General features: G+C 39.8%; 1 long non-coding RNA gene and 1 pseudogene across 1 annotated transcript; one reads left to right on the forward strand and one right to left on the reverse strand.

Moving 5' to 3' along the window:
• The first annotated feature begins 34,575 nt into the window (after nt 1-34,575).
• LOC107790594 (transcription factor bHLH168-like) lies at nt 34,576-42,257 on the forward strand (annotated as a pseudogene).
• LOC107790593 (uncharacterized) lies at nt 36,150-41,142 on the reverse strand. The gene is made up of 3 exons (XR_001649066.2): nt 38,914-41,142; nt 38,220-38,287; nt 36,150-36,374 (listed from the first exon to the last, which is right to left on the reverse strand). It is a non-coding gene; the product is annotated as an uncharacterized LOC107790593 (long non-coding RNA).
• Nucleotides 42,258-72,089: the final 29,832 nt, after the last annotated feature.

Here is a 72,089-nt window from a genome sequence, read left to right on the forward strand (position 1 = left end):
ATTCAGGCGGGTCTCTGCTGCCTACACATCGGCCTTATATAGGGCCACCATCTCTTTGACCTCATATGTTGTGTCTAATTTGGACTTCACAGCCTCATATTCTATACCGAAGGTATCCCGTTCTGTGACGGCTGAGCTCAGTTGTACTCGGAGATCGTCATTCAATTGAGACCACTTGTCAGCTTTGTCTTTCGCCACCCGAAGTTGGTTCACAATCGATGCCAGCTTCACCTTAGTGGTTTCCTTCTCTAAAGCCAGCAGGTCTAATTTGCTTTTACACTCGTCGGTCATGGCCTGAACCTCATTCATCTCGCTTCAGAGTGGTCGATCAGCTCGATCTTCTATTGGACCTGCGAGGTTTTATCATTAGTCACCACGACTAGCTCCTCTTTTTTTATCTTTAAGACCTTTACCTTTTTAACCAGGTCGGCATGTTCCCGCTTCAGGGACTAAGCTCCTTCTGAGCCCTGTCCAGCTCGGCCTGAAGATCCCTGACGGCCCCTTCATATTGGTCACTGAGAAGCCTGTGCATATCCTTCTTCTGAATCTGCTCCTTGAACTCGAACTCGAGCTGGTTGATTTCAAAGAGGTACCGAAGGAAGCTCTCATAGTGAAGCACCGAGGCCTACAAAATAACAAAAATAGTAAGAGATATCGAAACCTAAGTAAAATTCACAAGAGATGTTGATGCCTTGGCTGGTTCAGCGCCTGAAGTTCCTCGTTGAAGAGACTCGATGTGCCCACCTTATTCATCTTTTCCTGGTCCTCCTCGGTCACCAGACATCAGAGGTAGTTGGCTATGCCAAGGGAGTAGATGAAACCAGAGCATCCTCTAGGATCGTAAGAATAACCGTTCTCTTACAGCCAGGGTCCACGCTCTGAGTGGGAAACTGTTTCACCAGTTTTGGGCTCGAACTCGGCCCTCCAAATTCAGAAGGCGCATCCATCTTCGGGATCTCCAGGTCGCCCAGCCCAGAAAAATCTTCCAAAGTGGTCATGTCCACGCCATCAAATAAGGAGTGAAGAGGATCGTCCGTGCCGTGAACTCTTTCACTTGACTTTTCCTTTCCTGCTTGGACCTCTTCAAGCATGGACTCAGTGTAGGAGGGCATCTCGATGATTTCTATCACACAAGTCGCCTCCTTCGGAACAGAAGTAGCTTCTCGGGGGTCTCAACCCCCGTCTCCATCTAGGCCTCTCGAGTCGGAAGAAGATCGGCCTCATGGATATTTTCCACGATTGTCGCTTGCTCCCCTGCAGGTGTCAATCCATGAGCAACGAAGATGTCATCTTCTTCGGACTCATCCCTGAGCCAGTGAAATGAGTCAGAATCCGGCACGCAGGAGTTGGTGTTTTTCTTGGGCTTACGAGACCGGGAAGCCGCCCTATTTTTTGGCTTCACCTCGAGAACCGGGGAACCTGAAGACTTTCTTTTCCTCTTATTCTTATCCCCCGCGGCAGCCCCGATCTGTCCCGTAACGGTGGAATCAACGGGTAAGGGTGTAAGGCCCCGTTAAAATTTCCTAATGATTTACGATTTTAAAGTGTGCCAACGGTATTTGGGAATAACGTGTTTGAGTATTAAAGGAGACCCATGGGATAGAACCACATTATTTTGAAATTAAAATATATGTTTAAGGTGTGTTGGAACATACTAAGGAGTTCTGTAAATGGCAAGAATTTGTGTGGAACAAGTTGGATACATTAAGTGGAAAGGATATCTCAATTCGCACAACATCCTACTTCAAACGTATGCTTCTACCAAACTATAATAACTTAGGAGGTTATCTACCTATCATATTAAATCCCTTTGAGTCTAGTTTCCAACGCTTCAAACCGTTTGTCATTTGGACATTCCTACAAGACGTTATGACCAAATTACCAAAGGCTGGCGGAGGAGTCTGCGGATGCGAAGCATCCGAGGCCGCGTCCGAAAGAAATGCTGGCAGTGAAGTGCTGCCATAGCATCCAGGTCCGCATCCGAGCTTCAAAGAGGAGTGAAGTGGGGATGCGAAGCATCCAGGGCCATATCCGAAACCCAGAATTCTGGGCTTATAAATACAAAATCAGGGGAAGAGAGTATTTTGTGTATTGGGGGTTAGGGTTCTTAATGGTGAAGAGACGCTTTTGAGCTCAAATCAAATCCAATCAACTAAGGTAAGTTGTTAATGATGTTTTGGGTTGATTATTACTCAATATACATGAGTTCTAACATCATTCTTACATCCAAATACTAGATTTCATCATCAAATCCTCAAGAACACAAAAATCACCAAAGTTGTGATTTTTCAAGATTGATCTTCTAGAGGTAATTCACATGCTTCAAACTCGTTTATTATGAGTATTTAGAAGTATTTGAAGCATTTTTTACAAGTTTTAATGGTTGAAAGATTGGATTATAAACTCTAGTTCATGGCATGAATAGTACTTTTGAGAGAATAAGAGAGAGGATGAATGGTAATTTTGGTGATGAAATTTATGAATACAATGAACCTATGGAATTTGTTACTAATATTGGTCCCATTGGATGTTGTTATTGTAGATTGAAGTTGCTTAGTGTAGTGGATCATTGTAGTATCATTAAGGGACAAATTTGAGGTATGTTGGCTAAACTCCTCTCCTAGAATTGAATCCCATGGTATTCATGTAATTTATGTAAGTCCTGAATTGTTCGTTATGAAAGTGGATATTACGAATAAGCTTGTGTTGAAAGATATTTGTTCAATATGTATCCCAAAATGCTTTTATCATGTTATGTTATCAATTGAGAATATGTTCAAAGTATGGGCTATGCATTAATAATGTTGCGACTTCAAGTCAAGTTCAAACGAAGGCTATTATGCCAAATTTTGTGAAACATCTCTATGTGCCTAAGACTCTTAATTGCTCACATATGTACTACAAACCTCGAATTAAATTGTTGTTGTTGTTGATGATGATGATGATGATGTTTGAAAGTGATAAAAGGTGAGCATGAATTACTAAATACGGCTGACTTGCCAAGAATGATTGTCACGACCCAAAATCTCACCCGTCGTGATGGCGCCTATCTCAATACTAGGCAAGCCGAAAATCTCAACAAACCACAATTTCTCTCAAGATTGAAAATATAATATTTAAATACAATACAAACACTTCCCAAAACCTGGTGTCACTGAGTACATGAGAATCTAATATGAATACAAGTCTGGAAAATACTTATACTATAATAGTCTGAGACCAAATACGGTAAACAAAGAGATAGAGAAGGAGAGACAAGGTTTGCGGAACACGACAACAACCTCAAAATCTCCTAAAAATTAACCGCGCGAAAGGATCAATACCCGCTATATCCGGGAACACCTGGATCTACACACGAAGTGCAGGGTGTAGTATGAGTACAACCAACTCAGCAAGTAACAATAATAAATAAGGAACTCAAGATAGTAACGAGCTACACAGTTATGGTTCATTTCCAATAATCCCAACAAAGAATAGACATGCTATCAAATCTGGCAGATTAATGTCAAATCAATTTTTATACAGTTCCTGTTCATGCAATCCGTATATCAATAATCTTTCAGAAATTTCACAACAATGATAGATAGAAACTAAGTACAACAACAAATGGAAATCAAGTACAACCTCTTAGGACAACAATCACTCACTGGGCTCCCAACCCTCATCACTCCCTGGGCTCCCAGCCCTCATCACTCTCTCAATGGGTACCCGCGCTCACTAGAGGTGTACAGACTCCGGATGGGCTCCAACAGCCCAAGCGTTATAATCTGCATGGATAACTCACGTGCCATAATATAAATATCTGGATCCGCACGGCCAACTCACGTGCTATAGTATAATATAAGGATCCGCACGGCCAACTCACGTGCTATAGTATAATATAAGGATCTGCACGGCCAACTCACGTGCTATAGTATCAATATCTCACAATCAGGCCCTAGGCCTCACTTTGTCATAAATCTCTCCAGTCTCTCGGGCTCTCAATAATCATGAAATCAGCCCAAACAACAATGATATGATGTATCAATAATAATAACAGAGACTGAGATAAAATGTGCAAGTAAAAACTGAGACCGAGTACATATAGCATTTAGCAGGCAATTCAACAAGTACGCGACCTCTATGGGTCCCAACAGTACTATCACATAGCCTAAGCATTTATTTCTAACATGATTTACAGTCAAATTTTATCAACACATAGAGAGCATATAGCTAACAACAAATTATTCAACTTTACAGTTTCCCGAGACGGACCAAGTCATAATCCCCTCGGTGTATGCCCGTCACCTAGCATGTGCGTCACCTCCAAAATAATCACATGATACCAAAATATGGAGTTTAATACCCTCAGGACCAGATTTAAAACGGTTACTTATCGCAAGCCGTGAAATTCTTATTCCGCAATTTTCTTTCCTCGAGAATTTATCTCCAAATGCCTCAAATCTGGTCATAAATAATTTGTTTCAGTCAATAAAATTCATTGGAATTAATTCCATAAGAAAATAATGATTTTCCATAAAAATTCAAAAATTAGCTCAAATATCGCTAGTGGGGCCCACGTCTCGGAACTCGACAAAAGTTACAAAATCCGGAAGCCCATTCAACCACGAGTCTAACCTTACCAATTTTACCAAAATCTGACCCCAACTCGACCCTTAAATCTTCAATTTAAACCAAGAGGGTTTTCAAATTTTCCCAACTCAATTCACCAATTAAATGATAAAAACAACCATGGATTCGAGTAATTTAACCAATATTGAGTTAAGAATACTTACCTCGTTGTTTCTTCTGAAAATCACCCAAAATCGCCTAAAATCCGAGCTCCAAATCGTCAAAAATTGAAAATGGGACGAAGTCCCATTTTCAGATCTTAAACTCACTGCCCAGGCTTTTCTTCTTCGGGAACGCGGTCAGTGCCTCGCGTTCGCGAAGCACAAAATATCTCCCTTCCAAATTCCTCCTTCGCGAACGCTACATCACCCTCGCGTTTGCGAAGCACAAAATGCCTCTGCCTCAATGCCTTCTACACGAACGCGTTCAACCCATCGCGAACGCGATGTTTTGTTCCCCCTCACTACGCGAACGCGACACCCCCTACGCGAACGTATAGACCAATTGCCTGGGGTCCTCAGCTGCTTCCTCTCTTCTTCGCGAATGCGTAACACCTTTCGCGTTCGCGATGCACACCCAGTCCACCCTTCGCGAATGCGTGCTTCTCTTCGCGAACACGAAGAGCAAATATTGCCTGCCTCTCAGTTCCTCTTCGCAAACGCGAGGCTCCACTCGCGAACACGATGAAGGAAACTAGATGGTGCATCAGAAAAATTCCAGCAGAGTTCCAAGTCCAAAATCCAATCCGTTAACCATCCAAAACTCACCCGAGCCCCTCGGGACCTCGACCAAATATACCAATAAGTCCTAAAACATCATACGGACTTAGTAGAATCCTCAAATCACCTCAAACAACGCTAAAACCATGAATTACATCCCAATTCAAGCCTAATGAACTTTGAAATTTCTAATTTCTACAAACGACTCCGGAACCTATCAAATCACATCCGATTGACCCCAAATTTTGCACACAAGTCATAAATGACATAGCAGAGGTATTCCAATTTTTAAAAATCGGATTCCGACCCCGATATCAAAAAGTCAACCCCCCGGTCAAACTTCTCAAAAATTAAACTTCGGCATTTCAAGCCTAATTCCTCTACGGACTTTCAAATAATATTTCGGACACGATCCTAAGTCCAATCACCATACGGAGCTATTGGAATCATCAAAATTCAAATCCAAGGTCATTTACACATAGGTCCATATCCGGTCCACTTTTCTAACTTAAAATTTTCAATTATGAGACTAAGTATCTTATTTCACTCTGAGTTCCTTCCGGACCCGAACCAACTAATCCGATAAGTCATAAATCAATTGTAAGACATAAATTGAGAAATAAATGGAGAAACTGGGTTATAATATTCAAAATGACCGGCCGGGTCGTTACATTCTCCCCCTCTTAAACAAACGTTCGTCCTCGAACGTGTTTAGAAATATATCTGGAGTCTCAAATAAGTGTGGATATTTGTTCCGCATTTCCTGCTCAGTCTCCCAAGTAGCTTCTCCGACTGGCTGGCCTCTTCACTGCACCTTCACTGATGCTATGTTCTTTGACCTCAATTTTCAAACCTGCCGGTCTAAAATAGCCACCGGCTCCACATCATAAGTCAAATTACCGTCCAACTGTACTGTACTGAAATCCAGAATGTGAGACGGATCCCCGACATACTTTCAGAGGAAGGATATATGGAACACTGGATGAACACCTGATAGACTAGGTGGCAAAGCAAGTTCATAAGCCACCTCCCCAATTTTCTTAAGTATCTCAAAAGGCCCAATATACCGAGGGCTCAACTTGCCCTTTTTCCCGAACCTTAACACACCCTTCATGGGTGAAATCTTGAGCAGAACCTTCTCCCCAACCATGTGAACAACATCACGAACCTTCCTGTCAGCATAACGTTTCTGTCTAGACTGTGCCGTGCGAAGCCATTCCTGAATCACTTTCACCTTCTCTAAAGCATCCTGAACCAAGTCAGTACCTAATAGCCTAACCTGACCCAGCTCAAACCAACCCACCGGAGATCGACACCGTCTCCCATATAAAGCTTCATACGGAGCCATCTGAATGCTTGACTGGTAGCTATTATTGTAAGCAAACTCTGCGAGTGGCAGAAATTGATCCCAAGAACCCCCAAAATCAATGACTCAAGCGCGTACCATATCCTCTAATATCTAAATAGTGCGCTCGGACTGTCCGTCCATCTGAGGGTGAAATGCTGTACTCAACTGAACATGTGTGCCCAATTCTCGCTACAGTGCCCTCCAAAACTATGAGGTAAATTGCGTACCCCGATCTGAAATAATGGACACCGGCACACCATGTAGGCGAACAATCTCGAGAATATAAATCCCAGCCAACCGCTCCGAAGAATAATTAGTACCGACTGGAATAAAATGCGTAGATTTGTTCGACCGATATACTATCACCCAAACAGCATCAAACTTTCTCAAAGTTCGTGGGAGTCCAACTACGATGTCCATGGTAATATGCTCCCACTTCCACTCCAGAATTTCAAGTCTTTGTAGCAATCCGCCCGGTCTCTGGTGCTCGTACTTTACCTGTTGACAATTTAAACACTAAGATACAAACCCAACTATATCTTTCTTCACCCGCCTCCACCAATAGTGTTGCCTCAAATCCTGATACATCTTTGCGACGCTTGGATGAATAGAGCACCGCGAACTGTGAGCTTCCTGGAGGATCAGCTCACGAAAACCACCTAGATTAAGGCATACATAGCCTGTCCTGCATCCGTAATACACCGTCGTCTCCAATAGTGAATTCCTTGGCATCACCGTGCTAAACCGTGTCCTTAAGAACAAGCAGATGTGGATCATCATACTGACGCTCTCTGATGCGATCATATAAAAAAGACCGAGAAACCACATAAGCCGAAACTCGATCCAGCTCGGAAATATCCAATCTAAAAAACTGATTAGCCAAGGCCCGAACCTCCAAGGCTAAAGGCCTCTCTTTTACCGGTAAGTATGCTAAGCTGCCCAAACTCTCTGCCTTACGACTCAAGGCATCGACCACCATATTGGCCTTTCCAGGATGATAGAGTATATTGATATCATAATCCTTAAGCAACTCCAACCACCTTCACTACCGCAAGTTAAGATCCTTCTGTTTAAACAAATGTTGTAGACTCCGATGATCGGTATATACCTCATACTAGACACCGTACAAGTAATGCCGCCAAATTTTCAAGGCATGAACAATAGCTGCTAACTCAAGATCGTGGACTGGATAATTCTTCTCATGTACCTTTAACTATCTGGACGCATAGGCAATCACCCTACCGTCTTGCATAAGTTCTGCACCGAGACCAATCCGCGACGTGTCACAATACACAGTATAAGACTCTAAACCTGTATGCAACACCAATACTGGAGCTGTAGTCAAAGCTGTCTTGAGCTTCTGAATGCTTTCTTCACATTCATCCGACCACCTGAACGGAGCACCTTTCTGGGACAATTTAGTCATAGGCGATGCAATAGATGAGAAACCCTCCACAAAACGACGATAATAACCGGCCAAGCCGAGAAAACTCCGAATCTCAGTAACTGAGGATGGTCTGGGCCAATTCTGAACTACCTCTATTTTCTTCGGATCCACCTTAATACCTTCACTGGACACTATATGTCCCAAGAATGCCACCGAACTAAGCCAGAACTCACACTTAGAGAATTTGGCATAAAGTTTCTCCTCTCCCAGCCTCTGTAATACAATACCCAGGTGTTGTGCATGATCCTCCTAGCTACGTGAGTACACCAGAATATCATCAATGACTACCACGACAAATACATCAAGATATGGCTGAAATACATTATTCATCAAATGCATAAATATTGCAGGGGCATTGGTTAGCCAAAAAGACATCACAAGAAATTCATAGTAGCCATAACGAGTCCTGAATGCCGTCTTTAGAATATCTAAATCCCGAATTTTTAATTGGTGATACCAGACCTCAAATCAATTTTGGAGAACACCCTCGCTCCCTGAAGCTGGTCAAATAAATCATCAATACACGGCAATGGATATTTATTCTTGATTGTAACTTTGTTCAAATGCATATAATCAATGCACATCCGTATAGTACCATCTTTCTTTTTCACAAACAGAACCGGTGCACCCCGAGGTGACACACTAGGCCTAATAAACCCTTTTTCAAGGAGTTCTTGAAGTTACTCTTTCAATTCTTTTAACTCCGCTGGTGCCATATGATATGGAGGAATAGAAATGGGCTGAGTGCCCTGCACCAAATAAATACCGAAATCAATATCCCTGTCAGGTGGCATACCCGGCAGGTCTGTAGGAAATACATCCGAAAATTCTCGCACGACCGGTACTGAATCAATAGTAGGAGCATCTGCATCAACATCTCTCACAAAGTCCAAATATGACAAGCATCCCTTTCCAACCATACGTTGGGCCTTCAAATAAGAAATTACCCTGCTAGGAACAAGATCTAGAGAACCCCTCCATTCAACCTTTGGCAACCCCGACATCGTCAACGTCACGATTTTTGCGTGACAGTCCAGAATAGCATGACATGGAGACAACCAATCCATACCCAGGATTACATCGAAATCAACCATACCGAGTAATAACAGATCAACTCTAGTCTCCAGTTCCCCAATAGTTACTACACACGACCGATACACACGATCCACAGTAATAATATCGTCCACCGGTGTAGATACACAAACAGGTGAAATTAAGGACTCACAGGGCATATCCATATAATGAGCAAAATACGATGATACATATGAATAAGTGGAACCAGGGTCAAATAATATAGAAGCCTCCTTGTGGCACACTGAAACAATACTTGTGATCACTGCGTCTGAGGTAACGACATCTGGCCTGGCAGGAAAAGCATAGAATCGAGCCTGTCCGCCTCCTGATCGGCCTCCCCCTCTTTGGCGACCCCTAGCTGCCTGACCCCCACCCCAAGATGGCAGGGTGGGTGGTGTAACTGCTGGTGCTAGTGCCGTCGGTCGAGAACTCTGCTGTGAAACCCCACTAAATAGCCTAGGACACTCTCTGTTGAAATGACCAAATTCTCCGCACTCGAAACAACCCTTCCTCTGACGGAACTACTGCTCCTGATACCCCGAAGGATGACCTGCAGAAGTCTGTGCGGACGAGGCATGATGAGAACTCTGCGCTGGTAGTGCACTGAATAAAGACTGGCCTGAGTGAACACTGTAAGAACCATGGCTAGCTGATGCACCACGATGAGCTAGATGACCCGTCTGAGCGTGTTTGTAAGAATGACCCCTACCACGGTGAAAATGACCCCCTGAAGGAACACCGCTGTAATCACCCGGACCACGAGGCCTCTTAACCTCTCTCTCTCCACGTTCCTGGCTACAAACCATCTCTATCTGCCGAGCAATGTCCATTACCTCATCAAACGTAGTACAAAATACTCTCTCCCTAGTCATAAGTAACCGTAACTGATATGTGATTCCATCAATGAACCTCCTAATCCTCTCCCTATTAGTGGGAACCAACCAGACTGCGTGACAAGCCAACTCAAAAAATTTCATCTCGTACCACGTCACAGACATATCACCTTGGCGGAGCTGCTCAAACTTTCTGCGCAACTCTTCTCTACGGGACTGTGGTACGAACTTCTCCAAAAAGACCATGGAGAACCGATGCCAAGTAAAGGGTGCTGCGCTAACAAGCCTACGTCTCTCGAAAGTCTCCCACCATCTGAATGCAGACCCAGAAAACTTAAAAGTAGTGAATGAGACCCTACTGGTCTCCAGAATACCCGTTGTCTGAAGCATCCATTGACACCTATCCAAAACATCCTGAGCATCCTATGAATCAGTACCGCTAAATGGTGGAGGTAGAAGCCTCTCAAATCTCTCAAGTCTCATCTGCTCATCATCTACCATAACAGGAACTACCGGGGCCTGAGCAGTTGCAACCGTCTGGGCTGGTAGTGCCCCCGGTATCTGAAGTCCCTGTACTACCTGGTCTGGAGTACGGGCAATGGGGGTATGAGTACCTCCCCCAGCCTGAGAAGTGGCAAGTGCGGCCTGAGCCGAAACCACCTGAGCAAGACCAGTGCAGGCTGCCAATATCTGGGCCAAAGTCTCCTGAATGCATGCAATCTCAATGGGCACAGCTAGTGCCTGAGCTGATCCTGTCGGCTCAACTATATGTGGAATCTTCTCCTGAGCTGGAATAACTGGTGGTACTACACGTGCTGTTCCAACTGTGGTTCGAGCTACACCTCGACCTCTACCTCGGCCCCGGCCTCTCGCGGCCCTAACTGGTGGCTGACCATCCGATCCGGTAGTATGTGTCCTCACCATCTGTTAGAGAATAGAATAGCAGAAATTTAGTTTCCAAAATCAACAAATTAGCACGATAGAATACAAGAAAGTGAAATTTTCCTAAGGGTTCTGCAGCCTCTCGAAGATAAGTACAGACGTCTCCGTACCGATCCGCAAGACTCTACTAAACCTGCTCATGACTCGTGAGACCTATGTAACCTAGGCTCTGATACCAACTTGTCACGACCCAAAATCTCACCCGTCGTGATGTCGCCTATCTCAATATTGGCAAGCCGCAAATCTCAACAAACCACAATTTCTCTCAAGATTGAAAATATAATATTTAAATACAATATAAATACTTCCCAAAACCTGGTGTCACTGAGTACATGAGCATCTAATATGAATACAAGTCTGAAAAATACTCATACTATAATAGTCTGAGACCAAATACGGTAAACAAAGAGATAGAGAAGGAGAGACAAGGTCAGCGGAACACGACATCTACCTCAAAATCTCCTGAAAATCAACTGCTCGAAAGAATCAACACCCGCTATGTCCAGGAACTCCTGGATCTGCACACGAAGTACAAGGTGTAGTATGAGTACAACCAACTCAGCAAGTAACAATAATAAATAAGGAACTGAAGATAGTAATGAGCTACACAGTTATGGTTCATTTCCAATAATCCCAACAAAGAATAGACATGCTATCAAATCTGGAAGATTAATGTCAAATCAATTTTTATACAGTTCCTATTCATGAAATCCGTATATCAACAATCTTTCAGAAATTTCACAACAATGACAGATAGCAACTAAGTGCAACAACAAATGAAAATCAAGTATAACCTCTCAGGACAACAATCACTCACTGGGCTCCTAGCCCTCATCACTCCCTGGGCTCCCAGCCCACATCACTCACTCAATGGGTACCCGCGCTCACTGGGGGGTGTATAGACTCCGGAGGGGCTCCTACAGCCCAAGCGCTATAATCTGCACAGACAACTCACGTGCTGCACGGACAACTCACGTGCCATAATATAAATATCTGGATCCGCACGGCCAACTCACGTGTTGCACGGCCAACTCACGTACCATAGTATAATATAAGGATCCGCACGGCCAACTCACGTGCTATAGTATAATATAAGGATTCGCACGGCCAACTCACGTGCTATAGTATAATATAAGGATCTGCACGGCCAACTCACGTGCTACACGGACACCTCACGTGCTATAGTATCAATATCTCACAATCATGCCCTCGGCCTCACTCAGTCATAAATCTCTCCAGTCTCTCAGGCTCTCAATAATCATGAAATCAGCCCAAACAACAATGATATGATGTATCAATAATAATAACAGAGACTGAGATAAAATGTGCAAGTAAAAACTGAGACTGAGTACATATAGCATTTAGCAGGCAATTCAACAAGTACGCGACCTCTGTGGGTCCCAACAGTACTATCACATAGCCTAAGCATGATTTCTAACATGATTTATAGTCAAATTTTATCAACACATAGAGAGCATATAGTTAACAACAAATTATTCAACTTTACAGTTTCCCGGGACGGACCAAGTCACAATCCCCTCGGTGCACGCCCACACGCCCGTCACCTAGCATATGCGTCACCTCCAAAATAATCACATGATACCAAAATCTGGGGTTTAATACCCTCAGGACCAGATTTAAAACTGTTACTTACCTCAATCCGTGAAATTCTTATTCCGCAAATTCCTTTCCTCGTGAATTGGTCTCCAAACGCCTCAAATCTGTTCATAAATAATACGTTTCAGTCAATAAAATTCATTGAAATTAATTCCAAGAAAATAAAGATTTTCTGTAAAAATCCGAACATTAGCTCAAATATCGCCTGTGGGGCCCACATCTCGAAACTCGGCAAAAGTTACAAAATTCGGAAGCCCATTCAACCATGAGTCTAACCATACCACTTTTACCAAAATTCGACCCTAACTCGACCCTCAAATCTTCAATTTAAACCAAGAGGGTTTTCAAATTTCCCAACTCAATTCACAAATTAAATGATAAAAACAACCATGGATTCGGGTAATTTAACCAATATTGAGTTAAGAACACTTACCCCGTTGTTTCCTCTTAAAATCACCCAAAATCGCCTCAAATCCGAGCTCCAAATCGTCAATAATTGAAAATGGGACGAAGTCCCATTTTCAGAACTTAAACTCACTGCTCAGGCTTTTCTTCTTCGCGAAGGCGGTCAGTGCCTCGCGTTCGCGAAGCACAAAATATCTCCATTCCAAATTCCTCCTTCGCGAACGTGACATCACTCTCGCGTTCGCGAAGCACAAAATGCCTCTGCCTTAATGCCTTCTACGCGAACGCGTTCAACCCATCGCGAACGCGATGCTTCGTTCCCCCTCACTACACGAACGTGACACCCCCTACGCAAACGCGTAGACCAATTGCTTGGGGTCCTCAGCTGCTTCCTCTCTTCTTCGCGAATGCGTAACACCTCTCGTGCTCGCGATGCACACCCAGTCCACCCTTTGCGAACGCGTGCTTCTCTTCGCGAACGCGAAGAGCAAGTATTTCCAGCCTCTTAGTTCCTCTTCGTGAACGCGAGGCTCCACTCGCGAACGCGATGAAGGAAACCAGATGGTGCATCAGAAAAATTCCAGCAGAGTTCCAAGTACAAAATCTAACTCGTTAACCATCTAAAACTCACCCGAGCCCCTCGGGACCTCGAACAAATATAGCAACAAGTCCTAAAATATCATACGGACTTAGTCGAATCCTCAAATCACCTCAAACAATGCTAAAACCATGAATTACACCCCAATTCAAACCTAATAAACTTTGAAATTTCTAATTTCTATAAATGACTCCGGAACCTATCAAATCACATCCGATTGACCTCAAAATTTTCACACAAGTCATAAATGACATAGCAGAAGTATTCCAATTTTCAGAACCGGATTCCGACCCCGATATCAAAAAGTCAACCCCCGGTCAAACTTCTCAAAATTAAACTTTCGGCATTTCAAGGCTAATTCCTCTACGGACTTCCAAATAATATTCCGGACATGCTCCTAAGCCCAAAATTACCATACAGAGCTATTGGAATCATCAAAATTCAAATCCTAGGTCATTTACACATAGGTCCATATCCGGTCTACTTTTCTAAATTAAATTTTTAATTATGAGACTAAGTGTTTCATTTCACTCCGAATTCCTTCCGAACCTGAACCAACTAACCTGATAAGTCATAAATAAATTGCAAGACATAAACTGAGCAGTAAATGGGGGAACAGAGTTATAATATTTAAAATGACCGGCCGGGGCCAAGAATAATTTTTGTTATAATTGTTGCCACTAGTGCCAATGAAATGAAAAGATGGGAAATAAGTATGAAATGAGAACGATTGGTATAAAAAGGTTGATGTCTTGAATGAGATGGCCTAGCCGATCGGGTCGTGATCGGACACCATGCCGCACACATGGTGGTGATTATGCTGGAAATTACGATTTTGGTTGATGTCTCAAAATGAGATGGCCTAGCCGATTGGGTCATGATCGGACTTCATGGTAAAAGTACGATGATATTGGTATTATTAATATTGGTATCATGAACGGTGGCATATTGGTACTAAAGACCTCCCAACTTAAGATATGAAAATTTATTTGAACATTGTCTTGATCTTAATTTGAGGTTTGATGTTGTTTGAGACTTCCACTGATATTATGATTGTTCTTACTTGTATTATTAATTATTCTATTGAGCGGGTGTTTTGTCATTCATACTAGTACTATTCCACATGTACTAACATCCATTTTTGCTGGGGGCGCTGCATCTTCAATGTGTAGGTGGTTCCATAGCAGGAGACACTGATCAGTGATAGCGGTACACCCTCTTCCCAGCAGACTTGGTGAGCCCCACTTCATTTCTGGGTCATGTATCTTTTGTTCCTTGTGTATTGTGTTTGAGGTATAGCCGGGGCCTTATTTCCGGCATTATCATAATACTTTTCTGTATCCATTAGAGGCTCTGTAGACATAGTGTGGGTTGTATATTGTTGCTGGGAAAGTAAAACTAGTTATGTTGTGCTTGGATTGCTTGTTCCACTACAGACTATGAAAAACGTCTGCAAAGTTGAGACTTTAAAATGATGAAACTATTGGAAATGAATTGGTACTGTAGACATGATCACCTTATTGTCTAATTAATGAAAATATTTATTCTCTTTATTCAAGGATGAGTTTGGGTAGAAGGAATCTAATAAGCTTGCTCGGCCGAGTTCACTTGGTTGAGCACCGGTCCTGCTCCCCGAGTTCGGGGCATGACAAACTTGGTATCAGAGCCTAAGGTTTTAAAGTGTCCTAGGATGTCTCGGAGCCATGTCTAGTAGAGTCCTTCTTATCAGTGTGTTATCGACCACATCTATAACTAGGAGGTTACATGGGCATTTAGGAATAATACCTTTCTTTCATGTTCTCGATCGTGCGATAGAGCTGATTGTAAGATTGTCTATCCTTTAACTCGTGCTTTGCTCTAACTTTCAGTATATGGCACCTAAGAAGGCACGAACTGGCCAAAGGGCCAATGTCACCCCAAGAGTGGCAGTTGATTCTATATTTAATGATGCGGGTGAGCACCCAAGGAGTGAGAATATTCCTCCAGTTACTACACTGCCTGATTCTGCTATAACTGATCAGACCGTACTTGTCCCTACACCTACTGAGGGTGCAACGGTCCCTCCAACTGATATTCCAATCCTACCTCCAATTCCAACTTCCAATTTTGGTGTTTCTGATGTTGATGTTAGGGGAGCCATACAGATGTTGGTTCAGATAGTGGCTTCCCAGGCCCAGAGATCAAATGTTGCACCCACTTCTTCTAGTCAGCCGGGGGATTCTGCTAGTTCCAGGGTGAACGGGTTTCTCCAGTTGGATCCTCCAGTGTTCAGAGGTACTAACCCAGATGAGGACCCCCAGGACTTCATTGATGAGATGCACAAGACTCTCCGAGTTATGCGTGCTACTGAGACAGAGGCAGTGGAGTTAGCCTCCTACCACCTAAAAGAGGTTGCATATTCTTGGTTTGAGCTATGGGAGGAGTCCCGTGAGGAGGGGAGCCCTCCGGCAAGGTGGGGTGAGTTTGCTGATGCATTCATTGATCATTTCTTTCCTGCTGAGATTAAGGAATCCCATGCTACTGAGTTTGAGAACCTGAGGCAAGGTAGCCTGAGTGTGTGGGATTACCATATTAGATTCGCGTACCTGTCCAAGTATGTTATTTACATATTGCCCAATTTGGAGGCTAGAGTGCGCTAGTTTGTGCAGGGACTTAGTTCCTTGGTAATTAATGAGGCTGCTACAACTGCCTTGAATTTTGATATGAACTATGGTAAGATGGTGGCATTCGCTCAAGCCACAGAGCCTCGCAAATTGAAGAACAGAATGGAGCGAGAGGGTGACAATAAGGCCCGGTATGCGGGAAACATGGGTGGTTTTTCTAATGGTGGAAAGTCAACATTCAAGGAAGGGTCGTCAGAGCCATCTCATTCCTTTGCTCAGTCTTCGGCTAGTGCACCGCCATCAGGGCCCAGTCAGCAGCAACAATGGAGTCATTTCAGGTCGAGTTAGGGCAACAGGGGCTCCTATTAATAGAGTCGTCATGGTGGTAGATTCCAGCAGCGGCGGAGGCCTCCATGCCCTAGGTGTGGAAAGATGCACTTAGGAATATGGTACATGGACTTACCCATATGCTATGGATGTGGATTGAGAGGTCACATTCAGAGGGATTATCGTTCGTCCCACTAGGGTGCGGGCAAGGGCCCAGCACAGCTAGCCAGTTCTGAAGCTACTACATCCGCAACACCTTCTCCAGCTCGAGGCACTCCAACACCCGCAGGGCGTGGTGTAGCTAGGGGTAGAGCATAGAGTTCGGGAGGATCTGACCGTTTCTATACTACGAGGGGTCGCCAGAATTTAGAGGCTTCTCCCGATGTTGTCACAGGTATATTGATTGTCCAATCCCATGATGTGTATGCTCTTATTGATCTAGGTTCCACTTTGTCATATGTCACTCCTTATGTTGCTATGGAATTTGGGATAGAATCGGAACAGCTTCATGAGCCGTTCTCTGTATCTACCCCGGTTGGTGAGTCTATTTTGGCCGCTGGTTTATAGGGATTGTGTTATCACGTTTCATGGTCGGGACACCATGGCTGATCTTATGGAAATAGGAATGGTCAATTTTGATGTGATAATGGGGATGTATTGGCTTTATTCTTGTTTTTCCAAGCTTGATTGCCGAACCAGGACTGTTAGGTTCGAATTTCAAAATGAGCCAGTTATTGATTGGAAGAGTGATGATGTAGTGCCGAAGGGTAGGTTTATTTCCTACCTTAAGGCCATGAAAATGATCAACAAGGGGTGTACTTACCATTTGGTCCGGGTTATGGACACTGATGCTGAGGCACCTACACTTGAGTCTGTGCTTGTTGTGAATGAATATTTGTGAGTCTTTCCGAAAGAGCTCCCTGGGATCCCACCAGACAAGGAGATTGATTTTGGGATTGAGGTAATGCCAGATACGCATCCTATATCTATTCCACCCTACATAATGGCATTGACAGAATTGAAGGAACTAAAGGAGCAGCTGAAGGACTTGTTAGAAAAGGGTTTCATCCGGCTGAGTGTATCGCCTTTGGGAGCACCAGGCCTTCATGGGTATGAGGGTGGTTCGGACTTTTTGGGTTGAATAATGCACCGGAAAGTAAATTAAAAATTTTGGCGGAGTAGCGCATTTATGCGGTCCATTATGCGACCGCATAATCACTCTGCGGGCCGCATAATGGCCGTAGAAGTGAGCAGGAGAAGGGCCAGTCTGGGGGCAATTATGTGGTCGATTATGCGACCACATAATCGATATACGGACCGCATATCGGTCGCATAATCCCTCTTGGGTTTTTGCAGAGGGAGTTCTGCGGTGAATTATGCGACCGCAAAATGAGTATGCAGACCGCATACTGGTCGCATACCTGGGCCGAAAGTTCAGGCGCCTGAGGGCCATTTCTGCGGTCACTTTGTGGACGCATAACCATTATGCGGTCGCATATGCGATCGTAGACCAGTGTCGGGTCACCCATTTTCTTAATTTAAAACCCAACCCCCATTCCGTTAAAACACCCCTTTAATGTATTTTGAAGCTCATTTCTGATATTTCTAGTGTGAGAGAGAGATGGTTCTAGAGGGAGGGCCTAATTTTCATCAATTTATCTTCAACCATCACTCAAAGCCTTGGAAATATTCAAGTAAAGCACCAAAATTCTTCACTCTAAAAGGTAAGGCTTCATCACCCCAGCTCTTAATTTCAAACATAGCTATAATGGGGTATTAGTGTGATACTTCATGGGTATGAGGGTGGTTAGGACTTTTTGGGTTGAACAATGCACCGGAAAGTAAAGGAAAATTTTTGGCAGAGTAGCGCGTTGATGCGGTCCATTATGCGACCGCATAATCACTCTGCGGGCCGCATAATGGCCGCAGAAGTGAGCAGGAGATGGGTCAGTCAGGGGGCAATTATGTGGTCGATTATTCGACCGCATAATCGATATGCTGACTGCATATCGGTCGCATAATCCCTCTTGGGTTTTTGCAGAGGGAGTTCTGCGGTGCATTATGCGACCTCAGAACGAGTATACGGACGCATACCTGGGCTGAAAGTTCAGGCCCGTGGGGGCTATTTCTGCGGTCACTTTGCGGACCGCATAAAAATTATGCGGTCGCATATGCGATCGCAGACCTATGTCTGGGCACTCATTTTCTTAATTTAAAACCCGACCCCCATTCCGTTAAAATACCCCTTTAGTCTATTTTGAAGCTCATTTCTGATATTTCTAGTGTGAGAGAGAGAGGGTTCTTGAGGGAGGGCCTAATAATCAATTGATCTTCAAGCATCACTCAAAGCCTTGGAAATATTCAAGTAAAGCACCAAAAGTCTTCACCCTAAAAGGTAAGGCTTCATCACCCAAGCTCTTAATTTCAAACATAGCTATAATGGGGTATTAGTGTAATACTTCATGGGTATGAGGGTGGTTCGGACTTTTTGGGTTAAACAATGCACCGGAATGTAAAGGAAAATTTTTGGCAGAGTAGAGCGTTTATGCGGTCCATTATGCGATCGCATAATCACTCTGCGAGCCGCATAAAAGCCGCAGAAGTAAACAGGAGAAGGGCCAGTCTGGGGGCAATTATGCAATCGATTATGCGACCGCATAATCGATATGCGGACCCCATATAGGTCGCATAATCCGTCTTGGGTTTTTGTAGAGGGAGTTTTGCGGCGCATTATGCGACGGCAAAATGAGTATGTGGACCGCATACTGGTCGCATACCTGTGCCGAAAGTTCAGGGCCCTGAGGGCCATTTCTGCGGTCACTTTGCGGATTGCATAACCATTATGCAGTCGCATATGCGACCGCAGACCTGTGTCGGGGCACCCATTTTCTTAATTTAAAACTCGACCCCCATTCCGTTAAAACACCCCTTTAGTCTATTTTGAAGCTCATTTCCGATATTTCTAGTGTGAGAGAGAGAGGGTTCTAGAGGGAGGGCCTAATTTTTATTAATTGATCTTCAACCATCACTCAAAGCCTTGGAAATATTCAAGTAAAGCACCAAAATTATTCACCTGAAAAGGTAAGGCTTCATCACCCCAGCTCTTAATTTCAAACATAGCTATAATGGGGTATTAGTGTGATACTTCATGGGTATGAGGGTGGTTCGGACGTTTGGGTTGAACAATGCACCAGAAAGTAAAGGAAATTTTTTGGCGGAGTAGCGCATTTATGCGACCGCATACTCACTCGACGGGCCGCATAATGGCCGCAGAAGTGAGGAGGAGAAGGGCAATTATGCGGTCGATTATGCGACCGCATAATCGATATGCAGACCGCATATCGGTCACATAATCCCTTTGGGTTTTTGCAGAGGGAGTTCTGCGGTGCATTATACGACCGCAGAGTGAGTATGAGGACAATATACTGGTCGCGTACCTGGGCCGAAAGTTCAGACCCTTGATGGCCATTTCTGCGGTCACTTTGCGGACCGCATAACCATTATGCGGTCCATATGCGACTGCATGCCTGTGTCGGGGCACCCATTTTCTTAATTTAAAACCCTACCCCCATTCCATTAAAATACCTCTTTAGTCTATTTTGAAGCTCATTTATGATATTTCTAGTATGAGAGAGAGGGTTCTAGAGAGAGTGCCTAATTTTCATCAATTGATCTTCAACTATCACTCAAAGCCTTGGAAATATTGAAGTAAAGCACAAAAATTCTTCACCCTATAAGGTAAGGCTTCATCACCCCAGCTCTTAATTTCAAACATAGCTATAATGGGGTATTAGTGTGGTACTTCATGGGTGTGAGGGTGGTTCGGACTTTTTCGGTTCAACAATGCACCGGAAGGTAAAGGAAAGTTTTTGGCGGAGTAGCGCGTTTATGCAGTCCATTATGCGACCGCATATCACTCTGCGAGCCGCATAATGGCTGCAGAAGTGAGCAGGAGACGGGCCAGTATGGGGACAATTATGCGGTCGATTATGCGACCGCATATCGGTCGCATAATCCCTCTTGGGTTTTTGCAGAGGGAGTTCTGCGATGCATTATTCGACCGCAGAACGAGTATGCAGACCGTATACTGGTAGCATACCTGGGCCGAAAGTTCAGGCCCCTGAGGGCCATTTCTACCGGTCACTTTGCGGACTGCATAACCATTATGCGGTCGCATATGCAACCACACACCTGTGTCGGGGCACCCATTTTCTTAATTTCCCGACCCCCATTCCGTTAAAACACCCCTTTAGTCTATTTTGAAGCTCATTTCTGATATATCTAGTGTCATAGAGAGAGGGTTCTAGTGGGAGGGCCTAATTTTCATCAATTTATCTTCAAGCATCACTCAAAGCCTTGGAAATATTCAAGTAAAGTACCAAAATTCTTCACCCTTAAAGGCAAGGCTTCATCACCCCAGCTCTTAATTTTAAACATAGCTATAATGGGGTATTAGTGTGATACTTCATGGGTATAAGGGTGGTTCGAGCTTTTTGGGTTAAACAATGCACCGGAAAGTGAAGGAAAAGTTTTGGCGGAGTAGCGCGTTTATGCGGTCCATTATGCGACCGCATAATCACTCTACGGGCCGCATAATGGCCGCAGAAGTGAGCAGGAGAAGGGCCAGTCTGGGGGAAATTATGCGGTCGATTGTGCGACCGCATATCGGTCACATGTTTTTGCAGAAGGAGTTCTGCGGTGCATTATGCGACTGCAGAACGAGTATGCGGACCGCATTCTGGTCGCATGTCTGGGCCGAAAGTTCAGGCCCCTGAGGGCCATTTCTGCGGTCACTTTGCGGACCGCATAGCCATTATGCGGTCGCATATGCGACCGCAGACCTGTGTCGGGGCACCCATTTTCTTAATTTAAAACCCGACCCCTATTCCATTAAAACACCCCTTTAGTCTATTTTGAAGCTCATTTCTAATATTTCTAGTGTGAGAGAGAGGGTTCTAGAGAGAGGGCTTAGTTTTCATCAATTGAGCTTCAACCATCACTCAAAGACTTGGAAATATTCAAGTAAAGCACCAAAATTCTTCAACCTAAAAGGTAAGGCTTCATCACCCCAGCTCTTAATTTCAAACATAGCTATAATGTGGTATTAGTGTGATACTTCCTAGGTATGAGGGTGGTTCGGAATTTTTGGGTCGAACAATGCACCCAAAAATGAAGGAAAATTTTTGGCGGAGTAGCGCGTTTATGCGGTCCATTATGCGACCGCATAATCATTCTGCGGGCCGCATAATGGCCGCATAAGTGAGAAGGAGAAGGGCCGGTCTGGGGGCAATTATGCGGTCTATTATGCGACCGCATATCAGTCGCATAATCCCTCTTGTTGTTTTTGCAGAGGGAGTTCTGCGGTGCATTCTGCGACCGCAAAACTAGTATGCGGACCGCATACTGGTCGCATACCTGGGCCGAAAGTTCAGGCCCCTGAGGGCCATTTCTGCGGTCACTTTGTGGACCGCATAACCATTATGCGATCGCATATGCAACCGCACACCTGTGTCGGGGCACCTATTTTTTTAATTTAAAACCCGACCCCCATTCCGTTAAAACACCCCTTTAGTCTATTTTGAAGCTCATTTCTAATATTTCTAGTGTGAGAGAGAGGGTTCTAGAGAGAGGGCCTAGTTTTCATCAAATGAGCTTCAACCATCACTCAAAGACTTGGAAATATTTAAGTAAAGCACCAAAATTCTTTACCCTAAAAGGTAAGGCTTCATTACCCAGCTCTTAATTTCAAACATAGTTATAATGGGGTATTAGTGTGATACTTCATGGGTATGAGGGTGATTCGGACTTTTTGGGTTGAACAATGCACCGGAAAGTAAAGGAAATTTTTTTGCGGAGTAGCGCGTTTATGCAGTCCATTATGCGACCGCATAATCACTCTGCGGGACGCATAATGGCCGCAGATGTGGGCAGGAGAAGGGCCAGTCTGGGGGCAATTATGCGACCGCATAATCAATATGCGGACCGCATATCAGTCGCATAATCCCTCTTGGCTTTTTGCAGAGGGAGTTCTGCGGTGTATTATGCGACCGGAGAATGAGTATGCAGACCGTATACTGGTAGCATACCTGAGCCGAAAGTTGAGGCCCCTGAGGGCGATTTCTGCGGTCACTTTGCGGATGCGACCGCACACCTGTGTCGGGGAACCCATTTTCTTAATTTAAAACCCGACCCCCATTCCCTTAAAACACCCCTTTAGTCTATTTTGAAGCTCATTTTTGATATATCTAGTGTGATAGAGAGAGGGTTCTAGTGGGAGGGCCTAATTTCCATCAAATGATATTCAAGCATTACTCAAAGCCTTGGAAATATTCAAGTAAAGCACCAAAATTCTTCATCCTAAAACGTAAGGATTTATCACCCCAGCTCTTAATTTTAAACATAGCTATAATGGGGTATTAGTGTGATACTTCATGGGTGTGAGGGTGGTTTGGACTTTTTGGGTTGAAAAATGCACCGGAAAGTGAAGGAAAAGTTTTGGCGGAGTAGCGCGTTTATGCGGTCCATTATGCGACCGCATAATCACTCTGCGGGCCGCATAATCGCTGCAGAAGTGAGCTGGAGAAGGGCCAGTCTGGGGGCAATTATGCGGTCGATTGTGCGACCACATAATCGATATGCGGACCGTATATCGGTCGCATATTTTTGTAGAGGGAGTTCTAGGGTGCATTATGCGACTGCAGAACGAGTATGCAGACCGCATACTGGTCGCATATCTGGGTCGAAAGTTCAGGCCTCTGAGGGCCATTTCTGCGGTCACTTTGCGGACCGCATATCCATTGCGGTCGCATAAGCGACCACAGACCTGTGTCGGGGCACCCATTTTCTTAATTTAAAATCCGACCCACATTCCGTTAAAACACCCCTTTAGTCTATTTTGAAGCTCATTTCTGATATTTCTAGTGTGAGAGAGAGAGGGTTCTAGAGGGGGCCTAATTTTTATCAATTGATCTTCAAGCAGCACTCAAAGCCTTGAAAATATTCAAGTAAAGCACCAAAATTCTTCACCCTAAAAGGTAAGGCTTCATCACCCCAGCTCTTAATTTCAAACATAGCTATAATGTGGTATTAGTGTGATACTTCCTAGGTATGAGGGTGGTTCGGAATTTTTGGGTCGAACAATGCACCCAAAAATGAAGGAAAATTTTTGGCGGAGTAGCGCGTTTATGCGGTCCATTATGCGACCGCATAATCATTCTGTGGGTCGCATAATGGCCGCAGAAGTGAGAAGGAGAAGGGCCGGTCTGGGGGCAATTATGCGGTCTATTATGCGACCGCATATCGGTCGCATAATCCCTCTTATTATTTTTACAGAGGGAGTTTTGCGGTGCATTCTGCGACCACAAAACTAGTATGCGGACCGCATACTGGTCGCATACCTAGGCCGAAAGTTCAGGCCCCTGAGGGCCATTTCTGCGGTCACTTTGTGGACCGCATAACCATTATGCGATCGCATATGCAACCGCACACCTGTGTCGGGGCACCCTTTTTTTAATTTAAAACCCGACCCCCATTCCGTTAAAACACCCCTTTAGTCTATTTTGAAGCTCATTTCTAATATTTCTAGTGTGAGAGAGAGGGTTCTAGAGAGAGGGCCTAGTTTTCATCAATTGAGATTCAACCATCACTCAAAGACTTGGAAATATTTAAGTAAAGCACCAAAATTCTTTACCCTAAAAGGTAAGGCTTCATTACCCCAGCTCTTAATTTCAAACATAGTTATAATGGGGTATTAGTGTGATACTTCATGGGTATGAGGGTGATTCGGATTTTTTGGGTTGAACAATGCACCGGAAAGTAAAGGAAATTTTTTTGCGGAGTAGCGCGTTTATGCAGTCCATTATGCGACCGCATAATCACTCTGCGGGACGCATAATAGCCGCAGATGTGGGCAGGAGAAGGGCCAGTCTGGGGGCAATTATGCGACCGCATAATCGATATGCGGACCGCATATCGGTCGCATAATCCCTCTTGGCTTTTTGCAGAGGGAGTTCTGCGGTGTATTATGCGACCGCAGAACGAGTATGTAGACCGTATACTGGTAGCATACCTGAGCCAAAAGTTGAGGCCCCTGAGGGCGATTTCTGCGGTCACTTTGTGGATGCGACCGCACACCTGTGTCGGGGCACCCATTTTCTTAATTTAAAACCCGACCCCCATTCCCTTAAAACACCCCTTTAGTCTATTTTGAAGCTCATTTTTGATATATCTAGTGTGATAGAGAGAGGGTTCTAGTGGGAGGGCCTAATTTCCATCAAATGATATTCAAGCATTACTCAAAGCCTTGGAAATATTCAAGTAAAGCACCAAAATTCTTCATCCTAAAAGGTAAGGCTTTATCACCCCAGCTCTTAATTTTAAACATAGCTATAATGGGGTATTAGTGTGATACTTCATGGGTGTGAGGGTGGTTTGGACTTTTTGGGTTGAAAAATGCACCGGAAAGTGAAGGAAAAGTTTTGGCGGAGTAGCGCGTTTATGCGGTCCATTATGCGACCGCATAATCACTCTGCGGGCCGCATAATGGCCGCAGAAGTGAGCTGGAGAAGGGCCAGTCTGGGGGCAATTATGCGGTCGATTGTGCGACCACATAATTGATATGCGGACTGTATATCGGTCGCATGTTTTTGTAGAGGGAGTTCTGCGGTGCATTATGCGACCGCAGAACGAGTATGCAGACCACATACTGGTCGCATATCTGGGCCGAAAGTTCAGGCCTCTGAGGGCCATTTCTGCGATCACTTTGCGGACCGCATATCCATTGCGGTCGTATATGCGACCACAGACCTGTGTCGGGGCACCCATTTTCTTAATTTAAAATCCGACCCACATTCCGTTAAAACACCCCTTTAGTCTATTTTGAAGCTCATTTCTGATATTTCTAGTGTGTGTGTGAGAGAGAGAGGGTTCTAGAGGGGGCCTAATTTTTATCAATTGATCTTCAAGCAGCACTCAAAGCCTTGGAAATATTCAAGTAAAGCACCAAAATTCTTCACCCTAAAAGGTAAGGCTTCATCACCCCAGCTCTTAATTTCAAACATAGCTATAATAGGGTATTAGTGTGATGCTTCATGGGTATGAGGGTGGTTCATCTTGCATGCATGTGATAAAGAGTGTGGGAAAAATAAAAAGTGAACTTGAACCATGAACATTTTCCTAATTTTGGGTTCAATTTGTTTTTTCTAAAATAGATTGAGGTTGCTAAGGGTTCCAGATAATTGTAGAGTCTAAAGAAGCGCGATTGAGGTATGTTGGCTAAACTTTCTCTCTTGGAATTGAATTCCATAATGTTTCTGTAAGTTTCAAAGTATGGGTTACATATTAAAAGGTTATGGCTTTGAGTCGTGTTTCAATGAAAGATAGTATTGTCTAATAGCCTTTGTACTAAATTCATGCCCATTAGTGGCTGCTTTAACTAATGCTTTGATTTATAAATATATCCAGTGTGATTCGAATTCAATATACTCATGTGTTGAAATTGTACATTGTCATTTCTGGGGAAGAGTATTGCAAGAGTAAATGGTGTATTGACTATTTATGATTTTTCATGTATGTTTCTATTGTTGGTTGGTATGCCTCATTCTTTGGGAAGAAACCATTTGTGTTTGAAGTTTCCATTTCAAATGGATTTGAAGTATATGATTTCTGAAATATCCTATATGTTGATACTTGATGGTGATCTTTGAAATTGAAAGAGGTAAAAGTGTGGAATATGAAATACGGCCATCGTACCAGGAATAAAGAATCCTGTGAGTGGCCTAATGAGCCAAGGAAATATTATCGTTGTGAATGACTGGAAATACTAATGAGTATTTTTACAATGTAAAAGATGTTGAGGTGAGTACAATTGTATTTATGATATTTCTGTTTGCAAATCAAATCAAAAATCTTTTTGGGAGCATCATTAGCAATACCGAGGAAGGGCGAGTCATGGGGCCCATACCTGAAACTACACGTGGCGGTGTAGGGTTGGATTGTGATATTATTCCCCTTACTTGGGATGAAACTGGAACCTTTGTGGATTGGAAAAGTCAACCCGTAGGGCATATGTGGGAAGGCGGCCTAGCTGATCGGGTGGAGATCAGATGCCATATTGCGCATATGGTGGTACTACTCTTGGTAACAACTTTCTTTCGCATCACATGTCAAACCACATTGTTCGTGGGGAGATGGCCTAGCCGATCGGACTCCGTGCTAACAAAGACGGTGGTATATCGGTGCTAATGATCTCCTAACCAAAATTATATATGAAGTTCGTATTTTGAAAATTATTATGTTTTAACTGGACGTTTGGATATTGTTGATTGTGACTTGCTGTTTCTATGTATCGCCTTTTCTTATATGGGCATTCTATTTTGAAAGAGGATTTTTAAATATACATACTAGTGCTATTTGACAGTACTAACATCCCTTTTGTTGGGGGTGCTGCATCTTTAATGGATGCAGGTGGTTCTTCAGCAGGCGGCATTGATCAGTGATAGCAGTACACTCTTTTCAGTTGATTTGGTGAGCCCCACTTCATTTCGGGGTCATGTATCTTTTGTTTCTCATGTACTTTGTTTTGAGGTATAGCCGGGTTCTTGTTGCCGACATTTCTATATTACTCTTCTATTGTACTTAGAGGCTCCATAGACAGGTTATGGGTTATGGTTGATGTTGGGAATTGAACTAGAAATGTTGGTACTTGGAAACTATGTTTTTCATTAATTCTATAAACTCGTTATATTTTGGAAATTATGAATGAAGATGCTAATGGGAATAAAAAGGAAGTTGTTAATAAAATCTTTTTAGTGATTGATTAATGAAGTACATCTCCTCTTTATTCATGGATGAGTTTGGGTAGAAGGAAGTCTAATAGGCTTGCTCGATCGGGTTCTCTCGGTTGAGCGCCGGTCGTGCTCCCTGAGTTAGGGGCGTGACATAATGGTTGAAATATTGGATTATAGAACTTTAGTTCATGGCATGAATAGTACTTTTGAGAAAATAAGAGAGAAGATGAATGATAATCTTGGCGATGAAATTTATGAATACAATGAACCTATGGAATTTGTTACTAATATTGGTCCCATTGGGTGTTGTTATTGTAGATTGTAGTTGTTTAGCATAGTGGATAGTTGTAGTATCATTAAGGGATGAATTTGAGGTATGTTGGCTACACTCCTCTCATAGAATTGAATCCCACGACATTCGTGTAATTTATGTAAGTCTTGAATTGTTCGTTATGAAAGTGGATATTCCGAATAAGCTTGTGTTGAAAGATATATGTTCAATATGTATACCAAAATGCTTTTATCATGTTATGTTATCAATTGAGAATATGTTCAAAGTATGGGATGTGCATTAATAATGTTGCGACTTCAAGTCAAGTTCAAACGAAGGCTATTATGCCAAATTTTGTGAAACATCTCTATGTGCCTAAGACTCTTAATTGCTCACATATGTACTGCAAACCTCGAATTGAATTGTTGTTGTTGTTGATGATGATGATGATGTTTGAAAGTAAAAAAGGTGAGCATGAATTACTAAATACGACCGACATGCCAAAAATGATTTTTTTTATAATTGTTGCCATTAATGCCAATGAAATGAAAAGACGGGAAAGAAGTTTGAAATGAGATGATTGGTATAAAAAGGTTGATGTCTCGAATGAGACGGCCTAGCCGATTGGGTCGTGATCGGACACCATGCCGCACACATGGTGGTGATTGTGCTGGAAATTATGATTTTGGTTGATGTCTCAAAATGAGATGGCCTAGCCGTTTGGGTCATGATCAGACTCCGTGCTAAAAATACGGTGGTATTGATATTGTGAATATTGGTATCGTGAACAGTGTCATATTGGAACTAAAGGCCTCCCAACTTAAGATATGGAAATTTATTTGAACATTGTCTTGATCCTAATTTGAGGTTTGATGTTGTTTGAGGCTTCCACTGATATTATGATTGTTCTTACTTGTATTAATTATTCTATTGAGAGGGTGTTTTGTCAAACATACTAGTACTATTCCACATGTACTAACGTCCCTTTTTGCCGGGGGCGCTGCATCTTCAATGTATGCAGGTGGTTCCACAGCAGGAGACACTGATCAGTGAAAGCGGTATACCCTCTTCCCAGCAGACTTGGTGAGCCCCACTTCATTTCGGGGTCATGTATCTTTTGTTCCTTGTATATTGTATTTGAGGTATAGCCGCGGCCTTGTTGCCAACATTATCATAATACTCTTCTGTATCTATTAGAGGCTCCGTAGACATAGTGTGGGGTGTATATTGGTGCTGGGAAAGTCAAACTAGTTTTGTTGTGCTTGGATTGCTTGTTCCACTACAGACTATGAAAAACATGTGTGAAAGTTGAGACTTTATGTCACGACCAAAAATCCAAACCTGTCGTGATGGCACCTATATCAATACTAGGCAAGCCGACACCATCAATTACCCACAATTTCCTTTAAGTTTGAAAATATAATGTTTAAACATAATCCAAAATCTCGCAAATACCGATACAAACACTCCCAAAATCTGGTGTCACTGAGTACATTAGCATCTATACATTACAAGTCTTGAAAACACGATCTACAATGATCTGGTACCAAATACAATAAACAAGAGGATTTGGAAGGAGAGACAAGGTCGGCGAAACACGGCAGCTACCTCTGAATCTCCAAAAAATCAACTGTACGAAAGAATCAACACCCACTATGTCCGGGATCACCTGAATCTGCACACGAAGTGCAGGGTGTAGTATGAGTATAACCAACTCAATAAGTAACAATAATAAATAAGAACTGAAGGCAGTGACGAGCTTCTCAGCTAAGTCCAAATACAATACTTTCCAACATAAAAGGGTAGGCATGCTTTCAAGTCCAACATTCAAAACTCCACAATAATTGCTTATCAAATTTTACTGAAATAGAAAATAATGTTTTTCCAAAATTTCCATAATAGTGATATATGACAGCTGAAGTGCAACAATAATGAAATCAATGCATCCTCTTAGAGTAACAATCACCCAGTCCTCCCATTCACTCCAACCTCACAGTAACTCTTTCCTCACAGTCACTCATTCCTCACAGTCACACATTCCTCTCGATCACTCAGAACTCGACACTCACACTTAGTAGGTACCTGCGCTCACTGGGGGTGTGTACAGACTCCGGAGGGGCTCCTTCAGCCCAAGCGCTATATCAAGACAATCATGGCATATAACAATGAAATATGCTACGACGCGCAGCTTGATCCCATAAATATCCTCACAGTTAGGCCCTCGGCCTCACTCAGTCATCAACCTCTCCAGTCTCTCGGGCTCAAGATGTCATGAAAATCAGCCCAAAAATGATAATATGATACATCAATAAATAGCAACAGAGGCTGAGATATGATATGAAATGAATGAACATGACTGAGTGTGAAATTACAATTTGAATATATAATTCAACCAAGGAAATGACCCCAGAGGGTATCAATAATAACAACATATGTCTAAACATAATTTTTAATACGAGTCTCAACTCAATTTTCTCTAACACGTAGAGAATGTACTGATATCAACAGATTATTCAACTACACAGTTCCATAGAATTTGACCAAGTCACAATTCCTACGGTGCACGCCCACACGCTCGTTACCTAGTATGTGCGTCACCTCAAAACCAATCGCATAACACATAATCCGGGGTTTCATACTCAGGATCAAATTTAGAACTATTACTTACCTCAAACCGTGTAACTCTTTATTCCGCTATGCCTTTGCCTCGTGAATTGGCCTCCAAATACCTCGAATCTAGCCACAAATAATTTGATTCAGTAGAAAAAATTATTGGAATTAATTCCATAAGAAAATACTAATTTCCCATCAAATTTCGAAAATTCACCGTCTACCCATACAACGTCTCGGAACCTGACAAAAGTTATAAAATCCGAAAGCCCATTCAACCACGAGTCTACCCATACCAATTTTAACTAATTCCGCCACCAACTCGACCCTCAAATCTTCAAATTAAACCAAGAGGGTTTTCTAAATTTTTCAACTTAATTCACCAATTAAATGATGGAATCAAAGGCATAATCATGGAAATTAACCAAGACTAGATAGGAATCACTTACCCCAAACACCCACGCAAGAATCTCTCCAAAAATCGCCTTCTACCGAGCTCCCAATTCGATTTTGTGTTATGAACTCAAAGCCCCCATTTTGGTACTTTTAATTCCGCCCAGATATACCTTCACCGCGAACGCAAACGCGGCCTCACCCTCGCATTCGCGTAGAACAATCTGATTGCCCCTTGAATTAACCCTTCACGAACACAAAGCTTCGCTGACCCCTCCCTTCGCGAACGCGACAACCCCTACGCGAACGCGAAGGCCAAATGCATGGGGTCCCCAGCTGCCTTCTCTCTTCTTCGAGAATGCGAGGGTGAGTACTCGCGTTCGCGATGCTTTCTCAGTCCAAACCTTCGCGTTCGCGTTCGCGTTCGCGTTCGCATTCGCGTCCTCTCCTTCACAAATGCAAAGAACAAAATTCCTCATCCCACAGACACCCTTCGCGAACGCAAGACCCGTCTCGCGAATGCGTAAGAGGAAACCAGAAGAAACACACGAGTAGTCTTCAACCAACATGCTAAGTCCGAAAATGGTCCGTTAACCATGCGAAACTCACCCAAGACCCACATGACTTCAACAAAATTTACCAACAAGTCCTAAAACATCATACGAACTTAGTTGAGCCTTCAAATCACATCAAACAATGCTAAAACCATGAATCATATCCCAATTCAAGCCTAATGAACTTTGAAACTTCCAATTTCTACAAACGACGTCGGAACCTATCAAATTACGTCCGATTGACCTCAAATTTTGCACACAAGTCATAAATGATATAACGGACCTATTCAAATTTCTAGAATAGTATTCCGACCCTAATATCAAAAAGTCAACTCCCCCGGTCAAACTTCCAAACTTAAATTTCTATTTTAGCCATTTCAAACATAATTTAACTACGGACTTCTAAATAATTTTTCGGACACGCTCCTAAGTCCAAAATTACCATACGGAGCTATTGGAATCATTAAAACTTTATCTCGGGGTCGTCTACATATAAGTCGACATCCAGTCACTATTTTAACTTAAGCTTTAAAGCTTGAAACTAAGTGTTCCAATTCATTCCAAAACCTTAATGGACCCGATGCAATCACCCCGGTAAGTTAAATAACAATAGTAAAGCATAACTTGAGCAGTAAATGGGGGAACGGGGTTATAACACTCAAAATGACCGGCCGGGTCGTTACACTTTAAAATGATGAAACTATTAGAAATGAATTGGTATTGTAGACATGATCACATTATTGTCTAATTAATAAAAATATGTATTCTCTTTATTCATAAGTGAGTTTGGGTAGAAAGAATCTAATAGACTTGCTCGGCCGGGTTATCTCGGTTGAGCGCCAGTCGCGCTCCCCGAGTTCGGGGTGTGACAAAGGGCGCACCCTAGTCCCCTTCCAACGGCCTAAGTTCGTTGGTCTAAGGCAAACCTGTGAAGAAAAAAGAAAAGATGAGCGTTACATAAGTTTAGGGTGCAATAGTAACTATTCTTAGAAGAGTCTTACCATGAGATCGGGCTTCACATCGGCCCTTCGAAAGCTTGCATCACGAGCGCTCGAAGTATGATATCTACTTGCAGATGCCTTTGATCCACTCCTTGAGCCCGAGGACAGTAGTGGGAACCCGAGCAACAGATGCACGACCAAAAATACTCGAGAAAGGAAACAAAGGAAACTAGACACTTAAGGAAAGGCAACACTTACGAGATACATTCCACTTCACGGGAAATGGCAGGAACTTAGGAGGGATCAAATCTTCAGTCTTCACCCGAATAAAACACCCCTGCTAGCCTTGGTCTTGATCCTCGTCGATGCTCGAAAAGGGGGCCTTGCTGGCCCGACGAGTGAGCTTGATTAGTCCCATTGAAAATTTGAAGGACTGTATAGACGGAGTAGGTGGCCGAGGGTGAACCGAGGAGATTTGATGTTGTTCACAAAATAACGTAGGAGGATCATTATCCTCCAAAGAAACGGGTGGATTTGCCCAAGGCACACCTCGTATCTCTTGCAAAAGGCCAAAACTACTGGATCTACCGGACGCAGCGTGAAGGGGTAAGTGTAAACACTTAAATACCCCTCTACATGCGTAGTAATATCTTCCTCAGGCCCGGGGACAACCACTTTTTTGCCTTCTCTTTTACAGTCCTCTCGGACAATGGGAAGGGTATATTCGGTAATAGAGCATATATATCTCGATGCTCTTTCACCTCGGTCTTGTTTGGATGAGGCCTTCTCAACTTTGAAGTCGTCTGCGATTGAACAACCCCCAAGAATAAAGCCTTTCATGGGGGGATTTGGAGCCGCTTCAGTAGTAGCTACTTCGAGAGAAACCACCTCGGGAGAAGCCGTCTCGAGAATAACCACATCGGGAATGGCCGCCTCGATACCTGTGGCCGGGGTGGGAAGATGAAGAGGCAGCCCGCTGAGGAACTGATTTGGGAGACTTGGCCATCGTGATCTGGAGAATCAGAAGATTTGAAGGGAAGATATGAAGGTTTGAAGGAAAGATATGAAGGTTTGAAGGTAGGATAAAGATCTAGGTAGAAAGCTAAGAACAGTTATGAAGATTTGAAGATCAAAGGTAAAGAGATGAAGATTTAAAAGAGTTTATAGCCGCTACAGAATTCGAAGTTAAAAGCTAGGATCAGAAAGTGGAAGAAGTACAAAAGGTCGAAGCTTTTATAGGAGAAAATGTAATCATTACACGACGTTTCACATTCAGAGGTGACCAGCCAATGGTTGACACGTGTCCAAAGTCAAAATGACACGACTAATGGGACGTTTCGTCTCATTCGTCATCTCGGTTATAACGTACGAAGGAAGGAACCGGGGTTCATCTATTGTTTCCTATCATTTCGGCAAACCTACTCTCAGAGAAACGAGGGGACTATCTGTATATGGGTGAACTCGGGGTCAAGACACACTCCGAGTTCTCGGTGAGTCAAACAAAATATAAATATATGAGATAGAGACCGAATCTGAGAACTCTTTTGTTCGAGGGTGGAACGGGGTGCTCGTCACCAGGCCTGACAAGACAACACCTCCCGAACCTGGAACAAGCTCCAAGACCTCGGAAAGCATTACAAACGGTTGCACATGACTAACGGAGGGCCATGATATCCGCACCCAACAGAATATCACGACGCGGATCTTGCCCGATGTCGGTAAGATATCAGTGATTGATGTACAAGGAGGATTTTTACCTTTTTTAGAGTTGTACTAGGGTAAAACTCACCTACTATATAAATGGAAAGTTTCTTATTCAATAGAGACATTGTAACATGCATATCAAGACAATACAAATTTATTTCTTTGCTTTACGCTATTGAAAAGTTCTCATTTTAATCATAATTCTTCATATACATTTGGCTTCGAATCGAGGGTCCGGTCGAGGGCAAAACTACTGTTGAGCTTACATTCGAGCCCGGATTCAACTTCATAACTGGTTTGGTTATATTTTATCTTTAATTTGTTTAACTAACATTCTTGATTGCTTGTGTTGAATCAATATGCATATCCTTAAAATCGCGTATAACTTTAATTGTTATCCGTTTTAAGGGTAAACATTTATAGTAGTAAAATCGGTAAGCTATGTATTAGTTGCCCATAAAATACAAAACATACTAGAAAGTCAAATTGCTATATCATCATTTTGCCGCTATGTACACGCCCACGTGAGAAAAATTTTAACACAAAAATCAACCTTTTCATAACCTATATTTTAAATATAAGCAATTAAAAAACATAAAAATTAGAAGGACACAAAAAGGTTTATTTTTAATTATAAGTATTCTCGAAGAGTTACTATGTAGTTGCACATTTTATTCCTTTGGAGTAGGGGCGGACGGTGTTAGCCCGGTGGGACAGGTAAAAGTCAAAGTATCCATCTCACTCCCCTTGTATAATGACGTTGACACTTATTCTTCTAGTTTCATAAACAGTGACGTTCAAATTTTGATAATTCCTCCCCTCTTTTCCTTTATAAATACCCTTCAAATCCCAAAACCACACAGATCTCTACAATCACTTACGTCGCTCCCTACGTTGTGTAATTGCTCGTTGTTCTTTATTTTTAATCAAAACTCTCTGGTTTGCTTACTGCAAAACCAGATTTGCTTAAGAAGAGAGTGACCCACAATTTAAATGGAAAGTAGCAGTAAGTATAATATTAGTTCAGAAAAGCCTGATAGGAAAACAGTGGAAAGGAACAGAAGAATCTATATGAAGTATCTTTGTTCTAAGCTTATTTCTGTCATTCCTCCCCGCCACTTTAAACCCTCTACGGTACGTACGTTAAACCCCATCTCTCTCTCTCTCTCTCTCTCATCTTTGTTTATCTGATCTTGAATATGATTATGTTTCTATGATTGCTTGCACAGTTGCACCGTAGGAACTAAGTAATAGTTTGTTTTGCTTCACTTGAAAAATACTTCATGATTAGTCTGTCCATCTTGCGAAAATGAAATAAAATTGAAATTAACTGCAAATCAAGGACCCGCATTAGATTTTGCCAAAATAAATTTGAGTTTTATTTGACAAACACATATTTGGCCATAGATTTTGCCTACATTTTGGCCAAATTCCAAATTCCAAATCCCAAATCACTATTACATTTTTTTAAATTATCCCAAACTTTTGTATTTTATAAAAGAGCCTACCATTTATTATTTTGTAACAATGTTGCTTCGTCTTCTCGGTCACCTGATAGTGTATCATGTAGTTCATTATAAAAATGATAATTTTGTATCAAATTTATTTATGTTCAGGATTATGGTTTGCGATAATATAATGAATGTTATTGATAACGGTACTGTTGGGTATTTGTGATAGTTTTTAGAACTTGTGGATATAAGTCATGTTTCATGTTTTTTCAAAATAAATTTGGGAAATATGTTTTGAAAACTGATGTCCAAACACATTTTCATTTTCAAACCAAATTTCACCCAAATCAAATTTTTCAGAATAAATTTGAGAATCTATGGCCAAACGCTAGCCAAGAGTGAACGTTAGATGCTATAATCCTGCCACGGTAGAGAGCTTCTGAATCTCAAAACCAAGTCCTTTTGATAGGGATTTTTGGGATCTCACGGTTCTTTAATCTTGGATTTTGGTTTTGGAAATTTTCTAATATTTTCATCTGGATTTTGTAAGGCCAGGTCTTTGTAGTCAAGATGATATGTTGGACATGCAAACTACTAAAACTAAGTACTATTGATGATCTTCTTCCTTCCACTAGAAAACTCCACAATCTCGTCAGCCAAAATTATATTATGGCGGTTTTGACAAAACCGTTGTAATTACATTTAAAAATTACCGTATTTTAATTTGATTAATGCGGCCTTTTGATTTGATTATTGTAGCGGTTTTAAACCGCGGTAGTTGCAAAAGAGAATTGCTATTATAACGCCAGCATCCTTTCACAATATATTTTTTCACATTTACAATCCTATTTATTGAATGTCATGCTTTGAAACTTCCATAATACTTCATAATCATTTTAACCGAATATAGAAGATTAAATAAGAAAAATATTCAATATATAAAAAACACAAGTATTCCAAAATTACATCATCAAAATATTAATGCTTCAAAGTGTATTTCAATAGTAATATCCAAAACATTCATAGTTGATCATACAAAATAATCACTAATTCACATTTGGACGATCATCATTGTTACTTTCATATAAAGATCTTCTTGGCTCAACTGTTGATGGTGCACCACTTTCTAAATCTGATGCCTGAAAAAAAAGAGGAAAAATACAGTCATGTATCTTGGTATAATTAAGACCATGTTTGTTGATGGTTTTCTTGGCCTCATAAAAAGAACCAAGAATCTTGGCATCTTCAAAGGCATCTTTTAACAATTCTAATATACTCATCGCTTTGTCAGTCATTCGACAAAGATATTTTATATGATACAACTTGATTAGAAAGGACAATTTAAAATACTTCGTACACCCTTCGTATAATGGTTGATTGCCATCTTCGACCAATTCATAGAACTTTGTATAATCTTCATTATGCCCCTCAATGTGCCCTTCATTAAATATTTCTTCTCTATTTATATGATTAGAAGACAAACCAGGCTCGTTGACATTGTTCCCGGTGAACCCAAACGCATCATTAATCATAATTTCTATTGGATATTGGGGGCTGTAAAGTATCTTCTATGACATGGGTGCTCTGAGAAGTCTGTTGCACGGTTGCATTTGATTCTTCACCATGCCAATCCCAAAATTTATAGTTTTTTGAAAAAAGGTTTAAGAATTAGGTTCTCTTAAACTACATCTCTTCTTTGTCACTTATTAAAATCACATTTTGGATACGAGCACTTAATTACGCGTCCATCAAATGACTCGTGCTCAAAAGAAAAATTCAAAAATTGTCTTAGACCATCTGCATATTCAAGTGTGTTTCGTGGTTTGCTAATCCAAAATTTATCAATTGGCATGTCTCAAAAGGAAGACATAAGATAACATGACAATATCAAAATAGAAAAGTTAGTTCAAAAGCTTATATGTGAAAAACATAACCTATGAAATAACATCATTTCATAAGATAACAAAAAATAGTTTTGGTCTGTGAATTAGAGTAAAATATCATGCCCTAAGAGTAAAAAATAAGCTCCAGCACCAAACTATTTTCATATTTGGTCTGTGAATAAAGATACTGCTTCTAAGAGCAAGATGCAACCAGTATAAAGATCAAGGGATCATGTACACTCAGGCTGCACTCTTTACTCCAGCTAGTATGTTCAGCTTTGACCTTTTGTTTCATAACAATATTGTATGGTCTTTTCAAATAATTCTTAGTATCAATTTCCCATATGAGAGCACCACTGCTTATTGGTACTAGCAGCAAGCAGTGAATCAAGACAAATAGTATTTTACTTCTAATTGAGAACTGAGATACTGCAGTAAATAGTGCAAATCTATTGATAAAGTAGGCTCTAATTATTAGATAGAACCTATGAGAGAACCTTTAAGACTGAAACTTAACATCTGGTCTTGATTTGATCAACTAGTTAAAGAAATTACCTAATGAGAAGCCTCTTAGTGATATAAAAGTGCATATAGAAAATATTTACTTCTTCCATTAGAATTAGGACATAACTATTAGAAGCTCTACATGTAGCAGCCTGCAATAATTAGTGAATATTTTCACTTAATCTGAACTAAGTTCTTCTCTCAAAAATTTTGCTTATATATGTCAAACTGTTAACTTACTACTTCAGGCCCTTTTCCAACTTACTATAAAAAATATAATGTCCAATCATACATGACTTAAACTTCACTCCTACTCAAAAATATACTAAAATAAAAGTCTACCAAAAACTTATTTCATGTCCTCATCATTCTGGTGCACTTTCATTAAGCCTTCTTAAAGTAAATAGCTTTTATCGATATTAAAGGGAAATTGGAATAAGTTGTATCTATTTTACAAATGTAATATTATTGATTAACAAACTCTATGACTAATCTACACTGATAAGAGGTAACTCAACCCTAAGAAATAATCAATTTACCTTTAAAAAAGAAATCTGCTTAAAAGAAAGGACAAAATTCAAGTGAAACGAGTTATACCTATCAAATATCTAATTGTCGACGTCGATTCCAATAGCTTCACCAGCAGTTTTTGATCCCTCGGCTACCTATCAATCCCATATATAATATTTAGGTTAATATTAGTAAGAACAATAACTTAAAATATCAAAATTAAGTGCATGCAATCGAAATACAAGACAAAGCAACGAAAATTTAAAGAAATACCAAACTAATTGAACATAAAAATAACAAAAAATGTACTCAAAAATAAAAGAAAGAAGTACTAAAAACATTAGAGTAGTAATGTTTTCTAATAACAGCAATCGTAGTTCTGTTGTCTTTTTTTCTAATAATAGATTACTATTTTGGATGTTATATATTCAATTGACTGAATGAATCATAGATTATCGAACTAAGGGGAAAAATTAGAACAGAATTGGGAAAAATCGCTACACTTCCAAACATGCATGAACCCTACAACAACAACAACAACAACAATAACAATAACAACGCAGTATAATCCCACTAGTGGGGTCTGGGTAGGATAGTGTGTACGCAGACCTTACCCCTACCCTGGGGTAGAGAGACTGTTTCCGATAGACCCCCGGCTCCCTCCCTCCAAGAACTCCCCACCTTGCTCTTGGGGTGACTCGAACTTACAACCTCTTGGTTGGAAGTGGAAAGAGTACTAATAAAGAGAAAAGAACTTTTGGTACTAAATATACATCATTACCTGAAGATTATTGAAGTTGCTAAACGAATTTCATGTACTTTTTCTGATTTGAATCTCGATTCTTCTAGCTGGAGAAATAGAAGAATCTGAAGTTAGAAAATAGAACGAATTGGGGGAATTGAGGGAAGAATCGGGGAAAGGAATTGGGGGAAAGAGAAACGAGAGACCTATTGAGGGATGGAGTTGGGAAAATTCCAGACTTAGTAAATTCTGGAGAGAGTCTCAATTTGTGAGGGGGAAATACTAAAACCTATTGAGGGAAAATAATTAAAATGTTGTGATTAAGAGGGTGTTTGGCTAAGCATATAAGCTGACCAAACTGGCTTATAAGTACGTTTTGACTTATTTACGCGTTTGGTAAACACATAAAGTTCTTATAAGTTAAAATCAGTCATAAGTCATAAGTTGGTCACCCCAACTTATGGCTTTTTAGCTTATAAGCACTTTTAGTTTGACCAAGACTTTTACTAGTTTATCCTTAATAATATTTTTTAATTTACAAAATACTTTTCTCAAAATAAATTTCTTGACTTTCTTTTTATTCCATATTCGTTGTTCATCCTTTTCTTTATAAAGAGACTTTTTCATTTATAATCTTTTATAATTAAAAATTAAGGGTATTATAGTCATTTTAATAAAAGAACAACTTATCAGCACTTTTCTGCCAAACACATCAACTGCTTATTATCAATTTCGGCACGTCTATCCAAACACGTAAATGCTTAATTAAAAATCAGTTTCAACACTTAAAAATATTTTTCAGCACTTCAAACTTATCGGCAATTTACAATCAGTTAATCCAAACGGGCTCTAAAACACTACCGGCGGTTCTAACCGCCGCAATATGAGAAAACCACCATTATAAAATAACTTTAAATCGGCTGCTTCTAAAACGCCATTTTATATTAGATTTTGTGGCGGTTATTTGGAACCGCCGTAATATAACCGCCACAATAATTCTGATTTTTTGTAGTGATAGGATCAATATTGATCTGTTTTAATATGTTAGAAATGCTACTTTTATTTCTCTCCAAGAGTAGAAGCCAGACAGTTAATTTTAAGCAAGTCATGATTCTTCTTTTTATTAAAAAAAGTAAAAATCTAGGTTGTTTTTTTAGTTGTAAGACGCTCTAAGATGGAGAAAGAAAGAGAAGGATGGGCATTGTGAAACCGCTATAGCCTTTAGCAACTTCATTTACCCTCTCAGACTCTCAGTTCTCACTACATAACTCTCAACAATCTATCAAATTTTAAGGACCTTTAATTTAACTTTAAGGATTTTAAAAGGTTGCAAGTAATGTACATTTTTCAAATTCACTTGTGCAATTATTGCTGCTATTCACTTAAACTAGCTTCGTACATAGATTCCGTAGACTTTCTTGGACCACTTGGTCGGGATGAATTAGTACTACCTTTGCTTTTGCCTTACGAGGAAAATCAATTAAGAAAACTCCTAATTACCTTAGTACTTGTATTTACATGTGATGATTGTTATTTAATACTCCTAATTTGCGTAAACTCGTTAGCGAAGTTCATATATTTGAAGAATTTTAAATCCTATTCTTGCTCAAACTCAACCGATTGAAATTCTGCTGTCAAATGTGTGAGGAAATTTTGTAAATGCCTTCAATAGATAAGTTGATTTAAGAATTTCTAGACTTTGTAAAGTTTTGTACATTGGATAATACGTACCTAACTAATTTCTTGGCAGAAGGTCATTACACCATCAGTATCATTGCCTTTTTCTTATGAGCCAACAATTTATCCGGCCTTAAATGTACTGGAATTGAAGGGAGCCTTGGAGCAACGATAAAGTTGTCTCTACGTGATCACCTATAGGTTACGGGTTCGAGCAGTGGAGGCAGCCACTAATGCTTGCATTAAGATAGACTGTCTACATTACACCACGGGGGTGCGACCCTTCCCGGGCCCTTTTATAAATGCGGGATTCTTTGTGCACATGGTTGCCCAAACTGTACTGGAGTACTCACCGTTCTTCAGACAATATCTGATATAATCCTTGAAATAGTTGTTGGAGTTTCTCTTAATACCTATTAGCTTGTTTAAAAGTTCTTGCATTAGCTCAATGTATTAAGACAACTATAGCCTTGTACCTTAAATATGGTTTCAATATTATTCGTAGTGTTTACTCAATGCATAGAATATAATCTTTTTCGGTAAATCAACTTTTCCTTTTTGTTTTCCTTAAAGATAGGCTGTTAATTTTTTTCCTGACTTCCTAGCCAAACAATTTCAGGAGATGCTTTCACAACAAGACCAAGTTGATCAAGCTATTACTTACATTGAGCAATTAAAAGAAAGAGTCGAGGTATTAAATAGAAGGAAGGACGAGGAAGCACAAGGCACAGGTGAAAGAAGTAGTAATTCAAAGAAAGTAATGACAACTTGTACTTTAGAAACACCTGCGGTTGAAGTTTGAGAGTTGGGTTCAACTCTAGAGGTGATTTTAATTAGTGGTTTGAAAAAGAAGTACTTCACAATGCAAGAAGTTATAAACATCTTAGAGGAAGAAGGAGCTCAAGTTGTTACTGCTCATTTTTCAACAGTTTGCGGTAAGGTTTTCTATACAATCCACGCTCAAGTAATTCATTTATGAGTTTATTATTAGTATGAAAGATGATGGAAAATGTAGCTAGTTAAATTTAGCAACTAAACAATGTCTTTCTTGTTATGCTATGGTTGTAGGTGAAAATAACGAGATTAGGGATTGATGCTTCAACGGTCCAATTGAGATTGCAAAATCTGGTCTGCTAAATTTTCTAACCAGCAAGGATTAATAAGGAGATACGCCATATACAGATGTTTTAGTTTATGAAATAATAATATAATATTCATATTGTTTTGCCCAACTCTAGAGGTGATTTTAAATTGAGGTGAAGTTAGAGAGTTGGGTCCAACTGTTTTATATGCCATAGTTTTTTTCCCTTTCTTTTGTTGGTTTCAAGTTGGCATGCTTATGTACACATAGAAATCATTGCTCCCAAGGCTACAAATAGCGTAATTAGTTTATCTTTTCATCTCGATGAATCAACAACGAGATGTTTAATTTTTGATCTTTCTTGTTTTCATTGATCTTATTGGGAGAGAGGTAATTAAGAGGTACTATGCCTCTAATTTACAAAGGGAATGGTACATTTTGGAAGTACTTATACTTTGTGTTTGGATGTAATGCTAGTCAATAATTTGGTCGAAAATAACGAAGCTACCTAATTAAGCCGCACTTTCTCTTAGATAGCGAAAAAGCAAGAATCACGAATGTTAAGTAATGTCCCAAAAGAAAAAAGGAAAAAAGCCAAAAGGAGTAGACTGAACTTCAACGCTTTCGATCCCGTCAACCTTCAACAAAACCTAAGATTGAATGTTTCATGTATAGTTAGAAAAGGTAACTAATTACCTGTATGCGTAACTAATTACCTGTATTGCATACAGGTATGCCGATTCAAGATTTGAATGTTATGTTCGAATTCAAAATAATATACATTCGGTTGACTAAGTCTGAAATATATAAGTCATATTATTAAATAAATTTTTAACATACATACATGATCTAAGTCTAAGTTCTATTCGAATTGTTGGCCTAAGTGAATGTTAGTTTTGAAGATTGACAAAGGAAGCTCAGGCATGAACCGGGTCCATCCCTTGTGTGTATAGACGGGCAGATTCGAGCATGTGGGATGCACGTGAAGGAGATAAGCTTAACTTGGTAAAATTGATATCTCCTGATTGAAAAGGTTGCATAATTGATAAGGAGAAGGACTCCTTAATCAAAGAAAACACTATCCAAGATAGGGGAGGAGTTAGAAGTTGAGATCAACTAGAACTCTTCCACCAAGGAAGAGTAGCATTAGAACTTTAGTTATTTTCTACTCTACTAACTCTATAAATCACAGGATGTTCTCATTCTACACGTATGCACAAAAGCAGAAGTTAAACGTGAATTGAGAGCAAAATAGTAAGGCACATTTTGCAAGCAATTCATGTGTGATTCAAGTGTGCAAACTTAAAGCTACATGAACCAGATAGAAGAACCAGCTCCAAGTGTCTGTCTTTTATTCTAGTTCAATTGTAGTAGGTGTTTTCATATTGTACCTTTCAGCTTTATCTAGAGGTAATTGTAATAGGTACTCAGAGTATTCAAGTTAGAGTTAAATTGAAGTTGTCGCAGCAGTTAGAGGCTGGGATCCACAACGGGATTAGAGTTAATCCTAGGTTTATAAAAGTATTTTGTAAATACAGTTTTTGGCTCAGTAATTTAGTGGAGAGTTTGGAAAAATCCTACTGAGAAGTAGGTCGTGGTTTTTTCACCTTTTGAGCCAGGTATTTTCCACGTAAAATACTTGTGTTCTTTACTTTTCGCATTTACTATTTCAGCAATAGTGGGTTAAGGAACACATAGAATAAGCCGGTCCTTCTATAATCAGTGTAGGCGAAAAATTGGGCACCACACAAATCACCCCCCTCTTGTGTGGTATTGAAGTTAAAAATATCAATTGGTATCAGAACGGGTTATCCTTGAAGAGGCTAATATTTTAGGAGAAGATCAAGATGAGTGCACCACCTGAAAACTAGGAAGGGAAATCCACTGCTAGGCCACCACTTTTCAACGGCCAGTATTACTCTTGGTGAAAAAATAGGATGAGAGATCACATCATAGGAGAAGACTATGAGCTATGGGACATTGTCACAGATGGCCCACTGGCTACCATGAAGATAAATGCCGAAGGAGAAGAGGTGTCAAAGATTAGAGTTGACTGCACTGCTGGCGACTTGAGGAAATGGGAGAAGAATGCTAAAGCCAAGAAATGGCTTGTTTGTGGACTCGGTCCAGATGAATACAGTAGAATCCAAAGCTATACCACTGCTAATGAAATCTGGGACACTTTGTAAGTGGCCCATGAAGGAACACCTCAAGTAAAGAGGTCTAGAGGAACACTACTATATTCTCAATATGAGAATTTCACCATGAAGGAAGGGAAAATCATCCAAGAGATGTATACAAGGTTCACCACACTGACAAATGAACTTAATTCTCTTGGAAGGATTATTTCTTAAGAAGACAGAGTTGAGAAGATTTTGACAAGGGATCTGCCAGTTACTTGGGAGAGCAAAATCACTGCCATTCAGGAATCAAAGAACATTGCCACTCTTAAGTTGGATGAGCTAATAGGAAATCTCACTGCTTATGAACTTAGAAGGAAAACCATGAAGATGGATGTACCCAAGAAGGAAAGGAGCCTGGCACTCAGAATCATTGAAGGTTCTGATCTAGAAGATGATGAAATGGCTATGATCACAAAGGATTTCAAGAAGTACCTAAAGAGAGGAAATGATCCTTCAAGAAGTGGAAGCTACAGCAAATCAAAGGCTCCTGAAAGGCAAACCAATGAGGGATGCTACAAGTGTGGTAAGACTGATCACCACATCAAGAAATGCCCTCAATGGAAAATTGAATGGAAGAAGGAAAGAGCTGAACGAAGAAACAGAAAGAAGGAACAGGTTCAACCCAAGAAGAACAAAGGATCAACAAAGGCTATGGTTGCTGCTTGGGGAGAAAGCTCAGATGAAAGCTTAGATGATGAAGATGGAGATGAACAAGCATTTATGGCCATTGGAGAATCTGAGGTAAGTGTAATTCATCTCAAAGACAAGATTAAAGTTTTGTCTAAAGAAAGGCTATATGAATTACTTCTAGATTTATTGATGAATCTGAGGATGTAAACAATGAAAATGAACAACTGTCTAAGGAATGTGTGATTTTGAAAGCAAAGTGTAAGAACCTGGAACTTAGGGTTAGTGAGACTATAAGTGAAAATACTGCATTAAAGAATCAAGCTCATGCATTTGAATCAAATGTCCTAGAACTTAGATCTGAGAACCTAAAACTGAAATTAGGAACAAGTAAGAAGACAACTGATTGTACACAACTCACTCTAGAAGAAAATGTAGGTAAACTAAAAGATGAGTTGTATAAGAAGGATGAGCAGGTTAGAATTTTGAAGAAGGATCTAGGCAAAGTCAAGCATGAACTAGATAGAGCTTGTAAATGGAACAGGTCCTCCGATGCACTCTCATGGATACAGGAACATCATAGTATCAATAGAAGAGGACTTGGCTTTGGGAATCTGCCACCTAAATTGAATCCCAAAAGCAAGTACCTTACACTTCCTGAGAACACGATTTGTACTCACTGTGGTAAAACAGGTCACTATAAAAGTGAATGCAATGCAAAAGATAAGGCAAGCCAAAAGAACAAAGAATTTGTTCAAGGGAAGAATAGGCTACCAATCTGGGCTAAAAAGAATCTGATTCATCCTTTTGCTTATAGAAAGGGACCCAAACTAGTTTGGGTTCCTAAGACTAACCCCTGATTTTCTTTTGCAGGTCCAAGTGAAGGGAAGCAGCCAAATATGGTACATGGATAGTGGCTGCTCAAAGCACGTGACAGGAAGCAAGAACCAGTTCCTTTCACTTGAGGACCTCAAAAGAGGTAATGTCTCCTTTGGAAATAGGAATAAAGGCAAGATCATTAGGGTTGGAAAGGTAGGTAAGACTGATTCTCACTCTATTGAGAATGTCTACTTGATAGATAGCTTAAAATACAGTCTAATCAGTGTATCACAACTGTGTGATAGAGGTAACTTGGTAGCATTCACCTCTACCAAATGTTTTGTGATTAATATTACCACTGACAAGATTGTTTTGCAGGGAAAAAGAGTGAACAATATATATATTGTAGATCTGTCCACACTTACAGAAAATGAACTTGCTTGCTTAAGTGTGTTGGACAAGGATCCTCTCCTTTGGCACAAGAGACTTGGACATGCAAGTCTGAGTCAACTCAACAAATTAGTTTCCAAGGACCCGGTGATAGGGTTGCCTAATATCAAGTTCAAGGAAGACAAAGTTTGTGAGGCTTGTACAAGGGGGAAGCAGGTAAGATCCTCTTTTAAATGCAAGAAAGTGGTAAGCACCACCAGGACGATGGAACTTGTCCATATGGATCTTTGTGGTCCAATTAGAACATTAAGTAGAGGTGGTAAAAGATATGTGATGGTGCTTGTTGATGATTACTCTAGGTTTACTTGGACATTATTTTTAACATCTAAAGATGAAGAATTTGACATGTTCACTTCTTTTGTTAGAAAAACTCAGAAATAACTAGGTAATCAACTTGCATCAGTTAGGTCTGATCATGGCACTGAATTTGAAAATGCTAAATTTGCTGAATTTTGTGATGAGCATGGCATAGATCATAATTTGTCTGCTCCTAGGACTCCACAACAAAATGGAGTAGTTGAAAGAAAGAATAGGACACTTGAAGAAATGGCTAGGACTATGCTTCTTTCTAGTAAACTGCCCCATAGCTTCTGGGCAGAAGCTGTAAATACTGCATGCTACATCATAAATAGGTGCATGACTAGACCTCTTATAGAGAAGATTCCCTATGAGTTACTTAAAGGGAGAAAACCAAACATATCCCATCTTAGGGTATTTGGATGCAAGTGCTTTGTGCACAATAATGGTAAAGACTCCCTAGGTAAGTTTAATCCCAAAAGTGATGAGAGAGTATTCTTGGGAAAGTTATTAATGTCTATAACAAAATAACTATGTGTGTAGAAGAAAGTGTTATTGTGGTTTTTGATGAAACTAACATTTTTTCTGAAAGGCAGAAACATGATGATGAAGCAATTAGGCTGGTAAGAAACTCAAATGAAACGACAGCCCAGACTGAAGCTGCACTAGAGGAAGGAATAGGTAATGGAACATGTTCTTCCACCCAAGGCAACATGACAGGGGGAATAGAACAAATAGGAAATAATTCTCAAACCTCAATGGAACCTGTCCATGAACCTGTTCCACAACAACAAAGCATTTAAGGAACATCAAAGGGAAACCAGTTGGTTGTAAAATCTTACAAGTATCAAAGTTCTCATCCCATTGAGAACATAATCAATGATCCAACCTCTAGAATCAAAACCAGATCTTCATTAAAAAATCTTTGTGCTTTTGATGCCTTCTTATCTCTTATTGAACCTAAAAATGTTGCCGAGGCTTTGCAGGATGTTGACTGGGTAAATGCAATGCAAGATGAACTCAACCAATTTGAAAGGAGTCAAGTTTGGCATCTGGTACCAAGACCCAAGGACAGATCAGTAATTGGCACAAAATGGGTCTTCAGAAACAAACTTGATGAAGGTGGAACAGTTACAAGGAACAAGGCAAGATTGGTGGTTCAAGAATATAGCTAAGGGGAGGGCATAGACTATGATGAAACCTTTGCTCCAGTTGCAAGGTTGGAAGCAATAAGACTCCTCATAGCCTTTGCGACTTACATGGAATTCACCCTTCACTAGATGGATGTCAAGAGTGCCTTTTTCAATGTCTATCTAAAGGAAGAAGTGTTTGTCAAGCAACCTCCGGGGTTTGAAATCAAAGAAAGTCCTGATCATGTATACAAACTTGATAACGCACTTTATGGGCTCAAGCAGGCTCCAAGAGCATGGTATGAAAGATTATCAAAGTTTTTGCTTGAGCATGACTACAAGAGAGGTAAAATTGACAATACTTTATTCTTGAAAGAAAAAGGTAAAGATCTCTTGGTAGTTCAGATATATGTTGATGATATAATCTTTGGAGCAACTACTGATAAGTTAAGTAAAGAATTTGCTAAACTAATGGGGAGTGAATTTGAAATGAGCATGATGGGTGAGCTTAATTTCTTTTTAGGCTTACAAATTAAACAAAATTCAAATGGAACTATGATCCATCAATAGAAGTATGTAAAAGAGTTGCTTAAAAGGTTTAAAATGGAAGATTCCAAAGAAATTGACACTCCTATTGCAACATCTACAAAGTTGGATATAGATGAACCTGGTTCATCTGTTGATCAGAATATGTATAGGGGAATGATTGGCTCATTGTTGTATATTAATGCTAGTAGACCTGACATTGTTTTCAGTGTAGGCCTTTGTGCAAGATTTCAGGCAAATCCAAAGGAGTCTCACTTTACTGCTGCCAAGAGAATTTTGAGATATCTAAAAGGCACTACTGATCTCTGTCTATAGTATCCAAAAGGTAGTAATTTCAATCTAGTAGGATATGATGATGCTGATTATGTAGGTTTTCTAGTGGATAGAAAGAGCACCTCAGGTATGACACACTTTCTTGGCTCATGTCTTGTGTCTTGGGCTACCAAAAAGCAAAATTCATTAGCCTTATCTACTGCTGAAGCTGCGTATGTTGTTGCTGCTTCATGTTGTGCTCAATTGTTGTGGATCAAACAACAATTAATGGACTTTGAAATTGATGTTGGTTATATCCCCATTTTTTGTGATAACACTAGTGCTATTAGTATGACCAAAAACCCGGTTCATCACAAGAGAACTAAGCACATAGATGTTAGGCATCACTTTTTGAGGTATAACTATGAAAAAGGGTTGATCACCGTGGCATTTTATGCTACTGACAAGCAAATACCTTACATCTTTACAAAAGCCCTAAGTAGAGATCACTTTGAAAGGAACAAGTTAGAATTAGGGATGATTAAGATCACCTAAAAGGACCAGTTCAGAATTCACAACGAAAAAAAAATTGAAAAAAAAAATTGTTTTTGGTTAGAAAATCTGAAACTGTGTATATAATTAGATTAATTTTTGCTCAGACTCATACTTTCAATAGTATACTCTTGTGCCATGTGTTAAAATGACTCATTAATCTCTAATGATATTTTCTCTATTTTGGCAAATTTAGACTTACACAAAAGAATTATCAGTGAAGAACCTGGTTCATCAAGATAACACGATATATTTTCTACACTATGCATAATTTGAAATAATAATATTTGGATCATGAACAGAATCCTACCTAAGTCCAAATTCCTTTTAAACTTATCCAATATAAGTAAACCAGTTCTGTTCAAAAGAATCCTAACCAAATTAAACCACCTAGATACTAGGGAAAGGCTCTACCGTCTCTTCAAAACTGACAATTCAGTTTGATTAGACTTCTAAAAGTCTGAAAACCCTACCGTTACCCATTAATTACCCCTCTTTAAATTGATCATCATCATCTCTGTCTTCATTCCAAAATTTTCAAGCCGTCGAAATACTCTCCATCTTCTCTCATCCTCCAAATTTCAATCCACCTCTATTTTTCTTCCAGAACCAATCATAGCAATGACTAACCCTTCTGAAAACCCCGGCACACCCCCACCATTCTCCTCATCTTCAACCATTCCTCAGCCTAAGAAAAGAAGAGTTAAGATATTTGCTCGCAAGACAGTGGTTGGGAGTGAATTATCAAAGAAATTAGACGCTCAATTGAAAGCTAGCCAAGCCCAAAACCCCCAGAACTCTGAAGAATCCTTCAACTCTGCTACTGAGGGGGAAGAAAATAGGTCTTCTGATTCAGAACAGGTAACCTCTGGTCAAAATACTACTACTGAAGTCATTTCTGAATTAGCTGAGAATCTAGAGAACAGGTTTATTCTGGTTGGATCTGTGGTTGATGTAGAATCTTCTGAGTCTAGAAGGATTGGTGGTAAAAATAAAAAAGAAAAAGAAAATGAGAGTGAGTGTGCTCGTAGTGAAGAAAGGGAAATGGATAAAAGAGTGGTTGATTCTTCACCTATTCCTGATACAGGTTTAATGGCTGTTTGTGGAGCAGAATCAGGTAAATTGGAAGAAAGTGTGAAGAAAACAGGGGGAAATGGGTTTGGAGAAGCCGCTGAAGGGCTGGTTAAACTTGGGCAAAATGTAGATGAACCCGGTTCATCAGTAGAAGAAACCCTCGCAGACCTATTGAAGAAAGTGAGTGAGAGCTACAACCCAAAGAAGAAGAGAACTTCTAAGGCTAAGATCCCTGGCACTGTTAGGGCTAACAAAAAAAGGGAGGCTGCTCCTTCTAATTCTGCTGAAAATCCTCCCACAAGAGGAAGATCCACAAGAAGCCAGCTAAAGCAGAATGAGTCAGATTTGCAAAAAGCCTTAGAAGAAAGCAAAAGAAAAGCGGTTACGAAAAGGAAAAAGAAGATGGCTGAGCTTGTTGAGGTTGTTGATGTTGATAAAATGGATCTGGTCTATCAAGATAAAGATGTGATTGAAGAAGTGGAGGTTCAGACTCCCAAACCCAATAAAGCCAAGACTTCCACTAAGAAGTCTATCTTTGTGTCAAAGTCTGCTGAACCATTCACCCTAGCAAAAATGACCTGGTCTACTGTGAAGACAAAATAAGTGAAAATTATTGAGGAAGAAGAATGAAGTGGAGAGGAGGAGGAAGATGATCCAGATACTGAGAAGGATAAGATGGCCAAGTTTGGCAAGAGGACAATTCTGAAAGGTAGACTCCTCAGGTATTTGGAGGAGGAAGGGATGGTGCTACTATTGGAGAAATTCGAATTGCAAGGCTGGAAGGACATGGTCCTTCAGATGGATGGCAGGTTGGCCAGGAGTGAAATTGTTGAATTCATGGCAAATGCTGCAGTGAAGGATAGACTGGTTACCAGCTTGGTGAAAGGGGTGCAAATCTCTTTCAACGTGAAGGTTGGGTGAAATTCTAGGTGTACCTGTTGAGGGGTACAATGACTACACAAAGATTAAGTGGCCAAGCCTAGAAAACCTTCCTACTATCCTGTCCATTACCAGAAAATTCAGTGACAATGAGGAGGAACTTGAGCCCAAGGTTATATACAAGAGTAAGATGAAGCCATCCCATAAGGTGTTGTTCAAATTTGTCAACAATTGTGTTCTGCCTAGGCAGGAAAGGAGGCGCATTGCCAACTTCATGGACTTGGTTCTGATGGAGTGTTTGGATAGTGGGAGGCAGATCAATTAGCCTGGATTTATAATCCAGCTTCTTGATAGGGTTATAAATGGCTCCAAGACTCATGCCATTCCCTATGGCTTCATTCTCATAGCTGTGCTTACACATTTTAAGGTGCCTCTGAAGAAGTGGGAGGTGGCTACAAGAAAAGATCACTTTGGGGCAAATACTCTGATTGCTTGTGACTATGAGGTCCATGCCACTCCTAATGAACCTGGTTCATCCAAGAAAGAACCAGTCAATAGCAAGGTCAGAGCCTTGGTGCAGGAGAGTGGGGCAAAGTATGCTGAGATTGAGAGGCTGAAGAAAAGGTTGGCGGAGGTGGAGAGTGAGAGAGATGCTCTTAGAACTGAGCTGGCAAGAGAAAAGGAGAAGAATGATGGCATTCTTCAAAATATACTGAAATTTCTGCAAGCCAAAAACCAAGCACCTAGTTCTTCCTAGCCTTAAGCTCATAGCCTAGTGTAGATCCTTCAATGACCTAGTTTGGGATGGTTTTTTTGTTTGCTCATATTTTCAGTATTTTTATTTCTTTTTATGCTTTATGGAAGAATCATATCAAGTATCAATGAAAAATGCTAGTTTTTGCTCTAACTGTTTGTTTATATTTCTTTGATGGTTAAAATTCTTAGCTTGATCAATGATGATTAATCCATGATTGCATTTGAAGTAGCCCCAATGGCCATGAGTAAGTTTTAAAATCTGGGTATCATAAATTTTTTATGCAACTTTTCGATAATGCCAAAAGGGAGAAAATTGTTGTGCTTTACACTTTAAACAGTGATGTTTATAACCTAATAAACCCGGTCCTTGATGATAAGTGATAAAAAGCAAAAATATTTCTAACATTGTATTGATGTTGAGCTAAGTTGAAACAGGGCCTAAGCTTATGAAAAGTACATAGTTTGTCATCATCAAAAAGGGGGAATTTGTTGGCCTAAGTGAATGTTAGTTTTGAAGATTGACAAAGGAAGCTCAGGCATGAACCAGGTCCATCCCTTGTATGCATAGACGAGCAGATTTGAGCATGTGGGATGCACGTGAAGGAGATAATCTTAACTTGATAAAACTGATATCTCCTGATCGAAAATGTTGCATAATTAATAAGGAGAAGGACTCCTTAATCAAAGAGAACACTATCCAAAATAAGGGAGGAGTTAGAAGTTGAGATCAATTAGAACTCTTCCACCAAGGAAGAGTAGCATTAGAACTCTAGTTATTTTCTACTCTACTAACTTTATAAATCGCAGGATGTTTTCATTCTGCAGGTATGCACAAAAGCAGAAGTTAAACGTGAATTGAGAGCACAATAGCAAGGCATTTTACAAGCAATTCGTGTGTGATTCAAGTGTGCAAACCTGAAGCTACATGAACCAGCTCCAAGTGTCTGTCTTTTATTCTAGTTCAATTGTAGTAGGTGTTTTCATATTGTACCTTTAAGCTTTATCTAGAGGCAATTGTAATAGGTACTCAGAGTATTCAAGTTAGAGTTAACTTGAAATTATCGCAGTAGTTAGAGGCTGGTTGCCACAACGGGATTAGAGTTAATCCTAGGTTTATAAAAGTATTTTGTAAATGCAGTTTTTGGCTCAGTGATTTACTGGAGAGTTTGGAAAAATCCTACTGAGAAGTAGGTCGTAGTTTTTTTTACCTTTTGAGCCAGGTGATTTCAACATAAAATACTTGTATTCTTTACTTTCTGCATTTACTATTTCAGCAATAGTAGGATAAGGAACACATAGAAGAACCCGATCTTTCTATAATCAGTTTAGGCGAAAAATTAAGTACCACACAAATCACTCCACTCTTGTGTTGTATTGAAGTTAAAAACATGACGAATACCCCTAACTTATGTACCACATTCGCCTCTATTCCACTAACTATAAATCTGTATCATATGGCATTCTTTTAAATGGAGTAGAAATATTCATCCTAAATAGGTTTATATATTCAGTTATAGCTAGCCACCCCTTTCACAATCGCACACGTGAAACTTGATCTCCAATTTCAATTGGACTGAGAAATTAGTCGAAGTCAAAAGTATGAAAGCTTCAGTCAATGACATCTTTCTCCTTTTTTTCCCCTCCATTTATTCTTCTTCGTCAAATCTCAAAACCACACGCTGCTTCTTACTACTTGCTTTACATTCAAGATCTACATATCTCGTCCTCTTCTTTTTTCTATTATGTTCTGGAAATACGATACAAAATGAGTTGGGAACTCTATTAATTTGTTAGTACTACGTACTATTCTTTTCCTGTAGTTTCTTTTCTTTATGTTGTCAAATACCAGTTGAGAAAGCAGAACAGAAACCAGGGAAAGTGTCCGAAGATCCCAAAGCCAATCTATTCTGTGGATGCGATTGACTATTCTGGGTTAAAATTTCTGTTAATTAATTAAATAATTGAAAGAAATTTTGTCCAAAAAAGTTAATCAATTAATCTTTGGTCGAAGTCGAAGTCGAAGCCGAGCCGAGCGAGCGACGACGACGACGACGACGCGAGGTTTACTTTCTTTCTAACCCATTTAACATCAAGAGAAGTGTTTTCTCAATATAAGCACATTCATTTTTCTTTCCACCACCAATGAGGGACACTTGCTCTTTTCAAAGCAAAATGGAGCTTTAAGAATGCACGAATGAGTGTGTGAATGGGGAATGGCTATAAGACAAAGGAATGCACGAACGAGTGTGTGATTTACATGCAAGGATTAATTGCATCTACATAAGTAGGTTTCCCTTTGAACTTTCAATAGTGAACTTATATCGGATATACTCGGTTAATCGGTAGATTTGATATCTTTGAACCGTCGAGCTTTGTTGTATACCTAGACAACATAAGTCACACAATATCACGACCCAAAATCTCACCCCAGGCATCGTGATGGCACCTAGTCTCTAAGACTAGGTAAGCCGATTTCAATTACCTTTTGAAGCCATTTTATTTTTGAAACTAACAGCGGAAATAATTACAATATACAACCTCCCAAAACTGGTAGTACTGAGTCACAAACTCTAACTGAATACATAGAATGATCACGAGCACCGAATATACAATACTATTTGATTACAAGTTAACAATACAATGAAATGAAAAGATTCCAAGGGACTGCGACGACCAAGCAGCTCTACCTTGAATCTTTACGATCCCACTTTAACTCTGCTCAAGTCAGATATCTCCAATACCTGACTCTGCACAAAAATGTGCAGAAGTGTAATATGAGTACTTCATGGTCGGTACCCAGTAAGTATCAAGACTAACCTCAATGGAGTAGAGATGAGGTACAGTCAAGACACTCACTAGTCTAATAACCTGTGCAATATAATATACAAAATAATAGAAAACAAATAATAATAAGGGCAGGATAAAACAACCAGTGATATGCACAACAGACAACAAGAATACCATAAATATCACTCAATAATTAATAAACACAATTTCACCCAATTAAATCAAGTCCTCCAAATAAATGTCTTTCACATATAATTCTTCCATATAACTCTCTTTCAAATATAATTTTCTCAAATAATTATTTTTCAAATATAATTCTTTCAATAAATCTTTTCAAATATAATTTTCTCAAATAAATATCTTTCAAATACAATTCTTTCATATAATACTTTCTAAGTAAAAATTCTTCCAAATAAATATTTTGAATATAATTCTTTTAATTAAAAAGTCATCATGTGACACCTCATTTCATAATCATAAAAATACGGTTCTCAGCCCATTTTTATATTTTCACGCCACCTCGTGCCCATAATTAAATCATCATATTTTCCAAGCACCTCGTGCCCTCATTTCATATCACAACTGCACGGACAATTCACGTGCCAATTATCATTATCATTTCATCACAAAACCTCATGCCCACATTTCATATGATAACTGCACGGACAATGCACGTGCCAAATATCCTCATTATTTACTCACGGCACATCGTGCTCACATTTCATTTTATAAACTGCCTGGCAATAACCACAGGCTCTCAATTTTAACATAAATCAGATTGTTATCAATTTACCAACAATAAGACAAATTGCACAAGGTATAAAAGTAAACACAAGAAAATCACAACATCGCATGAAAATTATCAATGCCACAACCCCACATCATCACATATCGTCCCTGATAATAGTCACCTATATCGCTCATATTGCCACCCTTATCACTCCTATAGCCACCCTTATCGCTCCTATAGCCACCCTTATCGCTCCGCCCAAACAATATTCCAACAAACACAACAACAGTGAAATGCCACCCTTATACCCACATAATATCAACGGTGAAATACCACCCTTATATCCTCAAAATAATAATTAACACAACACAATAATTTACACGGAAAATTATCATGGCAACATAACAAAATCAATTCATATCACAATTTGCTCAATGGCCACAACCAAATTCTAAAACTACAACCAAGTCAATTGATTTCACAACAAAGAGCCAGAAGCTCCACACAATGTATACAACACCCAAAAACGATCAATAGAGATAGAAATTACTCAACATAAAGCAAAGCCTTCATTAAATTCAAATTTTCAATAATTATATAAACACCTCTTCTTAGGCTCATTTAATTAATTATTTGAAGAGGAAAAAATCCATAAAGAAATTAAATTCCAATAATTATCAAACCAACAAATTCACGGAATTACATAAATAATCAAGTAACAATCACATCAAATTGTCATATAACAACATATTCAACAACAACAAGGATTTAGGCACGACAAATAGATGATTAAATATATACCAACAATTATCCAATTTATCACACAATATGCTCAAGACTTTAACTCAATAAAATTTACATATATAAGCTGAGTACGTACTCGTCACCTCGCGTACATGGCTTTTCACATTTCACAAATAGCACATAAAACTCAATGCCTAAGGGGTAATTCCCCCACTCGAGGTTAAGCAAGACACTTACCTTTTTGAAGTTAGGCCGATATTCCAAAATAGCCTTCTTGCTTGAATTGACCTCCTGACAGCTCAAATCTATCCAAATTAATTGTATAACTTCATTAAAATTCATTAAAAACAATTTCGGATAATAATACGTCGACTTAAAAATTTATTCCAAAATGTCAACAAAAGTCAACGCGGGACTCGCCCCTCGGAACCCGACATAATTTTCATGAAATCCGAACACCAATTCCGATACGAGTTCAAGCATACCAATTTTATCGAATTCCAATAACAACGCGACCTCCAAATCTTAAATTTTCGGTTTTGGAAGATTTTACAAAAATCTTGATTTTTCCTCCATTAAATCTGAATTAAATGATGGATTCAAAGACATAATCATGAAAATTAATCAAAGCTGGATAAGAATTACTTACCCCAAACACGCACGCAAGAATCTCTCCAAAAATTGCCTTCTACCGATCTCCCTATTAGATTTTGAGTTATGAACTCAAACCCCCATTTTTGGGACTTTTAATTCTGCCCAAATAGGCCTTCTTCGCGTTCGCGACCTCTGTCTCGCATTCGTGAAGGCCAAAAACTCGCGGCCTCAATTTCTTCTTCGCGTTCGCGTTAACAGCATTGCGTTCGCGAAGGCCTTCCATGCATATCATCGCTTTCGCGTTCAAGCTCTCACGTTCGCGATGCACTCAGGTCCTACTGCTTTGCATTCGCAATTGAAGCTTCGCGTTCGCGAAGGCTGATGACTCCAGGCCCAGTCCCCTCCTTCCTTCTACGCGTTCGCGACTGGCCCCTCGCGTTCGCGTAGGTTCTTCAGGCATACTTTCGCGTTCGCGAGCCCTCCTTCGCGTTCGCGAAGGCCAAATCCCAGCAGCCTCAAAACTCCTCTTCGCGTTCGCGTGACTCTCTTCGCGTTCGCGAAGAAGGAAGTCAGATACCAGATACAGCAGTTCCGAAACAACCCGAAATGATCTGAAACCACCCCGAAACACACCCGAGGCCTCCGGGACCTCAACCAAATACACCAACAAGTCCTAAAATATCATACGAACTTAGTCAAATTCTCAAATCACCTCAAACAATATCAAAACGATGAATCACACCCCAAATCAAAATCTATGAACTTTAAACTTTTAAATTCTATAACTTGTGCCGAAACACATTAAATCAATCCGGAATGACTTCAAATTTTGTACACGAGTCATAATTAACATTATGGACCTACTCCAACTTCCGAAATCAGATTCCGACCCCGATATCAAAAAGTCCACTTCCGGTCAAATTCTCCGAAAATTCGACTTTTGCCATTTCAAGCCTAAATTGGCTACAGACCTTAGATTCACAGTCCAGACATGCTCCTAAGTCCAAAATCACCCAACGGAGCTAACAGAACCGACGAAACTCCATTCCGGAGTCGTCTTCACACAGTTCTGACTACGGTCAAAATCCTAAGACTTAAGCTTCCGTCTTAGGGACTAAGTGTCCCAAATCACTCCGAATCATCCGTAAATCAAACTCGACCATACCCGCGGGTCATAATATATATTGCGAGGCTGCTTGAGACCTTAAGCCACTGAACGGGGCGTAAATTTTTAAAACGACAAGTCGGGTCGTTATATTCTCCACCTCTTAAACAAACATTCGTCCTCGAATGTTCTAAGAATTATTCTGAGGTTACAAAATTGATGATTTTACTTTTTCACATATACTCATAGTTGATTCCACGTCACCGCATTTGAGATAAGCCCGACAACATCATCTCATTTGAGATTATTTCTCTTATCCATATTTGTAAACTTTAAGATCAATTTCTTACACTCCAACATTTCAAAAGGTTTGATTTTTTTTTTCAACAACGCACGGCATTAGTCTCAACTGGCTATAGCAACCCGTGCCTACGCACACATCAATTTTCTTGATAGTGTTGAAGTACTTCGTAAATTTTCTAGGGTGTTACATTCTCCCTCGCTTAGGATCATTCGCCCTAAAAAACATAACATAACTTATATCTTCCTTTGCAAATCTCAATCCTCCAAATTTTACTAACTCCCAAATTTTTTAGAAATTTCGGTAGAGTCTCCCGTGTAATTGGGCCTATCCACCTGCCAGAGTAACACCAAAATAACTCCTAACAACACATCCACAACCCAACACAATACCACAAGGTATATATCAATAACACCAATCTTAGCATTACAAGCACTGCATTATCATAATGATATCAGGACGTGAAGTACATCATATGTATGCTCATCACCACATCTCTGGTCTTAAAAGTTGTTCATAATTAATTCCAACATCATCAATTAATCTCATATTAACCACCACCTCATTTCAAATTTTTCACAACACTTACAACAGAATGTGAGGCATGAAGACCTCATGATTACTTACTCGGATTAATAAGTCACATTTAACGCCACCTGGACACTCATCTCATAGGTTAAACCTCAATGTTTACAGCACCAAAATGGCTGAATATGCACAGAAAAATATACAAGAATTATCAAATAAGCCTAACAGGCATGACTCCCTGTTAATACTATTGTACAATTAAATTTCACAACAAGAAAATTTTAAACTCATAAATATTTCACGACAAGGACCTCGTCCTTACATAACTTTAATCGCGGTTTGCAGCCCGGTTTAAATATTTCACATCATGTAAAAATGCGAGGATCTCGTCCTGAACTCCGAATCACAAGTACGTTGCACATTGTGCCAATTGAAATTTTAAATTTCCTTTCTTTCTTCTTTTCAATATATTTCATAAATAATTTTCACAACATATAATGAACCCTCCTACCGGTAGGGCATATAATTCATAAATAAAAAAAATTGGAATCAATTATTCCGAAATACATTAAACCCACTGTAATGAATAATAAAAAAATTACTTTTGGGCTTATAGCCCTCAATGGTGTACCAAAAATAAAATGACAGATACGGGCTCACACCTTCAAATCTCCCAACAGGGATAACATATAAGTGGGTCACAAATTTACGAAACTCACCCATAAGTAGAGCATAATAGGAGGACTTACCTCAATATTTAGAACCGAATCAAATTAAGGAAAATATCCTTTTATAATAAAAATCAAGATCGTACCTATAACGACACCATCTAGTGTATTGGCCTCAGCCAAATCATAGTGATTAAATCAACGAGTCGGGCCTCCACCTCTTAGGCGCCCACTACCCACCTGGCCTCCACATCTAGCTGACTATACACGCGGAGTATTAACTGGAATAAAGCTTGTAGCTGGAGTGTTCTGATGAAATCCACCCCTCTCAAGTCTGGGACAATCTCTCATGATATGCCTAGTATCACCATACTCATAACAACCTCTCTGAGGTCGCGGCTGCTCGTACTGAGTCTGTGCCGGATAACCGGAATAACCACTGTAAGAATCTCGTGCCGGAGGTGCACTGTAAACTGGAGCACTCTGAGTAATCTGATGTGCGAACTGAGCTGACCGACTGCTCGAGCCTCTGCTATAATGGGTTCTAGCTGAAGAGTAAAATCCACTAAACCCTCCAGATCTTCGAGACCTTTTGGCCTCCTTAGACTCCCTTTCCTCGCCTAAAACACCCTCAATCTTCCTTGCAATCTCCACTATTTGTTGAAATGGAGTATCAGTTTGCAATTCTCGAGCCATGCATATTTTAATATCATAATCGATCCCCTCAATGAATCTGCGGACCCGTTCTCTGATTGTAAGAACTAAGATAGGTGTATGACGGGCTAACTCACTGAACCTGATAGCATATTCTGACACTGTCATAGTGCCCTGACGCAACCGTTTGAACTCTGCGTGCCACGCATCTTGGAGAGTCTGGGGAACAAACTCTTTCAAGAACATTTCCAAAAATTGAGCTCAAGTTGGTGGTGTTGCATTGGCCGGTCTACCTTCTTCATAGATTTGTCATCACCGATACGCTGCGCCTGACAGTTAAATGTAGTAAAGGAAACTCTGCTCACTTCCACAATACCCATGGTGCGGAGAATACAGTGACAATTTTTCATAAATCCTTGGGCATCCTCTGCAGCTGTGCCACTGAAAGTTGGAGGATCATATTTCTTAAACCTTTCAAGTCTCTTTTGTTCTTCTTCTGATGCCTTGGGCCTGACCACAGGCCGAACCGGAATAAATGGTTGTACTGGTACTACACCCGAAACCTGACCAACGTGATCCTGCTGCTCTGGAGTTATGGTAGGATTCTGAGTTACTCCCCCAATCTGCGAAATATTTGGTGCAACAAAGATCAATGCCACCGGAGTTAATGTACCAAACATACTCAGGAACTGTGCTAAGGTCTCCTAAAGTTTGGGGGTAACAGCTTCTAGTACCTGTCCCCCAACTGGAGCTACTAGTGGCTCCTCAACTGTTGTTCTGACAGGTGCTCTAGTCGCAGCACGTGCCCTTCCTCGACCTCTACCTCGGCCTCTACCTCTGCCCCGGCCTCTTGCATCCCTAGCAGTATGTGCGGATGCATGTTTAGCTAACCCAGTAGCACGTGTCCTCAACATCTGTGAGAGAATGGAGATATAAAGGTTCAAATTCCAAATTCAACAAATTTCACACGAAAGGAATGAAAGAAATGGAAATTTCCTAACAGTTCTGTAGCCTCTTGAAGATAAGTAGAGACATCTCCGTACCGATCCGCAAGACTCTACTAAACTCGTTCGTGACTCATAGAACCTATGAACCTAGAGCTCTGATACTAACTTGTCACGACCCAAACAATCCCACCACAAGCGTCGTGATGGCACCTAGTCTCTAAGACTAGGTAAGCCGATTTCAATTACCTTTTGAAGCCATTTTTTTTGAAACTAACAGCGGAAATAATTGTGATATGAATTGATTTTGAAACTAACAGCGGAAACTAACAGAATTTGTTTGTGGACATTGAGCAAATTGTGATATGAATTGATTTTGTTATGTTGCCGTGATAATTTTCCGTGTAAATTATTGTGTTGTGTTAATTATTATTTTGAGGATATAAGGGTGGTATTTCACCGTTGATATTATGTGGGTATAAGGGTGGCATTTCACTGTTGTTGTATTTGTTGGAATATTATTTGGGCGGAGCGATAAAGGTGGCTATAGGAGCGATAAGGATGGTTATATGAGTGATAAGGGTGGCAATAGGAGCGATAAAGGTGGCTATTATCAGGGACGATATGTGATGATGTGGGGTTGTGGCATTGATAATTTTCATGCGATGTTATGATTTTCTTGTGTTTACTTTTATACCTTGTGCAATTTGTCTTATTGTTGGTAAATTGATAACAATCTGATTTATGTTGAAATTAAGAGCCTGTGGTTATTGCCAGGAGGTTTATAAAATGAAATGTGAGCACGATGTGCCGTGAGTAAATAATGAGGATATTTGGCATGTGCATTGTCCGTGCAGTTGTGATATGAAATGTGGGCACGAGGTGTTGTGATGAAATGATAATGATAATTGGTACGTGAATTGTCCATGCAGTTGTGATATGAAATGAGGGCACGAGGTGCTTGGAAAATATGATGATTTAATTATGGGCACGAGGTGGCGTGGAAATATAAAAATGGGCTGAGACCCGTATTTTTATGATTATGAAATGAGGTGTCACATGGTGACTTTTTAATTGAAAGAATTATATTCAAAATATTTATTTGGAAGAATTTTTACTTAGAAAGTATTATATGAAAGAATTGTATTTGAAAGATATTTATTTGAGAAAATTATATTTGAAAAGATTTATTGAAAGAATTATATTTGAAAAATAATTATTTGAGAAAATTATATTTGAAAGAGAGTTATATGGAAGAATTATATGTGAAAGACATTTATTTGGAGGACTTGATTTAATTGGGTGAAATTGTGTTTATTAATTATTGAGTGATATTAATGGTATTCTTGTTGTCTGTTGTGCATATCACTGGTTGTTTTATCCTGCCCTTATTATTATTTGTTTCCTATTATTTTGTATATTATATTGCACAGGTTATTAGACTAGTGAGTGTCTTGACTGTACCTCATCTCTACTCCATTGAGGTTAGTCTTGATACTTACTGGGTACCGATCATGGCATACACATACTTCACTTCTGCACATTTTTGTGCAGAGCCAGGTATTGAAGATAACGGACTTGAGCAGAGTTAAAGCGGGATCGTAAAGATTCAAAGTAGAGCTGCTTGGTCGTCGCAGTCCCTTGGAGTCTTTTCATTTTATTGTACTGTTAACTTGTAATCAAACAGTATTGTATATTCGCCCCTCGTGATCATTCTATGTATTCAGTTAGAGTTTGTGACTCAGTACTACCAGTTTTGGGAGGTTGTATATTGTAATTATTTCCGCTGTTAGTTTCAAAAATAAAATGGCTTCAAAAGGTAATTGAAATCGGCTTACCTAGTCTTAGAGACTAGGTTCCATCACGATGCCTGGGGTGGGATTTTGGGTCGTGACATTGTGTGACTTATGTTGTCTAGGTATACAACAAAGCTCGACGGTTCAAAGATATCAAATCTACCGATTGACCGAGTATATCCGATATAAGTTTATTATTGAAAGTTCAAAGGGAAACCTACTTATGTAGATGCAATTAATCCTTGCATGTAAATCACACACTCGTTCGTGCATTCCTTTGTCTTATAGCCATTCCCCTTTGTCCTAAAACATCATACGAACTTAATCGAATTCTCAAATCACATCAAACAACATCAAAATGACGAATCGCACCCCAAATCAAAATCTATGAACTTTGAACTTTCAAATTCTATAACTTGTGCCGAAACACATCAAATCAATCCGGAATAACTTTAAATTTTGCACACAAGTCATAATTGACATTATGGACCTACTCCAGCTTCGGGAATCAGATTCCGACCCTGATATCAAAAGGTCCACTTCCGGTCCAATTCTCCAAAAATTCGACTTTCGCCATTTCAAGCCTAAATTGGCTACAGACCTCAAATTCACAGTCCGGACATGCTCCTAAGTCCAAAATCACCCAACGGAGCTAACGAAACCTACAAAACTCCATTCCGGTATCGTTTTCACATAGTTCTGACTACGGTCAAAATCCTAAGACTTAAGCTTACGTCTTAGGGACTAAATGTTCCAAATCACTCTGAATCATCCATAAATCAAACTCGACCATACACGTGGGTCATAATACATATTACGTGGCTGATCGAGTCCTTAAGCCACTGAACGGGGCATAAATTCTTAAAACGACAAGTCGGGTCGTTACACACAATCAACCCTTAACCATCTATGGTTCACACGGTTGTGTTCGTTTTAGCCATGAACACCGCCTGGTTTTATGAGTGCTTAGAGAATGGGCCTTTACTTTCCTTCCCCTTGAAGCGGCTTACACTTCACACTCAGATAGGTGATTTCCAAACGTGTAATCCTATAGACACAATATCTGGTCATTTCCTACAAGACTTAGCGAATCATTAAAAAGCTTTAAGTTTTATTGACTCATCAAAAATCCTTAATGCTTTACCCTGATTTTTGGACATTGTCTTCATCACAAGACTGGGTTGAGTTATTTGACAATGTTGAACCGTCATTCATAACTTTGTTTGATCTCTTTGAACCTAGCTCTTGGGATCTCCAGTCTGCTAGGTAGAGTTACCGCCATGATGACTTGTCCTAGGCCTTAATTCCATTCCCTTCGATGATCTTTCAACTGCCTCTCTAGATAGGCTTTTTGTAAGCGGATCTGACACGTTATCTCTTGACGGTACATAGTCAATAGTGATAACACCACTATAGAGTAGTTGTCTAGCGGTATTGTGTCTTCGTCGTATGTGACGAGATTTTCCGTTATACATAACACTCCCTATGCTGCCTATTGCCGCTTGACTATCACAATGTATACATATAGGTGCCAAAAGTTTAGGCCAAAATGGAATATCTTCCAAGAAATTTCGGAGTCATTCAGCTTCTTCAACGGCCTTATCTAAAGCTATGAATTCAGATTCCATTATAGAACGAGCGATGCAAGTTTGTTTGGATGATTTCCAAGACACTGCTACACCCCCAATTGTGAAAACATATCCACTCATGGATTTAACTTTAGATGATCCGGTGATCGAATTTGCATCACTATATCCCTCGATCACGGAGGGATATTTGTTATAATGCAAAGCATAATCTTGGGTATGTTTCAGATAGCCCAAAACCCGTTTCATTGCCATCCAATGTATTTCATTGGGATTACTTGTAAACCGACTCAGTTTACTAATAGCACATGTTATATCTGGTCGCGTACAATTCATGATATACATCAAACTTCTCAATACTCTTGCATAGTACAGTTGTGAGTTACTTTCACGTTCATTCTTTTTAAGTGCATAACTCACGTCAATTGGAGTCTTGACAATCTTGAAATCCAAATACTTGAACTTGTCAAGTAATTTTTCAATGTAGTGAGACTGTTATAATGCTAGACCTTGTGGAATCTTGTGAATTATGATTCCTAAGATTACATCAGCAATTCCTAAGTCTTTTATGTCGAATTTGCTAGCCAACATGCGCTTAGTGGCATTTATGTCTGCCATATTTTTGCTCATTATTAACATGTCATAAACATATAAAGAAACAATGACTTCATGACCTGGAGTGTTTTTAATGTATATACATTTGTCACACTCGTTGATTTTAAACCCACTTGCCAATATTGTTTGGTCAAATTTGGCATGCCATTGTTTGGGTGCTTGTTTAAGTCCATAAAACAATTTAACCAGTTTGCACACTTTCTTTTCTTTACCCTGAACCACAAAACCCTCAGGTTTCTCCATGTAAATCTCTTCCTCCAATTCTCCATTTAAGAAAGCTATTTTAACATCCATTTGATGGATTTCAAGACCATACACGGCCGCCAGTGCCACTAACACCCTAATAGATGTTATCCTCGTTACTGGCGAGTAAGTGTCAAAGTAATCAAGGCCTTCCTTTTGTCTACAACCTTTGACAACAAGTCTTTCCTTATATTTGTCAATAGTGCCATCAGCTTTTATTTTTCGTTTAAAGATCCATTTCGAACCTAAAGGCTTATTTCCTAGAGGAAGATCAACCAATTCCCATGTATGGTTATCCAAAATTGATTGAATCTCACTATTGACTGCCTCTTTCCAAAATGCTGAATCAGAAGATGACATAGCTGCTTTGAAAGTTTGAGGCTCATTTTCAAGCAAGAATGTCACAAAATCTAGTCCAAAGGAAGTAGATGTTCTTTGACGTTTGCTATGCCTTAGATATTTTTCACTTGGAGTATTTTCCTTTGGTTCTTCCCGTGGTCATTTAGGTCTTTCACTTAACGACTCGCATTCAGTTTTATACGGATAGATGCTTTCAAAGAACTCAACATTATATGATTCAATTACCGTATTAATATGAATTTCGGGATTATCAGATTTATGAACAAAAAACCGACATGCTTTACTGTTTGTAGCATATTTAATGAAAATACAATCCACAGTTTTTGGTCCGATTTTTACCCTATTGGGTAAAGGTACTTGTACCTTTGCTAGATACCCCCACACTTTGAAATATTTCAAGTTGGGTTTTCTTTCTTTCCATTTTTCATATGGAATAGATTGTGTTTTGCTGTGGAGTACTCTGTTGAGTATTCGGTTAGCTGTAAGGATAGCTTTTTCCCACAAACTCTCTGATAATCCGGAATTTATTAAAAAAGAATTCATCATTTCCTTTAATGTACGGCTTTTTCTTTTCACAATTCCATTGGATTGAGGTGTGTAGGGGGGCAGTAGTTTGATGGATAATTTCATATTCTGAACATATTACTGCAAATGGAGATTCATATTCTCCACCCCTATCACTTCTAATCATTTTGATCTTTTTATTCATTTGATTCTCTACTTCATTCTTATATTGTTTAAATGCTTCAATTGCTTCATCCTTACTATTAAGCAAATAAACATAACAATATCGAGTACAATCATTAATAAAAGTTATAAAATACTTTTTCTCACCTCGAGATGGTGTCAACTTCATATCATAAATGTCAGTATGAATTAAGTCTAGTGGATTTGAATTCCTTTCAACATACTTAATAGGATGTTTTACAAATTTAGATTCAACACATATTTGACATTTTGATTTATTACACTCGAATTTAGGCAATACTTCTAAATTAATTAACTTCCGTAAGGTTTTGTAATTGACATGTCCTAAAGGAATATGCCATAAATTATTTGACTCTAGTAAATAAGAAGAAGCTGAATTTTTTTGAGTTTTGAAAATGCCCTCTGTGAGGTAGCCCTTTCCAATATACATTTCATTCTTGCTTACAACAGCTTTGTCAGATACAAATACACATTTGAATCCATTCTTAACAAGTAAAAAAGTTGAAACTAAATTCTTCCTAATAGTAGGAACATGAAGAACGTTGTTGAGCGTTAACACCTTGCCGAAAGTCATATTCAAGAATATCTTCCAATAACCCTCAATCATGGTTGTTGCGGTATTTCTCATAGAAAGCTCTTCTTTTGGACCAGCAGTAGAGTAAGTCGCAAATGCTTTTTTGACAGCACATACATGTCGGGTGGCTCCAGAGTCAATCCACCACTCCTTCAGATTTCCAACTAGGTTGCATTCCAAAAGCATTGCACACAGATTATCAATGTCATCATTCTTCTCTACTATGTTAGCCTGTCCCTTTTTCTTATCCTTTTTCGGGAGACGACAATCAGGGGCTTTGGACCAGCTTTTCCGTAATTTTAGCAGTTGCCCTTGAATTATTTCTTGTTCTACTCCTTAGTCTGTTCAGAAGACCTCTTCCTCTTCTTACTTTTTGGAGAAGTTTCCTTAACGATATTAGCTCCCATAATCGTTGAATTTCCACGAGTCGGCTATTTTGTTGTCTTCCTCAATATTGAGATGAATCACAAGATCTTCCAACTTAATTTCTTTGTGCTTGTGATTCAGATAGTTTTTGAAATCTCTCCACGAAGGAGGCAGTTTTTCAATCATTGCAACCACTTGAAATGCTTCATTCACTACCATACCTTCAGCAATAAGGTCGTGAAAAATAAGTTAAAGCTCTTGAACATGGGTACCAACGATTTTGCTGTCTATCATTTTATAGTCTAGAAACTTGGCAACCACAAACTTTTTCAAGCATGCATCTTCAGTCTTGTACTTCTTCTCAAGTGCATCCCATAATTCTTTCGAAGTTTTCATAGCACTGTAGACATAGTACAAGTCATCCTCCAAAGCACTTAGGATGTATCCTTTGCAAAGAAAATTTGCCTGTTTCCACGCCTCAATAATTATAAATTTCTCGTTGTCTGGCATGTCCGCGGCAGGCACCGGAGGTTTTTCACTGGTGAATTTCTACATACCAAGTGTGGTAAGCCAGAAGAACATCCTTTGCTTCCATCCTTTGAAGTTGGCTCCAGAACATTTCGCTGGTTTCTCGGCCGGTGGCACAACAGTTCGGCTTGACGAGGCTATCGTTGTTGCCGCAACAGTCGCAGAAGGATTTTCATTATCAATTTCCATTTCTCACTATCAACAACATAAGATTTCAATTAATGGCAAGAAATAGTGCAGTAAATAGTACTGTAATTAATGTGAAACAACACGTTTAAAAAATAAAAACTGAAGTTTTTATATATTGTTTCACATAAAACGAGAAAGTTTTTATGTTCTTCAAATTGTTTCTGAATTTTAATACTCCGATGAAGTTTTTATATCTTCAAATCAGAATAGAAAAATTCAGAAGGAGTAGAAAACCACACATGTTTTAATCTCCAAAATCAAAATACAGATTATAATATAAAAATTAATTTTCTTAAGATTGTTAGTAAATCTGTATTACTATAATGAATAATGAAACAGTAAATTTTCTAGAAACAGAAAACAAAAATAGAAAGCTAGCAATAACAGAATGTTGAAATAATATCTGAAAATAATTTCGGAATAAATCGAGCCCACTGAATGCATAGTGTGTCCTTAAAAAAATTATTCCCTTCAAGTACCCGAGGTGCTGGAACATTATCCTCCTAGGATAGAACGATTTAACTCACCACTGTATTGGTACCTAAAACTCTGATAAACTTCGAACCACTCAATGGTTGTAAAATACATTGGAAAATTTTGTGTAGACGAAGAAGAAGAAGATGAAAAAATTTTCGTAAGGAAAGATTCTGGGATCAAGGCATATTTATAGCCAAAGCCGAAGACGAGCGAGCGAGCGAGCGACGTGGCGTGAGGTTTACTTTCTTTCCAACCCATTTAACACCAAGACAAGTGCTTTCTCAATATAAACATATTCACTTTTATTTTCACCACCAATGAGGGACACTTGCTCTTTCCAAAGCAAAAAGGAGCTCATTTTCCCTCCACTTTCTTCTCTCCATTTCACATTCACCAATCTTTTAATCCCAACACTCTAGCCGCTAGAATTTTCATTGGCAATGCATATATGTATATAAGATAAATTTCATCGGTCGAACCCGTAACTTAGTCTCTAGCTCTTCCTATGTTCCTATCTTGAAGGAAATGCTGTGACAGATTATCTGGTGAAAATGGATAGTCATGAGTCATGCACAGTGAAGAATGTTTTGACTTGAAGGGGAAAAAGGAAAGATCCAGCATGGAAGAATGTTTTGTTCAAATTTTAGAATACGGTCTTAGCAATATAGGGGTGTACCGTGTATATATGTCGGGTTGGTTCGGATTTTTTAAATGCTAAATCAAACCAACAAAGTCGGGTTTTTCAATCTCATTTTTTCTTAAGTTTTTCGATTTTTTTCGGATTTTCGATTTTTTTTCTCGGTAAAGTCTTTATAGCACAAAATATGTAAATTTTGTTTCAAATATTTCTTTAGTCTTAGTAAGATACAACTATATAATATATTTTCCAAGAAAATAGTACAATAATATGAAATAAGTCATAGCATTATAAAATATTTAATAACAAAGATAATAAAATTTCATAAAGCAAATATTACTAATTAATAAGCCATAATAAAAATTAACATAATAAAAAAAATACTATATAAGTCATACTAAAATAAGTATAGCTAATAAGTACTATTAATTACATAACTAAGCACGCACTAAAGAAAAAGATAATCTAAGGTATGCATTATGATTATAAACCAATGTAAAACTAAAATTAGATATCCAACACTATTGTCACGACCCAATTTCTTCTATAGGCCGTGAAGGCGCCCAACGTCGCTGCCAGGCAAGCCAACGGTTAACTAACTACGTGATTACTCTTTTTAATAAGTTTTCAAGTAATTAAATTCCATTTATTAAGAGATTTAAGAAGTAGAAAGTTTAATAAATAAAACGAAAGCAACTGAGTGCAATCATAGATAGATAGGTACTCTAAAACTATAAAGTATACTAGAATGTGTGCCAAGACCTGGTGTCACAAGTGTATGAGCACTAGTAGAATATACAAAACTCTAACTACTGTCTGAATTAAAATAGACAGAAAATAAGTACAAAAAAGGCTCTAGGTGCTGCAAAACAGCTCAGGAAGTAGCTCACCACTAGGCCTTAGGGTATCGGAGATGCGCACCGGTGTGACCGCCAGATGCACCTGTCTCAGATCCTGTACGGTTAGTGAAGAAGTGTAGCATGAGTACATAAACAACATGTACTAAAAAGTATCAAGTCTAACCTCGAAGAAGTAGTGATGAGGGGTCGATATCGACACTTACTATGAGCTAACAATAAAGAAATACAGAAGTTATAAATAAGCATGAGTTAGGTAAATAATAATAATAATAATAACTCAATAACAAGCAGGAAGTAAATAATTCTTTCACACATAGTAAGTCCCAAATTACTTTCTGTCTTATATAATTTTAGCCTCTCAAGCCATGAAAAGATGTCAAATATATAACTAAACTCCGAGTGTTATCACGCAAGATTATGCCGAGGTCGTACGGCCCGATCCAGAATAATGTGTACACTGCCGAGAGTCGAGCGGCATGAACCATAGATGCATCTATCTATTGCAGAGACGTTCTGCCAGCTCCACAAGAAGAGTTGATACTTTATAACAACCTATTTAAGAGCTAATACAAGGCTAATGTACAACAAAACACAATTCTTATTAACGGTCAAGTAACCCGCCAAAATTCAAGTAAGCAAAATTCGGTCTTTTACAATTACTCTATCAAGTTCCAATATAATTTAGGCACTTTAATTAACAAGTAGGGTGCAACATTACAAGTATTTCATGATTCTGGTCCTAAACTACCCGGACATAAGTATAGTTAGTAGCTACGCACGGACTCTCGTCACCTCGTGTGTATTTAACCCCCACAATTAGAAGCGATTAGCAATTTAAATCACCTATGGGGTGAATTCCCTCTTACAAGGTTAGACAATAGACTTACTTTGTCTCAAAACTCATTTTCCGGCCTCAAATTCACCCTAAAGTCTCAACTCGGTGCCGAACAATCCGAAACTAGTCGAATGTTGTAAAAATTAATTAATATATGCTCAAAAGTTAATGATTTAGCTATTAGATTAACTACCCAACCCAAATTGGAAGATTCTTAAAATTCACCCCTGGACCCACGTGCCCGGATTTCGAAAATATTCGAAGAAAGTTGTTACCCATAACCTCACAAACTCAAATATATAATTTTGACTCAATCCCACAACCATTTTCGTGGGTAAATCCCATTTTTATAAAACCCTAGGTTTATTCATCTAAACCCATAATTTTCATAAATTTACATCTTAAAATCTACCCATAATCTATGTATTTAACTTACATTGGATAGAAATTACTTACCTCCAATAGCTAGGTGGAAATCTCTCTCTAGGAAGCTCCAAAATCGCCCCAAGAAGTGAAATAAATGAACCAAAACTGACCTAAGTCCGAAATAAATGGACCTCACTGCCTCCAGGACTTTCGCATCTGCGGTCAATGGGCCGCATCTGTGGCATCACTTCTATGGAACCCGGTCCGCTTCTGCAGAAAGCATCAGGCCCATCCCTGGCCGCTTCTGTGGAGAGGAGACCACATCTGCGAGCACGCTTCTGCGGCTCGACTCTCGCTTCAATGGCTCTGGGCCTGGACGGCCCCTTCGCACCTGCGGCCCTTCCCTCGCAGAAGCGAGGCCGCTTCTGCAGAACCCTCACCACTTCTGCGGGCCACAACCAGCTTGCCTAGACTGCTTATGCGGCCAAGATCTCGCACCTGCGGGCTCGCATCTATGGCCAAATGCTCGCAGGTGCGAGCACACCAGAACTGGTGCACCATCAGCCCCTTACAAGTTCTAACTCAATCCGTGCATCACCCCGGATTGCACCCGAGGGCCCCAGGCCTCGTCCAAACATACCAACAAGTTTGAAATCATGAGACGGACTTGCTCGAACCTTCAGAATGTGGAAGACAACACTAAACTAAGAATCGCAACCCAAAACCAATAGGATCAACTTATGAACTTCAAATTCTTCCAACTTACACTTAGCGTGCCGATTCATACTTAAACTACTCGGAATCGCACCAAATTTTGTGTGCAAGACTTAAATCACCATACGGAACTATTCTCAGGCTCAAAATCATAAACAGACCTCGATAACAGCAAAACCTACTCCCAACCAAACTTAAAGAACTTTAAAACCTTCAATGCGCCAACTTTTAACTTTATGCGTAGAAATGCTCCCGGGTCATCCAAAACTTGATCCTGTAACGACCCGGGCGGTTGTTTTGAGTATTACAGTCCCATTCTCTCATTTACTACTCAATTTATGCCTTGCAATTAATTTATAACTTATCGGGTTAGTTGGTTCGGGTCCGGAAGGATTTCAGAGTGAAATGAGACACTTAGTCTTATAATTGAAAACTTAAGTTGGTAAAGTTGACCGGAGATTGACTTATGTGTAAACGACCTTGGAATTTAATTTTGATGATTCCAATAGCTCCGTATGCTGATTTTAGACTTAGGACGTGTCCGGAAAATTATTTGGAGGTCCGTAGTGGAATTAGGCTTGAAATGCCGAAAGTTGAATTTTTGGGAAGTTTGATCGGGGGTTTGACATTTTGATATCGAAGTCGGAATCTGATTATGGAAATTGTAATAGCTTTAATATATCATTTATGACTTGTGTGCAAAATATGAGGTCAATTGGACTCGATTCGATAGGTTTCGGCATCGAATGTAGAAGTTGGAAATTTCATAAGACTAAAGTTTCAAGTGAGTTCGCACGACCTAACTTAAAATAAGCATAAATCTCATGATACGAAGTATTATATGGTGTATTACCTATCAAAAGAAAGGTCTATGTGTTTAGTTTCCAACTTTTCAAACCGTTCGTCAATTGAACATTCATATAAGAAGTTATGACCAAATTACCAAAGGCTGGAAAAAATGTGATTCTGCGGTCAGATGTGCA

Source organism: Nicotiana tabacum, chromosome 4 (assembly GCF_000715075.1).
Source record: "Nicotiana tabacum cultivar K326 chromosome 4, ASM71507v2, whole genome shotgun sequence".
Lineage (NCBI taxonomy): Eukaryota > Viridiplantae > Streptophyta > Magnoliopsida > Solanales > Solanaceae > Nicotiana > Nicotiana tabacum.